This window comes from Haemorhous mexicanus, chromosome Z (assembly GCF_027477595.1).
Source record: "Haemorhous mexicanus isolate bHaeMex1 chromosome Z, bHaeMex1.pri, whole genome shotgun sequence".
NCBI lineage: Eukaryota > Metazoa > Chordata > Aves > Passeriformes > Fringillidae > Haemorhous > Haemorhous mexicanus.
This window is the reverse complement of record NC_082381.1, coordinates 21,010,311-21,082,399: the sequence shown is the minus strand read 5'-3', so window position 1 is coordinate 21,082,399 and position 72,089 is coordinate 21,010,311. Positions and strand designations below refer to the sequence as shown.

The 72,089-nt window shown below is 42.7% G+C and overlaps 1 protein-coding gene and 1 long non-coding RNA gene across 2 annotated transcripts; one reads left to right on the top strand and one right to left on the bottom strand.

Annotated features, from left to right (window-relative positions):
- The first annotated feature begins 20,554 nt into the window (after positions 1 to 20,554).
- On the top strand, positions 20,555 to 23,191 carry LOC132341739 (uncharacterized). Its single transcript, XR_009490296.1, has 3 exons — positions 20,555 to 21,253; positions 21,627 to 21,744; positions 22,122 to 23,191. It is a non-coding gene; the product is annotated as an uncharacterized LOC132341739 (long non-coding RNA).
- A 3,245-nt stretch (positions 23,192 to 26,436) lies between these two features.
- On the bottom strand, positions 26,437 to 60,156 carry LOC132322440 (coiled-coil domain-containing protein 171-like). Its single transcript, XM_059836932.1, has 6 exons — positions 60,148 to 60,156; positions 59,301 to 59,805; positions 58,442 to 58,558; positions 57,387 to 57,613; positions 33,740 to 33,743; positions 26,437 to 26,537 (listed from the first exon to the last, which is right to left on the bottom strand). Exons 1-6 carry the CDS (start codon positions 60,154 to 60,156, stop codon positions 26,437 to 26,439), a joined length of 963 nt encoding a protein of 320 aa, XP_059692915.1.
- Between the last annotated feature and the right edge of the window lie 11,933 nt (positions 60,157 to 72,089).

The window sequence follows — 72,089 nt, the reverse complement described above, 5'->3', positions numbered from 1 at the left end:
AAGGCTGGGAGAGGAGGGTGCCCAGGAGCAGCCGCCTCCCCAAGCGGCCACATCCTCTCGTAGGCTGCTGCAGAAAGGTCACACCTCTGTGAGTCAGTCCTGGCAGAGGTTTGCCTGCCTACCTCAGGGCTTTGCTGCCTTTTTCCCCCTGCCAGGATGTGCCGTAGCTTGACCCGCTTGTCTTCCGGCATCGCCTTGCGCCTGCTCAACCTGCTCATGGGGAAGCAGCCCCGCTGGGATCTGCCGTCTCTTTGGTATGTACTGGGCCTGGAGACAGCTAGCTTGTTCTCTGCTCTCCCAAGCGCCTTCTGGGTGGGCAGGAGTAGTGCTGCGTGCATGGCGGAGCATCCCGCAAGGGGCTCAAGAGAGCCTCCTGTGGGAACAGGGCTCCGCTCCCTGGCTGGCAACAGCCTGGCTTGGCTGCCCTGAGCGAGAGGCAGGAGCTCAGGAACGTGCAGAGGCAGCGGGCAGCTCGCCTTCGGAGGTGGCCGGGGCTGCGCGCCCCAAGCAATGCGTGGAAACAGACTGGGCGGAAGGAAGATGATCTCCAGCTGGAGTGCCTGTGCTGCAAAGAGCACAAGCAATTCAGCCTTGCCAGGGTTTCTTAAGGGTGTCTTGGTGTTCCCCAGGACATGTAGGTGTTTGGGGAAATGCCCTTGGAACGGAGGGGCTTGATTCCCAAGGAAACTGCTTCCCTAGGAGCCCCCAGCCAAGAAGGTGCAGCTCCCTCCCTTTGACTCCCTGTGTTTCCTTTAGTCCTTGAGGCCCCTTGCCCTTGGCAGAGGGGCAGGGGAAGGATGGCAAGAGCAGCTTTGGCATCTGCCTGGGCCTGCAGAGACCAAAGCAAGCATCTGCAGCAGGGATTGTTCCCCACCTTTGAGCACAGGCCTAAGCCGGATCCTTTCTGTCCAGCCAAGAGACCCAAAGCTCTCTTGGGGATCTGGGAATTCAAAGGCCTTTATGCACGCATGAATGCTGTCTCCCCTGTCTGCTGTGTTTTAACTCTTGGCAAGATGCATTTGCCTCTTGCTTGCTGGATTGCTGCTGCCGCCACAACACAGAGGACAAGAACGAGCATGGGAAGGGAACTGCCTGCTGGTGTCCCCGCACTCCTTAGGCTCTGGTCCTGCACTTTTCCATGCTGTCTGTCCTGTGGTGCTGGTGCTCGCTCACTCGCTTGGTTTCACTTGTTTCCTCTGCACAGCTTGGCCTCGGAATGTTTGCTTGGAGCCAGTCTGTCCTACATTCCTATCCGCAGGAAGGCAGCAAGCCGGTGGCAAGGAATTAAGCTGGGCTGCAGCAGAACTGGACCCTGCAGGCGCTGAGAGCTCTCAGCCTGAGCAGGCCACCTGCAGGACTGAACGCTAAAGAGGCAGAAGTAGCGAGGGGATACTTTGTTTCAGCTGGAGTGACAATAAAACTCTCAAGTATGCCGAGTGTTTTAAGACTCCATTCCTTGCTCTCCTCTAGCTAAGTGGCCAGGCCCCTTTCAGAAGCCCAAAGAACGTCCTGAGCCAAGCAGCTTTGCTTGCCTGAACTGGGGAAAGCAAGCGCAGGAAGAGCGGAGAGGAGATGCCTGCGCCTGAGGAAGCCCTTGTGCCCCGCCAGCTGAGAGGTGGTGTAGCCATGACATTTTCTGAAAAATCCCTTTGCCAGGATTTTTCTCCTGAGAGGCTGAGAGGTCTAAGGAAGAAAATGTAAACAATAACAATCTGCTGCTGTGGAATGCAACAGGTGGTGTCTTTGATTGGTCTCATGAGGTTGTTTCTAATTAATCACAGTCAATGGCAGTCCAGCTGTCTCAGGCTGTCTGCTCAGTCACAAGATTCTATTATCATTTCATTCTTTCCCTTTCCTTGTGTAGTATATGATGTAGATAATTCATGCTTTGGAGATTGAATAAAAATTATAAAGATCCAACCATGCATCTGAACCCCATGGCCAGAAGCAGGGCTTTTCATTTCCAAAAGGTTTCCAAGACTCAGCCAGATAAAATCATGACCATTAACGAGTGAGTCTTTCATGGGTTATCAGCGACCATTTCCCGAGAACGTCAGAACATTCACTGAACAACACCTGGGAGATATAGCATCCAAAAACAGAAAACATCTTGGCTACATCTGAAAGGAACACCATTTCAAGGAGCCCAGACAGCCATCCAAGCCTATGGACTTTTGTACAGGACTGCATCTGTTTAGTTCCCATTACACATATGTAGGAACATACAGAAATCTTAGGTCATTTCTGCTCCAGGTAGAATAAACTGTATATAAGCTGGCTACCTGGAGCAGTTGGTGTGACACTCTGGGGAGACGCTGACACTACCTTAGCTCGACCTAAGTTAACCCAGCATCAAAATCCGGGGTTTAAACTGTCTTGGCTGTGGCGGTTTAATAATATTTTATTTTTTGGTTGTAGATGTAATAAAATTATAAAATATTTTATAAAAATTTGGCAGCAGACTTGATCATTTATACAAATTGGTGACAGCCCGATGTGATCTGATATTGGGGTGCTGCAAGTTCAGGCGATTGCATCGCCGCCGCCACCAGAACAAGCGGCGGCATCCGCTCCCCCACATGGCCACGCAACTGCAGAGCAGCCGCAGCCACAAGTATCCCCGAAGGCCGAGGAGAAGGGGGCGGGTGTCCCCAGGCACGCTGAACTAGGAGGAGAACGAGGAGGTTGACCGTGAGACAAAGTGGAGATGAGGAGGAAAAACTTGGTATCTACCCCTTACGGGAGGTACCGACGGCCCCAGGGGTGATTGGATATGTCCACAGCCCAATTGACACCAGTGATGTAAGAGCGTTCAAAAAAGAGATGGGAAAGCTGATGGATGACCTGCTCGGAGTAGCAGAGGGGTTGGATGAATTTTTGGGAACAAGTATTTACACTTACGAGGATCTCCAAGTGATCCTCAGATCGTTATTTAATAATAAGGAGTGAGACATGATCTGGTCAGCTGCGATCAGGGACTGGGAAAAGCGGAACCCGAATGGGGGGGTGCAGGGAGGAGCGGTGGCCAAACCAAAAGCTGTCTTGGGAAACCCAGATGGAAGAGGGGAGGCAGATGATGATAAATCTGTGAAATATGGTGATTCAAGGTATCAGGGAGGTGGTACCGAAGGGGCAGAACATGAGTAAAGTGCTCAGGGAATGCCAAGGGAAGGATGAAACACCTATGGAGTGGTTGGAGATACTCCGGAAGGGTTTGATGTATTCAGGGACGGACCCTGATTTCCCAGTGGGGATGGTGCTGTTGAAAACTCAGTTTGTGGCGAAATCTTGGGAAGATATTCGGAAGAAGTTAGAGAAAACAGATGGTTGGCAGGAGCAGGGGTTGCAGGGGCTGTTGCGTGAAGCTCAGAAAGTTTACATGCGCCGAGATGAGGAAAGGCAGAAAATACAGGCTAAAGTCCTGGTGGCAGCGGTGAGAGAGGCTCAGAAACAGGAACGGGGAGAGGATGCAGTGAAAAAGGGGTCAGCAAAGAAAACTGGTCCGTCTCCGACTCCAGACAAAGGTTCCGGGGGGCAAAAGCGGGAGTTTGAATGGTATTACTGCAAACAAAAGGGGCACATTAAACAAAATTGCCCCAACAGAGCCAAGGATCAGGCCATGTTTCAGGAAGATTAGAGGTGTCAGGGGCTTTTCAGTTTGGGTCCCAGAACATCTAGGGAGCCCTTGATAAAATTAAAAGTGGGACCCTACAAAGAAGAATTACAATTTATGGTAGATTCAGGAGCAGAGCGGTCAATGGTGTTACAAATACCAAAGGGATGCTCTTTGAGCGATGATTCCATGGTGGTGACAGGAGCAAAAGGGGACCCTTTTGAGGTCCCCATCATAAAAAACATTGAAAGAAGCACAGGAAACAGAAAACACGTTGGTAACATTTTAGTAGCTAAAGGTGCAGACTTTAACTTGTTGGGGCAGGACGTGATGGTTGCTTTGGGGGTTGGGCTGGCGGTAGAAAAAGCACAGCTCAAAGTGAGACTTTACAGCCTCCCTTCCCCTGATGAGGAGAAAATAGACCCGAAGGTGTGGTTTGTCCTGGGAGAAGCTGGGAGGTTGGACATAGAACCGATTCGGGTGGAAATTGAAAGGCCTGAAGACCCTATAAGGGTCAAACAATACTCCCTCTCCATGGAAGCGAAGAGGGGTTTGAAACCGGTGATTGACAAATTAGTAAAGAAAGGAACATTAGAACCTTGCATGTCATGACACAATACCCCGATTTCGGCAGTGAGAAAACCGGACGGCAGCTTTAGGCTGATTTATGGGCTGTGAATCAGAGAACTAAGACTCTGTTTCCTACTGTGTTGAATCCTTACACTTTGTTAAACAATCTCTCCCCGGAAGACACGTGGTACAGCGTGATTGATTTAAAGGATGCTTTCTGGACGTGTCCTCTGGATGAAGGCAGTGGCGATTATTTTGCATTTCAATGGCAAGATCCGGAGACGAATAGAAAGCAGCAGCTCAGGTGGACTTCGTTGCCTCAGGGCTCCATGGATTCTCCAAATTTATTTGGGCAGGCACTTGAGCAGGTTTTGAGTGAGTTTGTACCCACGGAAGGAACAAAGCTTCTACAATATGTAGATGACTTGCTGGTCACAGGGAAAGGGGAAGAGGAGGTAAGGACAAACACAACTGGGCTTTTGAATTTTTTGGGAGAAAACGGATTGAAGGTTTCAAAATCAAAATTGCAGTTCATGGAACCGGAGGTCAGATATCTGGGACATTGGTTAAGAGAGGGAAAAAAGAAATTGGATCCAGAAAGGGTGGCAGGGATTATTGCCTTACCACCCCCGCAGACGAAAAGGGAGGTCCAGCAGCTTTTGGGATTGTTGGGGTACTGTCGGCAGTGGATCGAAAGTTATAGCGACAAGGTGAAGTTTCTCTATGAGAAGCTCACCACAGACAGGATCAAATGGACACAAAAGGATGAAGAAGAATTTAAGGGGGTTAAGGAGGCGCTCATGGCAGCACCAGTGTTGAGCCTCCCTGATGTCAGGAAACCTTTTCAGTTGTTTGTGGACACTAGCAATCACACAGCACATGGGGTGCTGACGCAAGACTGGGCGGGGATCAGGAAGCCTGTAGGGTACTTTTCCTGGCTTTTGGACCCGGGCAGCAGAGGTTGGCCCACGTGTTTGCAGGCGATTGTAGCGGTGGCTTTGCTAGTGAAGGAAGCGAAAAAGGTGACTTTTGGAGCACTTTTGGTAGTATTTGCTCCGCACAATGTGTGGGGCATACTACAACAGAAAGCAGACAAGTGGCTCATGGATGCAAGGTTGCTGAAGTATGAGGCCATTTTGATTCATTCACAGGATTTGGAATTGAGAACAATGACTGCACAGAACCCTGCACAGTTTCTGTTTGGGGAAGTGGCAGAGAAACTAGTTCATGACTGCGTGGAAACAGTCGAGCTGCAGACCAAGATCAGGGAGGATTTAGAAGAAGAAGAACTAGATGAAGGGGAAAAGTAGTTTGTGGACGGGTCAAGTAGAGTGGTTGAAGGGAAAAGAAAATCAGGATATGTGGTTGTGAACGGGTTGACAGGGAAAGTGATAGAGGCAGGTCCCCTGAATGCAAGCTGGTCTGCACAGGCATGCAAATTGTATGCAGTTCTGAGGGCATTGAAAAGACTGAAAGGGAGAAAAGGAACCATTTTCACCGATTCGAGGTATGCCTTCGGGGTGGTTCATACATTTGGAAAGATTTGGGAAGAGACAGGGGCTGATCAATACGAGGGGAAAAGAACTAATGCATGGGGAATTGGTCCAACAAATTCTGGAAGCACTGAGAGGGCCAGAAGGAATTGCGGTGGTCCATGTGAAAGGGCATCAGACAAGAATTCAGTTTCGAACCAGAGGGAACAATCTGGCGGATCAGGAAGCCAAAACTGTGGCACTTATGGTGGTAAGTACCCCAGAGCTTGAAAGAGAAGAAACCCCTGAGGATTCCACTCAGCCCTCCCCAAAGGAAATTGAGTGCCATGAAAAGATCGGAGGCGAATTGAAAGAAGGTAAGTGGAGGTTACCTGATGGGAGGGAATTAGTTTCCAGAGGATTTGCTCAGAGGATTCGCTCGGAGGATTCTGTGAAGATTGCACCAGAAAACACACTGGGGGGCACAGGCTCTGGCAGAGCAATTTCTAAAATTTTTTAGGTGCAAGAGAATTTATGAATTGGCGAGACAGGAGGTACAAGGGTGTTTGATTTGTCAAAAGATAAACAAATCAAGAGCCAGGAAGGCTGCCCTGGGCAGTCGCCCCATTGCGTACTGGCCATTTGAAAGATTTCAAGTTGATTTTACTGAATTGCCAAAAGTGGGAAGGTTCAAATTTGTATTGGTGACTGTGGATAAATCGACTCATTGGGTAGAAGCCTTTCCCAGCTCTTGAGCAACAGCCCAGACGGTGGCCAGAAAATTACTGGAGGAGATTGTACCCCAATATGGGGTAGTGAATTACATTGATTCGGATCAGGGAACACATTTTACATCAAAGGTTATTAAGCAAATGGCTGATGCTTTGGGCATTCGGTGGGAGTACCACACTCCGTGGCACCCCCAGAGTTCAGGACAAGTGGAAAGAATGAATCAAACTTTGAAGGCAAAGTAACCAAAATTGATTTTGGAAACAAAGATGTCCTGGTTGAAGTGTCTGCCCTTGGCTTTGCTTAATATCCAAACCATGCCTCATTCAGAGACGGGGCTCTCACCGTTCGAAATGCTGTATGGGATGCCATACAAGCATGGAATGCCGGTGGGACACCCCAGATTTGAGGATGGTCAGATCCAAACATACCTGGTTGTGATCAACAGAACCTTACAGGAACTTTGAAAACAGGGAATCGTGACACAGAGTGCTCCTCTGGGGTTCACTATTCACAAAATTCAGCCTGGGGACAAGGTGTTTGTGGAAGTGTGGAAAGAGGCATCGCTCTCTCCTCACTGGGAAGGTCCTTTTCTTGTGCTCCTGACAACAGACACGGCCATTCGGACAGCAGAGAAAGGGCTGGACACACGCGTCTAGGGTGAAGAAATCCAGGCAGCAGGAGGAAGCACCTGACTGGAGGGTCACTTCTTCCCACGGCGACTTGAAAATCTGGCTCCAACGTCCTCATAAATGACAAACAATGAGTGGATCAGTTGTATACTGTCAGATCATGTGTGCTATCCATTCCTGCACTTTAAGTGGGAATATTGTCAAGGGGTTCTTGTGATCCATTGCAGAAGGGGGCAGAGGCCGAAAGGACTGTGCACTCTGTGTTTGGAGGAAGAACTCGAATTGACTGACCGTATCCTGACCTTAGCCACATGTCTGCGTATCATTGAATTCGATTCTCAGGAGTGGTTTCGTATTTTTCAAAACGGGGTGCGTGGGAAGCTTAGGTCCCAAGCAGAAATTCTAGATGTGGAGTGCCGGAAATCCATCAAAGTCCCTTGCAGTTCCGATGCAGTCAGGGTGTCTCGGTAGGGCGCCTTTAAGAGGCGGTATGCGGCTAGGTCTGAGGGCATCTTCCCTGAAGAGTACTCCTGCTGCTGCAAAGATGGTCTTCCTCGCCGCTGGTGGCACCCCAGGGGGCGGAGGCAAAGGCAGAGGAGTACGCCTAGTGGGAATCCGAATTGGTCTGAGCCTAGTCATGTGCGGGATGCAGAGACTGAGCACTGAGGTCCCCAGGAACAACGGAAGCTCCGTGGTCGAGTGTGGAAATTGCACTCCAGTGGTCCCAGTCGCTGGGGACGGGGGATCCTCAACATCCCAAGCCCCGGAGGAATGCCCGAACGGAACTAGCAGGTACTCTTGGAAAAATGGTACTCGGGTGAAATTGTGTGAATTGGAAAGCGGGACTTGGTGCATCAATCCCGAGGCAGGGTTAAGGAACGGGCAGTCAATCACGGGTTCCAGAGGAAAAAACGTGATGCAGAACAAATGTCAATCCCCATTTGTCACCAGTGTAACCAAACTGTGTGGGTCGGGGGAAAGACAGAATCCATTTTTATTGCATATCACCAGGTGAACCCTTTGTGCTATGATAGCACAAGGTTGGGGGTATGCACGATGAATGGGAAAATGTATTGGGTAACAACGAAGACGAAATTTGATAACAAAGTTACCGGGAAAAAGAACCCACTCATATTGGATCTGGCACGAGCAAAGGATGATAGGGCGTGCCTGCAATATGATAGGGTGATTTGTTTTGCAAACAACAAAGATAATGAGGATCCTGGAGGGAAAATGAAAGAAATGATACAAGAAATAAGAAAAAGGGAGTCAGAACTGAGGAAGCAGAGGATTGAACAGGAAAGGTTGAAAACACTGAGTGAACTGTATGAGGCCTTGGAAAAACAATATTCTGATGGGGAATTACCTTCCCCGGACAAGAACTTATTCATTGATCTGATTCAAGAAATAGCAACAGAATTGGGTTTATCAAACTGCTGGATTTGTGGGGGGCTGAAATCTGCTGAGAAATGGTCATGGAAAGGGGAAGGTTTGACTCCTGAGCAACTTCTGAAATGGGATAGCCTGAGGGTCTCAAAATTGATACAGAGGCCTGAGGGGTGGGTTTTGGACCAAAGAGTGATTAGCTCAATTTGTGTCAGCCGGGCAGGGAGAGAATACACTGAAATGGTAGGATACACTCCCTGTGTGTCTACTTTGGTGGTGAATTCTGATTCAAAAAGAAAGGTATGGCTCCCTGCCCCTCCCTTGGGGTATTGGAGTCTGAAAAATGATACAAATTATGAGTGGGACAAGAGAACAGGATTATGCTGGGTCCGAAGTCTAGGAGCCTACCCTTTCCAATCCTTGGAAAGTGTAAGAGAATTCTGGGGAGACCCAGGGAAGATAGACATTAAATGGAAAGCACTGGATGGGATTTATTGGATCTGTGGAAAGAAGGGATACAGCGAATTACCCCCGAGGTGGAAAGGGTCTTGCACTCTGGGTATGATCAGGCCAGTTTTCTTCACTCTCCCGAGGACGAAAAGCAATCTGTTAGGGGCTCCGTTGTATGAGACCTTGAAAAGGGAGAGGAGGAGTCTGAAGATGATGATACCAGTGATAAGTGGGGGGCAAGCCTGGGGGGAAGAGGAGTGGCCAGTGGCAAGAATAATCGATTATTATGGGCCGGCCATGTGGGCACAGGATGGAAGCTATGGATATAGGACCCCAATCTACCTACTGAACAGGCTGATCAGATTGCAAGCAGTTATGGAACTTGTATCAAATCACACCTCAGAAGCCCTGGACTTACTAAGTCGGCAGCACACTCAGGTGAGAGCCTTTGTGTACCAAAATCGAATAGCATTAGACTATTTGTTGGCCGAAGAGGGAGGGGTGTGTGGGAAATTCAATGAATTGGAATGATGCATTGAGATTGATGATTATGGGGAAACCATAAGAGGTTTGGCGACCGAAATTAAAAAGGTGGCCCATGTCCCCATCCAAAAATGGAATTCGATTTTGCAGTCCTCCTGATGGGACAATTTATTTGATGGAGCATGGTGGAACAAAGTAATATCTCTTGTTCTCTGTTCAGTAGCCAGGATCCTATTCCTACCTTGTCTGATTCCATGTTTTATCAGACTGATCTACTCAGTAGTCAGGGGAATGCAGATTGCAATAGTCCCCCATAGACTCGGAGGGAGCTCAGGGAGAGAAGGTATGCCAGCGATGCTGCAGAAGCATTTGCAAGGTTTGAAAGACAATCCAAACAAGAAAGAAGTAGTATAGTATATCAGTCATCCCACAATATGAATACCGAATAGTGTAAGGGGTACTCCACTTGTGAGGAACCCTCAATGGTGGTGGGTAGAAATAAAAAATAAATAATGTACAAGCATGAATGAAATGGGTAAAATAAATGGGGAGGGATTGTAGTATATGTTGTAGATAATACATGCTTTGGAGATTGTATAAAAATTATAAAGATCCAACCATGCATCTGACTCCCATGGCCAGAAGCAGGGCTTTTCATTTCCAAAAGGTTTCCAAGACTCAGCCAGATAAAATCATGACCATTAATGAGTGAATGAGTCTTTCCTGGGTTATCAGCGACCATTTCCAAACAATGTACAGAACATTCACCGAACAACACCTGGGAGAGATTACATCGAAAAACAGGCAACATCTTGGCTACAGCTGAAAGGAAGACTATTTCAAGGAGCCCAGACAGCCATCCAAGCCTGTGGACTGACTTTTCTACAGGACTGCATCTGTTTAGTTCCCATTATACATATGTAGGAATGTACAGAAATCTTAGGTCATTTCTGCTCCAGGTAGAATAAACTGTATATAAGCTGGCTACCTGGAGCAGTTGGTGTGACACTCTGGGGAGACGCTGACACTACCTTGGCTTGACCTAAGTTCACCCAGCATCAAAGTCTGGGGTTGAAACTGTCCTGGCTGTGGTGGTTTAATAATATTTTATTTTTTGGTTGTAGATCTAATAAATTTTAAAAATATTTTTAAAAATTTGGCTGCAGACTTGATGATTTATAACACTTGCAAGGCTTCTGATGAAATCCTTGCTTCTATTACTTTAGTATACTTTTAATATATATTTTTTATAGAAGATGTATCATAAAAGAATAAATCAGCGTTCTGAAACATGAAAACAAGATTCTCTCTCTTCCATCATCCTGGGAGCCCACTGAACACCAGCACAAGGAGGGAAAAAGGGGATGGATCATCCCCTTTAGGGAGAGCTTCCGCCATGCCCTGAGTTTTAAGAGGAGCTGTGCCATAGAAAGGAAATGTAATGTTTTGAGGTTTTCTTGGCAAGGCTTTATTTAGTTAGGACTATGGAGCATAGAGAGCTTCCTTCATGATGCCCTGCTTGGATAAAAGAAGAGTATTGCTGATGTGAGGAAACTCAGAACTCTCCTGCAAGGAGAAAGGAATGGATGGTCATAAGAAGAATGAAGCTACCAAAAGAGAAGCTGGGTTTCAGCAGATGTGCTGTGAGCTGTCAGCCTGAACTGGTCACCTGGAGGACAGAATGATGGAGATGGTGAGTGTTATGAACAAGTTCGGAGGTTGATATAATCAGAGGTGTTAAATGTTAAGTTGAAACTGTAACTGTTAAGAATACGTTCATAAGTTGATACAATTAGAAGTGTTAAACAGTTAAGAATGTTAATAGTTGTTGGATGTTAAACTTTCAATCCCCTACCTTACTGATATCTTTGTTGCCCCCAGTTGGGCAGTGCTTCCCCTGCTCCCTAAGATGGCGCCCGATAACATCCCTGGGAAATATGCAAATGAAGAGACATTCTAAGAACTCAAACCAAAGGGCCGTAAAAACAAAGAAAAATTCAACAAGCCAAGCTATGAGCCATATCAACAGAAAGTTCTCCTACTCTACCAGCAAGTTTTTAGGTATCACCGTGACTTTACTAGAACTGGACCAGAATGAGGACCCTAGACAACGAGCCAGAGTTGTCTTCCTAGGCACGCCCGCGAGGACGGAAGCCCCAGTTCTGCTGCAAAGCAAAACTGTCTCTCTCTCTCCTCCTCTGTGTCGCCAAAGGGAGCAGTGGCAGTGTATGTGACCCCTCTGCCCCCCCTAGAGCTGATCACTTAATAAAGGCATCCAAAAGGAGCAGGTCTCCTTGCCCTTTTAATTCCCACCACTTAGAAGAAAAAACAGGTTGTGTGAGAGTTCTCCCAGCTGGGAATGAGTGAAGGGAAGAATTTCAGGACACTGCTATAAAAAGTGCAGACTGCTTAACCACGATTTAGGGGAAAGACCTGGTATGTATGCTCATTTATGAAGGTAAGTACCAAAGGCTGAATTTTTTCTGGTTTTCATTGAGCCCCCAATATGTTTTCCAATTGTACTTTTCTGTGTATTCTTTCACGCAGACGTCACTGGCCGTGACATGCTCTGTGCTAAGGGCTGCATTGGGTGGTTGGCTCGGGGAGATGCCTTTAGTTTATGGCACACTGGGGTCTAAGGAGGGCGTGCGGGTGTCCCTGTGCTCTGCCACCAGCTGAGGTGCAGGAGCACTTCCAGGGCTGCCTCCAGGCGTGATGAGCTGGAGTTAAACCTGTGCCTTCTGCTGAGCAGCTGATACGACCTCTGACTGTGAACAGCTGGACCTGAGATAATAAAGAGAGGTTTCTCCCTTTCTTACTAAGAGCCAGAGTCTGATCAAATGGGTTCTTCATCCTGCTGTGACCAGTGAATACCAGGGTTCGTTCCAAAAAATTTCCTGCTTTATCTGCTTTATTCCTGCCAGCTACAAGAGCCATAATATCCTGCTGCTCAACTTCCTGGAGAGAAGCTGGCATTTCTTTACAAAAGGGTTCTTCACTAACACTTGGACCCACAAGTGGCTCAGTGATGTCCCTCTAATTCCCAAGTTCTTTCACATCTACAGTTGCCTTTCAGGGATAGACCCTGATGCTCCTCTGATTTCTGTGGGATCCTCTTTGCCTGCCACTTTCAGGAATGAGCTAGAAGAGGCAAGAAAAGGTTCAAGGGAAGGACTTGTGTTTCCTACTTCATCCTGGGTCATTTCATTTGAAAAGTTTTAGACTTGGATTTTCAACAGTGATTTGTCGTTGGCCCAGCCTTCAAAACCTCTCGCCACACTCGTGTTTTCAACACGAAAGATTTTACACTCCAAAATAGTACCTTTCACTGAATTTTAGTAAAAAATGGAATGGGTGAAGAGCCCTCCACTTAATGTTTTTGCTTCATGAAAATGCCATATTGATCCAGAATAAAGTAGATTTATTTGGATACTCCTGGAAACTCCAAGCCTTCCTTCTCCCCTTCCTTTGCTCAGTGCAAGGAAGACCAACATTTCTTATGTTGTGATATTCGTTGCCAACGTGTTTGTTTGAAGATCATGCATTTAGTAATGCAAGTTAGTTAAAATCATCTGATCTGGAATCCCTTCCCAACTTCACAACCCACACACTTCATTGGTGACCCCAGCTGCAGCAGACCTAGACATGTCTTTCACCTGCTTTCTCTGTCGTAATTGACCAGTCCTTTCTCGCTTGGATCACTGGTTTGGTCAAATAAGACTGAAATGCAATGATCCCTTGGAACATGGTGATCTAGTCAGCATATTTTGTATTTTCCCATTCATTAGGCATCAAGACTTTATTCTGACAGGTAATAAATACAGACCTTCAGCATTAGGAGGCAGAGGACAGGAATTCCATTCAAATTGGCTCCTTAGTATTTATTTTATCTTCAGAGTGACTCATGAACCCCTTCAAGTTCAGATAAGCAATTAATGTATCAGTGACTTACAGACAGGGAAAAGATGATTGTCAGCATGCAAAGAATGGCTTGTGTGGCCACACAGCAGGCCCTGCAGTTTCAAAAGAGAATTTCATTACATTTGGTGAGTTTTAGAGAAGCAAACGGAGAACAAAAATCTTTACATGTTTGCAAGTATCATAGATGACTATGCAAGTGCTAATGTGAGAATCTACAGAGTGTCCTGTTAATGATACATGTAGTGTGCAGGTTTTTTATTTGTTCATGGGTATGTTTGAGAAATTAACCACACGTAAAGGAATTGTTCTAACACTTTGCAGGAATATTTCAATGGGAGGTATATTTATGCTCTAAGCTCTGTGTGCTGTGGCAAGAACACTGATGCCTATATAGCATGGTTTGCTTTTACAAAACACTTTTTTCCCACTCATTTCCAACTTGTTCCCTGCTCTGCTTGGGTCAGCAGAGCAGTGCCACTCTGTCTCCACCTGGGATTTGTCTGTCCCTTTCTTCTTCCTGTTCCAAAATCACCCTTAATCCCTACCTCCCACAGCTCTGCCAAATGATAAAGAAGTGCAGCACCAGTTCATGGTCTCCACACCTGGGCATTATTTGCTGCCCTTTCTGCAGAACCCAGCGGAGATGTGTGGGCTGTGCAACCACTGGGGGATTTCTGTATTTTCACATCTCCATAATCATCATGCATTTAATGCTGCTTCTGCTCCTGAAGTCTCTCTATGTCCATTTACCTACTGCTATTGCTCAGGGTACCCGGTGCTTTTCAGCTGGAGCAGAATTGTTTTAGCAAACATCTGTGTGAATGCTCCTGCAGATACAGTGTGATAGGGGCTTAAGAGAGCTGCATCACACAAAACAACCACAGTGGGCATTTTCAGGAGAATCTGAAGAAGAGGGGATATCGTTCTTACACACTGGACAACAGCTCAAAGTGCCATACCAGTTACAGAGCACCCTGCAGATCATCCTGTGCTCCTTTGTGCTCAGGCTGAGGTGCCAGTGCTGCTCTCTGGGCTTGTGCATGGCCAAGGAGATCCCCGTGGAGGCCACTCCACAGCCTCATGAATGCACAAGAACTTTAGGACACATATGAGCCTCACACACATGCAAAAAACTCCAAACCCAACTCAAACACCACAGCATACCAAAAACCCCCACACAAACAAAAAACCCGTGGAAATTTGTTTACAGGTTACAACTGATTGTCTCGTGTCACCTCCATTCTGTTTTGCAAACCACTCTCAATGTTCAGACAGAAGGACAAAGGGAGGTTTTAGCAGGACTGACCAAGTTTTGGTATGGGTGGAGCCTGCTCTCCCCCATCAGAGCCCACTGGCACTGCCTTCCTGCCTGGATGGATGGCACAGCCCCGGCCGTGGCAGAGCAGCCTCCTGTGCCCCCGCAGTGCGGCTCAGCTGCAGTTTAAGCCACTCTCACCCTGCACTGCCCAAGGGCTGCTCTGCCAGCGTCCTCAGCTCTCTCGTGCCCGCTTTCCCTCCATGCTGCCCTGGCAGCTGAAAGCCGAGCTGGCCCAGGGCGTGTCTGAGCTCTCAGCCACAGTTGGCTTCTGCTGCTCCCAGCCTGGAGCTGCCACGCTGGGGAACCCACAGCTGAGAGCTTCACTGCAGTGCAGCAAACAGAGGGCCTGACAGGAGGGGAAAGGGCCCTGAGGTCAGGCAAGAGATGAAGGACAAGGGGAATGGAAAAGGAGAGAAGAGAGAATTCACAGGGCTTGAGAGCTGAATCTTCCCTGCATTGTCCTGGATTCCCAAGAGATCAATGGTGTCTGAGTTTAATATGAAATAAAAGAGGTGAAAAAGAATATTGATTAGTTGTCCACCGGCTGTTCTGAGCACTGATGATTTTGGGATCTGCAGGAAAATGGACTATGTCACCACGATAGTAAAAAAAGATACACATGCATATAAAAATATGGGAATCAGAAACTCAAGATAAAAATTCAAAGATCAAATAAACTCTGGCATTTCCTCATTTTGAAAGGAAGGGATCTTGCTACAGGTTTCCTAAAATTCTTCTAGGTACTTTTATATGGAAGACAAGCATACAAAATTCAGAATGGCATTTTCAAAAGCACTACGTCTTCAATGTGTTCGAACAGTTTTCCAAACAGCTGGAGACAACAAAAATATCAAAATTTGGGAAGCTCTCAAGTCCTCTCATCTCAGTCTAATCCTGGAAGAAAATCTAAGTTACGTGTCTTTGGAAAAATAGGTATAATTATATTCTATGAAGAAGACTTTTGTCTTGTGGGTTTTTTTAATCAGCTTTTTAATACTGGAAAGAAAACTAGATCTTTTTGTGGCCTAGAAAGGTAGCAGAAAAAAGAATTTAACAGACTCTATTCATAGCTTGATTTTTCTAACTGGTTATTTGTGCTGGAATTGCCTAGCTAGAAACAGCCAGAATTGCTCTAATAGACTGATTTCTTCCAAGGGAGTAAGGAGGACAGGAAAATACAGGTCAGCCAGCTTTGCCTCCATCCACTGACAGGGGATGGAGTAACTAATCCTGGAAACCATTCCAGACAAATGGAGAAGTTGATTGGGAGTAATGGTTATCCTACCCAATGCCCGTGACAGGACAGCCAGACTGATGGATATGGGTGGAGCAATGGATGATGTCTACCCCAGCTTCACCCAAGCCTTTGAGACAGCCTCCTACAGCAGCCTTAAACACAAACTGCCAAAATGCCCAGCGAGGAAGGCTGGAAAATGGATGAGGGCTGTCATCAGTGGCACAAAGTAGGGCTGGAGGCAAGTCCCAGGGGCTGATGCTGGGGCAGATGCTCTTTAATGTCTTCATTCATGGCCCGCCTGGAGGAGCAGTTTACCCTCAGCAAGTCTGCAGAGAACACAAAAGTGGCAGGAGCAGCTGACAGCCCAAATGCTCCTGCCATCCAGAGGGACTTCGGCAGGCTAAAGAATTGGCCTGAGGGGAATCTGATGGAGTTGAAGGAAGGGAAATGAGAAGTCTTGGACCTGCGCAGGAATAACACCGGGAATCAAGAGGGGCTGGAAAGCGGACGTGTTATCTTCCTTGCCTTGGTGCTTTGGGGTTGCATTGCAAAGCAAAGGCAGCAGGATGACTGCAGCCGGAGAAAGAGAGGGTTTGCGGAGCCGAGCCCGGCCGGCCCCGGAGCCGCCCCGCCCGCGCTGTGCCCGCAGCCCCGGCTCTGCCGCGCTCGTCCCCGCCAAGTCCGGCCCGCGCCGGGGCCGCGCTGGGCGCGCGCGGGCCCGAGCGCAGCGCCCCCCTCAGGCCGCGCGCCGCCGGCGCAGCCGCGGCCGTTGCGCTGCGGGCGTTGCGGCCACAGTCGGCGATCGACGCCATGGCGGAGCTGCCGCTGCCCGCCGGGCTCCGCGCCAGCACCTTCCCCGCCAAGCTCTGGCGCCTGGCCAACAGTCCCCGCGTCCGCTCCGTGCGCTGGGACAGCCGGGCCACGGGGCTGCTCATCGACCGCTCCCTCTTGGAGCGAGAGCTGCTCAGCTCGGGCGACGCCCAGAGGGGCGGTGGCGATGGGCGGGCCCCGCTGCCGCACACCTTCCGGGCCACGCAGTTCCGCAGCTTCGTGCGGCAGCTCTACCGCTACGGCTTCCACAAGGTGCCGGGCTGGCTCGGTTCGGCTGCGCCGGGCGATGCCGGGGCCTGGCTTCACTACAGCAACCCCTGCTTTCGCCGCGACCGCCCCAACCTCCTGCTGCGCATCAAGCGCCGCAGCGCGGCCAACAGGCAGCGGCCGGCGGCGGGGCGGGAGGGCCGCCGGCGCCCGCCCTGCGGCTCCCAGCAGCTGCCCGGGGCGCGGCCGCTGCCGGACGGGCGGCACGGGCGCGCTCGCTTCAGGCCGCTGCCCAGGGAGCGGCCGCCGCTGCCGGCCGGGCGCCCGCCCAGCGGCTTCCTGCTGCTGCACAGGGAGCGGACGCTGCCGGACGGGCGGGAGCTGCGCAGCCCCCGGCCCGGCCGCCTGCAGCAGCCCCCCGGGGAGCGGCCGCTGCTCGCCCGGCGCCCGCCCTGCAGCTTCCACCTGCTGCACAGGGAGCGGCCGGGGCCGGCCCGGCGGGAGGGGCCGAGCCGCTTCCAGGAGCTCTACGGGGAGCGGCCGCCGCCCGCCGAGCGGGAGGTGCTCGGCATCCCGCCCTGCCATCTCCTCGGGCTCCACGGGGAGCGGCCGCTGCCGCTCGGCCGGGAGGGGCCCCGCAGCCACTTGCAGGAGCTCTACGGGGAGCAGCTGCCTCCGGCCGAGCGCGGCGTACTCGGCATCCAGCCCTGCAGCTTCCGGCAGCTCCCCAGGGAGCAGCAGCCGCCAGCCTACGACCCACGAGGTAGGAAAAGACTTGTAGCCTGGCTTTTGCAAAAGGTTAGGAAAAGTGACCCTTTGAAGTAGTTTTCCATAAGGCTTTCTCATTGTCGGCCAGAAGTTGTCAAGCCTACCGGGAAGGGGCACCTAGGAGGCCAAAAGATTCTCTGCCTGGTTTTCCTGGCTGCTTCCCGTGATGTTTGATCCAAGGCAGCACTCGAGCTCTGTGTCCCCCAGCCACATTGTGGAGCCTGACCAACGCGTTTGGATTCTTGCAGCCACCCCGGGCACTTCAGGGCCCAGCGCTCCAGCTGGCAGTGCAGCTTGTGCAGCATCGACGGCCTGCAGCTCAGCACAGAGCGCACCTGGGCAGGAGGGATGGTCGCCAGCAGATCTAGGCCTTGCTGTGGAGAAGATGATTCGGGAGATCAGGATGTCCCTGTCTGAAAGATCTCCCTCTGCTCAGGTAATTGCATTGGATGGGGATAAAAGGGGCTGGACTGAGAGCTTTCGAACGTGGTTACATGGCGGAGAAGCAAAGGCTTCTTTAATTGAACTTATTTCATCATGATTTAGTTATTTAATTCTTCTTGCGAAAGAAAGATTTTTGAGGAAGGGAATGAAGAAGAAATGAAAAAAAGGTTTTTCTTGCTGGGAAAGAAGAGAAGAGTGTTTGGAGAATTGCCACTGAAGGCCAAGTGTCCCGTGTAGGGAGGGGCATGCCAGAGGTGCCTCTGTTCCAGCAGCGGGTGTAGGCTGTGCCTCTTTTGGGTGGGAAGGCCAAGGCCAGGCAAGGGCAGGACTGCAGCTGTAGCTGCTGCTGTGTGAGCCCTGCCGTGCGTGTATGTGCTCCCAGAGCCGTGGCTGGGCTGGAGCTGCAGCTCTCTGTCCTTTTGCAGAATATTATACATGTTGGCCAAAGAATGTCTCTCTTTCTATTCATGTGCTGACCCATTGCCTGCAGTACATTTATGATTATGAAGCATGGCAAACTCAAGGTGGGGAGAGGGATGTTTTTTGGATTTACCAATATCTTCTTCTCAAGTGGCATCATTTTTGTAAAGTGAGACATAGCAGTTTTCAGAAGCATTTTATTCCATAGTAGAAGGAAACATTGCAGGCTTGGAACCATCTTTAGGGGTTCTCATGGCTGGGGTGTTGCCGAAGAGATGAATATTCTGAAACTGGTCATAGTGAGGATATCCTTGTGTTTAAAGGTAATTTGCAGGTGTTTCATTGTGGATATTTACTTCCTCGTTGGAATAGAAACACTACTTGGTTGTCTGGCTTTTCCTGCCTTTTGGGTTGTTATTTTTTCCTGCTGTCCCAATGTCCAGATTTTTGCCCCTGATCACAAATGTGATCCTGGGAATGCCCTGGGTGCATAAATGTTTGCCTGGATCATACCCATGGGGCAGCAGCAGAGGGCTCCAAAAAGCACCACCTCGTGCTGGGTTGTGTGAGCGCTTGGCTGGGGGTGGTGAGACTCCCAGGCAGAAGTGTGTGCTTTGTGTGGGGGTTTGCAGCACCCAGCCGTGGGCAGGGCTGGCAGCGAGCTCTGTCCTTGCTGGCAGCAGGGAGAGCCCCTGGCTTTCTGCTGGCTGATTTCTCCCAGCTCTGGCCTGAGCCAGGGTCAGAGCGTGAGGGCACGTCCCCTCACTTTGTGTCTTCTGGTTTGCTGTGCTCATGTTTTGTCTCAAAGGTCAATTTGTAAGAGCTTCAGTTTCACCTTGGCCACTTGAATCCTGAGTTTAAAAGGCTCCTCATGTGAACCGTATGGGCAGTGTTCCCTCCTCCGTGCTCCATGTCCTTTGGGAGTGGAGAAGGAGAGTTAGCGTATCCCTGATGTGTTTCCAGGAAAATAGTGAGTGATCTTTGGGTTCCTTTCTTTCTGTTTTTCTGCTCAGGACAATGTCAGTGTTGCCCCCGATTCCTCAGGAGGGGAGCCTGTGGACAGAGCTGCAGCAGAGGAAGCTGCATCTGGCACCGAGAGCTGCAGGAACGGTTCCCAGGAGCCCGAGGAGCCTGGTAAGGACAGAGCCCTCACTGGTTTAGAGAGGTGTGAGATGGCTGCTCTGAGCAGGCTTGGTGCTTCCTGCTGCCATGAGTTCAAATCCTGCACTGGCACAAGCTGCCTGAGCCTTGCCCTCCACACTTCTCCAGAGGCTCTGGCACTGAGTCCTGTGCCGTGGCAAGAGAGCAGGGAATAAAGCTGACCTTGGGGGAGTTGTGTCACCAAGTTGGGTGTCCCAGCTTTGTTGGGAAGTCGGTGGATAAATTTGCTGCAGGCTGACAGGGGAGGCCAGGCTGAGCGACTCTTGAAGGAACAGGGGAGAAAAAGAGCAAAAAGTCAGGCTAGAAGTCCAGATCACTGGCTCAGTGTAGTACCAGTCTGCTGGTATTGGTGCTGACCCACCAGAAAAACAAGGAGCAGAACATCAGAGGCCAGCCAAGTGAAACATCACAGTCAGTCCAGTATCAGAATGGAAAGCTGGAATGAGCTCTGATTAGGGAGACCTAAGAGGAGAGAGGGAGCGCTTTGGATCCATTCCTTAGCCAAGCTGGTGCAGCCTGCAGGCCTCGTAGGGAGCTCTGTCCCTCGCAGCCCTTCCTGCCAGAGCCGATGGTCGAGTTGGAGCAGCTGCTGCTCGCTGCAGGGGGCAGTTGGTAGATGGCCCTGGTAATGGAGCTGGTTCATGACTCAGCTCCCAGCAGCCCTCAGCTTCAGGCATTTCAGTGAGGACTGAGGTCTGTCTGTCAGCACAGAGAAAGAACAAGGCTGGGCTTCTTTGTGGCTCCTGGGGCTGTGTGTGTTTCAAGCTCTCGTGGGTGCCCTTTGCGCTGCGAGTGCTGAGACTTTATTGAGACCCTTCAGTGTTTTGAAACACGCTTTTGAACACTTGGAATGGTCCCTGTTCTTTTAAGGGCAGGCTTCAAATTGCCAAGTGAGAGTCTGCCTTTCAGGTCATCCTTGACAGTCCCTGGTAGAAGGGCAATTGCTGTCCAGGGGAAAGGTGCACAAGGGCCAATATTGACTGAGCGTTCCCTTGGCTTCCCAGATGCCATCTGACCAACATCTCCAGGAGGGCTGCCCTGCGTGGCAGGAGGAGACAGAGGAGAGCCCGTGACCATCGGGCAGGTAGAATTCCTCTGTTTGTAAATATGTTTATAGAGTCCTATGGTTTTATTTATCAAAGGGTATAGTTCTATTTATAATTAGAGTGTTCTTTTTATATAAGCATATATTGATAGATCTGTAGAGTAAAATAAGGATATATATTCAGTTAGAGAAGTGATATATTTTATAATAAATTTGTATTTATAGATTTTCAGAGTTTAATTTTTTTTGTGTAGCGTCCAAAAAGAAATATAGATGAAGTTTCACTTATAAATGCGTATAGTTATATAGTAAGAGGAATATGAATATTTAGATGGATAGCTTGCTGTTTGCGTAGGCCTTGGCTGCTTTTTTACCTCTTTGCCCCCTCGGCTGCCTTTCTCACCTCTTGCTTTTCCCCCTGTGCCCCCTGTGTCCCCTCTCCCTGTGCTGAGTCCGAGCTGGCGGCCGGGCTGGCCAGAGCAGCACTTCCAGCCCCGGCTGTCCCTGGAGCGGTGGGAGCTGCCGCTGGCCCAAGGCACTGTCCCCTGAGGAGCTGCTGAAGGACGGTGAGCCAGAGGGGGCTGAGGGGGCTGAGGGGGTGGTGGCGCTGAAGGGACGGGGAGCCTGAGCTGCTGCTGGGGCTGAGGGCTGTGGGGCAGCCGAGGCTGATGGTGGCACTGAGGTGACAGGGAAGTGGCACAGGCTGAGGGGCTGGCAGGTCTAAGGGGGATGGGATGGGATGGGATGGGATGGGTCAGAAAGGGACTGAGGGGATTAGAGGACTGTGAGGGCCTGAAGGAACTGAAGGGGGCTGGGGGTTCAGTGAGAGCATGGCAGGGCTGAGGGGATGGATGGGGCCAGCAGGGAGCACAGAGGGCTCCAGGACTGCAGCTCTGCCAGGCCTCGGAACCAATTCCAGAGCCTCCACTTTTGTCCCAGCTTCATGGAAGACCTCGAGGACAGCCAGAGACGGACAGGAGCCAGCAGAGAGAAGCTGAAGGCCAGCAGCAGGAGCAGGGAACAGGGACCTGCTGCTGCCACCCTAGAGAGAGCTCGGGTGAGGCCACAGGCCCGGGCAGGCAGGGTGGGGCTGAGGGCGGCGTGGGCTGTGGCCGTGGGCACTGCCCGGCGGGGCAGGAGCGGGCCCTGCCCGTGCTGGGGCCGCTCAGCGCAGCTGCCCCGGCCGGCACAGGGGCTGTCCTTGGCCAAGGCAGCTGTGCCGGCAGGGCCTGGCAGCTGTGCCGCCTGTGCCGGGCTGCCGGGGCTGCGGGACGGTCCCGCCGCGGCTGCGCTCACCACAGCCTGGCCCGCTCGCCTGCTTTTTCTTTCTAACCCTCCTGGGGAGGCTCTGAGATTTCCTCTTCCCTGATGGAAGTGCAGCTGCTGCCAAGGGAAACGTCCCCGTACTCACTCAGTGTTCCCTTTGCTTGCCAGATGTCCCATCTGCTGTCCCTGTCCAGGAGAGCTGCTCTGCACGGGAGGAGGAGACCGAGGGAGAGAGGCTTTGAAGATGGGGCAGCTGGGATCCTTCTGCTTCGTGTGCGATGTAAAGATACGCGGACTTGCATGGACTAACTAATAATTACATTGATATTTTCATATGTAGCTTGCGATTTGCATAGGTCTATTTCTATACATATGTTGTTATATTTATGAATGTATTCTGTATATATGTACATATAGATATATATGCATTTGCTGTTGCATATTTGTGTAAATATGTATCTAGTTTTTTATGTATGTTGTAATATCTGTGTTTAGTTCTTTTTCCATATGTGTACAGCTTTCTAGGTGTTTATATTTATTGATCTAGTTTTCAGTATATGTCTTTTAAAATTAGTGTATTGGTATTTGTGTTGGTCGATATGCCTATTTTCATTTTTTTTTTTGTATATTGACCTATTTCTATGTAATGATATTTACACATGTCTCCTGATGTATAGCTGTATATTTGTATGGATGCAGTTGGATTGATGTTTAGATTGGTACTGTAATATTTGTTTATGTATGGATAGCTGGGGTTTATGTATCATTTTTTTATATATATATATGTATATAGTATATAGTCTGTAATATACTATGTATATTTACATCTGTAGATTGATATAGATGTATTTTTTTATATGTGCATATATGTATGTATTTAGTTCTATTTAAAGATGTATGGGAGGTATAGTTGCATAACTATTAAATTCTTAGTATAAGGCTATTTAGTGAAGGAGTGCTTATTTTTGTATTTGTCTTTGGGGTCTACATTTGTAGTAATATGTAATAAATTAAGTTGTTAAACGCCTAATTGATCTTTGTGTATAGTGAGTTGTGTATAGTAGAGGCTAGCAATAAATCAAGTTTGGTTAAGTGAACTTGGTATTTGTATATTTTTACATAGACTGGTTGTAATAATCTAATAAATTCCTTTTTTTACCCTAAATTGAGATCTGTTTAGTTCTGTATTGTCAGCATGGGTGTAGCAGTTTGTAATAAATGACATTTTTCAACTGAAATTGATTCTGGTGGATTTGTGGATCAACAGTGCGGCTGTGGCAATCTGCAAGAAATGCCATTTGTCAGCTGCGATGGCTGTTGTGTGATTTGTGCTACCCAAAGCCATGAGCAGATGGAAATGCTGGAGGATTTTGGCCATGGAAATCTCCGGCCATGGCCAGCACATGCCCCACCTGCACTCAGGCTGGGCAAGGGAAGGGCAGATTTGGGCTGGCAGCAGAGCCACGCCTTGGCTCAGAACTCGCTGCAGAGGCCTGCTGAGAAAACTCCGGGACTCCACTGAGAGCAGACCTCCAAACAGGAGCAACCCTGTCAGGAGCAATCATTCACAATGAAAAAAAGAGAGAAAATGTGGCCGAGCAGATGTGGGGATACTCTGTGAGTCTGATGAAATGCTCTGAATCACCACTGCCTCGGCACGTCTTCCGCAAAAATATTTTGTTAAAAACTGAACACCTCCCATGGAATACAGATTGCACTTTCCCCTTCACTTCCCTTGCTGTGTGAGTGAAGACACTCTCTCCTTATCACTGAGAATTTTTGCCCTTCCCATTAAATCAAGATGATTTACTACCTCTTGGCACCATAAATGAAAACAGCCCTGCCCTCGTGGCAGTGTTTGCAAAGCCTTCCCTCCTCCTGTCCCCACGTCTCACGGAACCCTCCCCTGCTGTCCAAACTGTGCCTGAGGTGAGTGAGGGCTCCAGGAGCTCAGGAGGGTGCCAGAGCACCGCCCGTGGGAAGGTTTTGCAAAGCTTCCTAAGCACCAGTAAACTCTGGGTTTGCCAATCTTCCCCTGGAATACTGTCCTGCTCAAGAATGATCTTGGAGGGCACTGTGCCTCCAGTCACTCAAGGAGTATCGCCTGCCAGGCCTATGTACAAACCATGAACGGGATGGGACTGCTGTGGAACCTGCCTTGAGCTGTTTTATTTTTCAGCATCAGTCTCATTACATGGTTACGACAATGGGAAGATGCCAGCAGCTCACATCCCAGGCAGCAAAGAACTTAATGTTACAACTTACTTTATACGTTTTTTGACCAATCACACAAAGCAGAAGCATATTGACAGTGGTTCCATCCAACCGCTATAGGCACACGTACCTTTGGTTAAAACAATGCTTGCTTATTTCAAATACAATGCCTGCTTGTAAGCCTTAAAGCACAATGCACAGAGCTCCATTATTAAACTTCAAACTTCTTATATCTTGCTAGATCAACTTTTCTGCAGCTTAGGAAGTTATCCTAGACAAGTGTTAATACACGGACCATTGTTCTATTCATCCTTGCTTTTCTACTTTTTAAATAATTTTTCTGCTGACCTATCTCATGGCTACTGCTTAGCCCTCATCACAGATCTGCTGTCTCTGAGGCCTGCCTTTTGCAGCTTTCCTAAAACCCTCTGATTTTGTGGATTCCCACAATTCCCCCATTCGGTTCACTTAGAAAGAAACCTTCGTATCTGTGTCGTTTTTTACTACCTTGCGTTTCGTAGCCTTGCTCTAATATTTCTGCTTATTACTTACTTAAAGCATTCTTTAACTTGCCCTAAGCATTGCTATATTACAACACAGCAATTTAATGCTGTGAAGGTCCAGTCAAGTCAAAGGGCATAAATAATGCCTGACAATAATTACGAGTCATTGTTAGAAAAAGTCTTGTCGGTTCCAAGGTCTTAATTTGAAGCCTTCTTCTAAGTCTATACCTTCATCCACCATCTCGGTAAGATTCCGAGAACTCTCTGTGAATCCATTTCCTACCTCTCTCTCGTATGATAAAAACTTGTTTGATAGTCTTGTCAATCATTTCTCGCACACACCGGAGTATGCAAGGTACTACTACTAATATAACTACCAGAACACCCAATACATAAAGACCTATCTCATAAAGTTCCCTCAGCAAGGTGCAAAGCTCCATTCTTGAAAACAAATCATCTAACCAGGACCCACCATCTTCTTTAATTTGAGCTGTCAAATCTTTCAGTTTTTGTATGCTTTTGTGGATGGATTCAGAATGATCAGACAGGTTCATACCCCACAATCCTTCAAATTCCTCACAACCGTGTCCTTCTGCCAGTAAAAGAAAATCAATTGCTGCTCTATTTTGAAGGGTAGCGTGCCTAACACTATTAACATCAGTCAACATATCACTGATTGCAGTGGATGTGGCATTAGTCTGTTTACTCAGCCAACATCCAACCCGATCCAATTGTTTCAATGTCATTGCTGAAGCCAGTTGGGGTAAAAACAAACCCGCTGAAACCCTTTTCACAGCTTTCCAAGGCATGAAATCACTCCTACAGTTTTCATCATAATGATGAACAGCTCTTGTTCCCCTAGGTTTCTTCTTAGTGACTGCTTTAGCAGTAGGTGCTATCATAGTGAGCGTCCCAATGCTACATGGGCCACCTTCAAGGCATGATGGAATGCCAAGACAAGCCCTATCTCCACAGATGAACCAATATCCTTTTGGCAATTGTCGTGGATATTGGTCAGCCTCAGAAAGCACATCCTAACTGTTTCAATAATTACACCCAAAACTTAGATTTCTGTATGCAAAATAATGGGGAGTAACATTGTACTTTGGAGGATCACCTTCTTGCCAATCATTAACTGTAAATGTAAAGCAAAAATCCATTGTTAAAGAACCAAGGATTTCTAATTCCTGGGGTTCAGATACTGCTTTGGGAAGTTCTTTGGCCCAGATATTCAAATTCAATGTAAGATTGCTCCCATTATCAATTTCACCAGGCTCACCATTAGATTGCTTTTTGTTCAAAGGCAAATCCTTTACTGGCACACCGACCAGACAGGTTGAGAAAGGCTTTTCTGGTTCTGAATTAGACAAACATATGGTATCCGAGCCTGCTGCCTTGGCTAAGGTCACCCAAACATTTGTCTTTGGTTGTTCCACAGGCAAATCTGCACTACAAGAAGCAATTAAAACCCACCAAAAACAGCACATAATTTGATTTTCCTCCATCCTTTCCATGAGTTAACCTTTGGCAAAAATCCTCCCATCAATTTAAGAGTTTTGCTTTTTTGACCTTAAATTAAGATTTCACCTTTGAAAATCCAATAGAGGGGATCTATAACATAACAAAACAAAAACTGCGCCTTTGCCAAAAATCAGCTCCACAAACCCAACAACTGACACACAGAATAAATAACAGAAAATCAGAGTTTGCAGGTTCCACGGATGAACAAGGAACGTCAGGCGTGACCCGGGATCCTTCTGTTTGGCTCACGTCTGAGTACTTGCTTCCTCGGTTTTGGACTCGTCCACACGTTCCGGGGTGTGATATGGTTTGACGTTCTTGGCTGGGACCCACTTAACTCCTGCACCTGTGGAGACAGAAGCATACCCTTTGCCCCAAGTGATTAGTTGGAAAGGAGCTTCAATTTGTCCTTTCTCAGGGTTTCTAATTAAAACAGGGGGATTTTCTTCCCGTTTCGCCTGTGTGTTATTTAAAAAATGCCTAAAAATTGGTGGATCGGGTTCTAGAACCGAGCCGCTTAAAAAATTAAAAACATATAAAGCTTTGTTCAACCTCATCTGTGGTCTGACCTCTACTCCCTCCCTCTGTTGATCTAGAATGCATTTCAATGTCTGATGTGCTCTCTCAACAATTGCTTGACTTGTGGAAGAATGAGGAATACTAAAGATGTGATGAACACCTCATTCTTTTAAAAATGTGGCCAGTTTTTGAGATATAGATGCAGGGCCATTGTCAGTTTTTACTTCTTGGGGCACACCCAATGAAGAAAAAGCTTGCAAAAATGATGACAGGCATGATTACCTGTTTCACCTGTGTGAAGGGAAGCAAAAACTGCACCAGAGAAGGTGTCCACTGAAACACGAATATTTTCAAATTTATCAGAGGAAGGGTATTTAGTGATCTCCATCTGCCATAACTGCAGGCTTTGCAAACCTCGTGGGCTGACCGCTCCTGTAGAAACAGGAGGCTGCACAAGCTGACAGTCAGCGCAAGTACTGATGATCACCTTGGCTTGACTTTTGGAAATTTGAAACATTCGCACAAGTGCTTGTGTGTTTTGATGAAAAAAGGCATGACTCAGTTTTACTTGTCCCAAAATGTTTGGCAGAGTGTTTGAAATAACCATTGTCCCTTTGTCTGCTCTCCTGTTTCCTTCCACTAGAAATCTAGGAAGCAAAGAATGAGCCCTACTGTGAGAAACAAAAAAAGGATTAGTTCTATATTATAAAATTGTATAAAGACATGAAAGACAATGATATAAAGTGTCATTACCAACATCTTTTAAAACTGATCTTTTAAAATTTTTAACTACATTAGCAACATAAGCAGAATCTGTGATTAAATTAAGAGGTTGTGGAAAGAGCTGGAAGCTCGAACTACAGCAGCAAGTTCAGCCATCTGAGGAGATTCTTCTACTGTTTGAATGTCTGACTCCCAAGCATTTGTTTTTTGATTTAACCAAGTTACGACTGATTTGTGACTTTTGCCAGAGCCATCAGTGAAGAGAGTTACTGTGTTTAATGGTTCCTCTCTTAACTTAGGTTTCTCTCTAAAACTCAATTTTGCTTGCAATAATTTGTGAGCTGGGTAGTGAGCAGAACAGACACCTGGGAAGTTCAACAATGCATACTGCAAATCATCCGAATTTTGCATTGCCCAATTAAGATAATCTTTTTTCAATGGTAAATAGATAACTGCAAATTCTTGACCTGCTAACCTTAACAATCTTGTTCTGGCCCTAATTACAATTTGTGCTATCATCTGTAAAACTGTAAAGATAGTCTTTGGAAACCTGTAGGGAAGAAAAATCCATTCTATTATCAAGAAAGGATCTATCTCAGAAGGGTCCCACTGAAAAATGAGACCACAAAGTTGCATTTTTTCTCTTAAAATTGCAAAAGAGAAAGGCTTTTCTGGAATACAGTGATGAACTTGTCGTCTTTGGAGAGCTTCCATGACCTTATCAAGGGCTGTGCAAGCTTCAGGTGTCAGAGTTCTAGGAGAGTTGATGTCGCAACTTCCTCTCAGCAAATCGAAAAGTGGACCCAGTTCATCGTTGGTAATTCCCAAAACAGGTCTGACCCAACTGATTTCTCCTAGAAGCTGTCGTAAGTCTTGCAGATTGTTGACACTGGTCCGGAGCTGTATCTTCTGCAATGTTATTGTTTTTTCAGTCATCGTCTATCTCAGATACTTCTGGGGTGGAACTTCCTGGATTTTTGTTGTAGAAATTTTAAGTCCAGCATTTTGGATTTCAGCAGCAACACTAGCATGGGTTTGCTCCATCTCTGGCTGCGCTGGAGCTGCGATGAGCAAATCATCCATGTAGTGCAGAATCACGGATCTTGGATACTTCTGTTGAACTGGAGACAAAACTTGTGCAACAAAATATTGGCAAATTATAGGCGAATTCTTCATTCTTTGGGGCAATGATTTCCAGTGCTATCTCTGCATGGGTTCTCTTCAATTGATGACGGGAACTGCAAAGACAAATCTTGGAGCATCATCAGGATGAAGTGGAATGGTGAAAAAACAGTCCTTTAAATCAATCACAATGAGAGGCCAGTGTTTTGAGATCATTGATAAAGAAGGGAGTCCAGGCTGAAGAGGTCCCATGTCTTCAACCACTTCATTGATCTTCTTCGAGTCATGAACTTCCAGGAGTCTGATGTTTTCGTTTGGATGACAAATACTGGTGAATTCTAGGGACTGAATTCATGGGGGTGGTGTGACTTTGCTGTAATTGTTTCTTTACCAGTCTTTTAAGGATATTTAATGTCTTCTCTGTTAAAGGCCATTGATGAATCCATAGAGGATGACTGGTTTTCCAGTTTAGCTGTAAGGTGGCAGGTTTCAAAGTGGTTTCTATCACAGGCTCACTTCCAGTTTTGCTCCCCATTGGGGCAGGATGTCTCTTTCTTGACAGTGAGAGGCTTCTGAACAACAATAGGACCCATCGTTGCTGTCTTTCCTTCAGGACTTGTAAAGTTAATCATGGATGCACTTTGCAAACACACAGTAGCACCTCCAATCTTTGTGAGGAAACTTGAAGGAGCTACTAAATCTCAATCACTGGGCTAAAACATGAGAAATCACAGTGACATCTGCCCTAGTATCTGGAATTCTTGTAACATAAATTTTTTTACCACAGCGAGTCAGGCTACAAGTCAATTTTGGTTGGTTGTGGTCTAAACATTGCACTTACAAGACTTCTGGACTTGAGGTACTAATTGGTACAGACATAATTTAATTCTTTGGAAAGTTGTTTTGCTTGGGTGTATTCATGGGTAAAGGAAATGCACCACTCGGAATTAAAGTCTCAGAACCAGGTGTTCTGTTTTGGCGCATGAGAAAGTCTCTACTATGATCATTCTGTTTAAAACTCTCCATTAAAGCTCTGGAGACTGGCATTAGTTTGACCACAGTCTCTTTCTTTCTGAGAGAGAGTAAATTATAAATTTACCAGTTTATCTGGTCTCAAAAATTAAAGGTAAAAGCAGACTGCAATTCTATATTTTGAGTATTCGCTTTTACCCAGATTAGTAAGTCTTTCAGTTCATGTTATGAGATGGCTGAATGTCTTTTATCCTGTAAAATTTTCTCAAGCTGGTAAAAAAGTCTTATGCTGTTTGTGATAAATGATTTCCTATCTCGTTGCTCAGGAGCTTCTAAAGTTTCTACTTACTACTTACAAGGACACCAGGTGCAGACGACAAAGGGGATGATCTATTTTTTCTTTTAACAGCTTGGGCTTCTGGCGACTGAACTGTCTATGATCTTCTGTTTTAGTCCTCTAGTGTAACAAAGTTCCTCACATGGGGCACCATTTATCACCAGCCGGGGCTCTATGTACAAATCACAAATGGGATGGGACTGCTGAAGAAAGTGACTTGAGCTGTTTTATTTTTCAGCATCAATCTCATTACATGGTTATAACAATGGGAAGATGCCAGCAGCTCACATCCCAAGTAGCAGACTAAGAACTCAATGTTACAACTTACTTTATACGTTTTTTGACCAATCACACAAAGCAGAAGCCTATTGACAGTGGTTCCATCCAACCGCTATAAGCACACGTACCTTTGGTTAAAACAATGCTTGTTTATTTCGAATACAATGCCTGCTTGTAAGCCTTAAAGCACAATGCACAGAGCTCCATTATTAAACTTCAAACTTCCTAATATCTTGCTAGACCAACTTTTCTGCAGCTTAGGAAGTTATCCTAGACAATCATTAATACACAGACCATTGTTCAACTTGTCCCTGCTTTTCTACTTTTAAAATAATTTTTCCACTGACCTATCTCATGGCTACTGCTTAGCTCTAATCACAGTTCTGTTGTCTCTGAGGCCTGCCTTTTGCAGCTTTCCCAAAACCATCTGATTTTGTAGTTTCCCACAGGTTTTGCACCTTCTTTTAGGGCTTTCCCATTCGAATGCAAAAATTTTCTGGCTGGATTAATGGATAGGGAGACAGAAGAAGGCATCTTTCAGGTCTAAAATGGTAAACTGGGTTAGCTCAGGTGTTAGACAAGTTAGTAAAATATATGGAATTGCTACCACAGGATATAAATCTTCTGCTACTTTATTGACAGCCCTCAAATCCTGTACTATTCGGTATGACCCATCAGATTTCTGAAAGGGTAAAATGTGAGTATTGAAATCATATTGCATTCTTTCAATAACTCTCAATGCAGAAATTTTTCAGTTATTGGGCTGATTCCTTCCCTGTCTTCTTTTTTTAGGGGGTACTGCTTAATTCTCACTGGTTGTGTCCCTTCCTTAAGCTTAATTACTATGGGGGAGGCATTTTTTGCCCTCCCTGGTACATCAGAGGCCCATACCCCGGGAAATACTTGACTTATTATATCTTCATCAATTTCCTCCTTAATTTAAATAGCTGTTAAGGTTAAACTTAATACCTCTATGTACTTCTCATCATTCACCTCCAGAGCAACCTCTGCATTTTGGAATGTAATGGTTGCTTGTAACTGCTCCAATAAATCTCTCCCTAAAAGTGCCTTTGGTGAATTGGCATGTACAAAAACTTAGGAATACCCCATTGTTTTCCCAATTTGTACCTCAAAGGTTTGCAAAAATATGCCTTTTCAAACTGGCCAGTTGCCCCCTGCACTACAACATAATAATTTTCCACAGGTACTAAAGCTCTATTTAAAACTGACTATGTGGCCTCAGTACCAACCAAAATTTCCACCCTTTTCCCTTCTTCCCCCAGCCTCATTGTTATAACCAGTGGATCCTCTAGGACAGAATCCCCCAGTCCTCCTCAGTTGTTTTGTGCAGCCACTTGTCAGTCACCTCGTCTTTGTTCTGGGCATTGATTTTTCCAGTGACCAGTTCTTTTACAGATTGCACACTGGTTTCTGCCCAGCTGAGGTGGTCCTTGCCTGGGTGGTCCCTGATTGCATTTTCCTTGCCTTTCCTCCTGTGCTACTGCTACCAACTTTTTCATTGCTTCTTTATATCCTTCTTCTTGGTTACTATATACCCTCCATGCCTCTTCTAGCAAGACTTTGAGGTTTCTCCCTTCCAGCCCCTGGATTTTCTGAAGTTTACGTCTAATATCTCCAGCAGACTGCCCCAAAAATGAATTAACTAGCTGATTCATCCCTATCTCAGACCCCAGATCCAATGATGTATGACAATGCATAGCATCCCTTAAGCGCTCTAGAAACTTGGACAGAGTCTCGGAAGGCCCCTGCTTAAGGGAATATAAGGCAGACCAATTTATGGTTTTTGGAATAGCTCTTTCCACTCCTGTTGCTATCCACTGTTGCTAATCTGCTAATTTCTTTACTTCTGCTGATACATTGGGATTTCATTCTGGGTCTTGGAGGGGGAAATATTCTTTTACATCTAGCTGCTTGCTCTTGCAGCAATCCTCTGCCAAAGTCTCTGCTGTCTTTAAGATCAGCTGTTTTTCTGTTTCAGAGAAAGCATCCAGTAGTAACTGGATGTTGGCCCAATCTGGATTGTGTTGTTTGATAACATATCATAGACTTTTGGCAGTAAGTATCGGATCAATGCAATAACTCCTAGCAATCCTTTCCCATGCCTCTAAATCAACAGTGGTAAATGGCACTTCAATCATTAATCTTCTTCCTTCTGGTCCCACTGCCTCTTGCAGAGGGGCCTGTAACACTGCTTGCCTCCTAGTTCTAGATGTAACTGGGCTGTCAGGAGGGGGATGGGTTCTAGTAGATGTGCCTTCCCAGCCTGAGTCCTCCTCCTTTTTGAGGAAGTCCTCTTCCTCTTCATCTTCATCCACAAACTCCCTTCTCCTAGGAGGAGCTTTTATAAAACCAAATGTATCTTGTTCTTGCCCCTCAGAATGATAAACTATAGCTGACCTCATACACTGTTGGCCTATACTGCATGCTGAACAAAAATGTTTGATTTGCCCCCTCTTTGCTTTGTTTACTTTTTCAAGAGCTAACACCAGTGGGTCAGAGGGAGCTCTGAGCCCACAGTCTCTTTGCCATTCCTGGTGATTTCTTAAAACAAAAAAAGGTATCAGCATATGAAACCTCATCCCATTTACCTTCCCATCATAAAAACAACATTAACTGCAATAAGGTATTATAATCTGACGTTCCAGTGGGTGGCCACTTTGCTCCATCCTCTAACCTGAATAATGGCCACCAGGGTGTGCAATATTGGATTAGATCTTTTTTTATTCTCAGAGCGCCCGTGCTGGTGACTTCCTTCCAATGGGCCAAGATATACCCCAAGGGGCTAGTCCAAGGAACTTCTTTGCCCTGGTTAGTTCCCATTATCTCCTTCTCCTTGTCTTATCTTGTTTCCACACAAACCTCTCTTCACAGAACTTCACAGCTGTTTCCCAGTTTTCCTCCCACAAACACCCCCAGATGGCGGGTGTCAGATGTGATCTTCCATACACAAGCTTTAAGATTTCAGGTTCTGAATCAGCTTGATCAGGAAACCTCAATTTACCCTTGTGGAATGTACCCTGACACTTGTTAGAACAGCAATACCAGTGTCTCTCACAAACTCCACACTGCAATAGTACCGAAGCAGGATGCCAGCCTCTCAATGCACCAAAGGCTCCCAGGAATTGCTTGCAGAGGCAGGCTGTTCTGTTTATCACTCCAGGGAATTCTAAATCCTCTAAGGAAGGTTGTTCCAGTCCCAATTTACTATAGTACCAGCTGAAGTCCAATAAAGGCACTCTAAATGAACTCATTTGTCTCCTCTATCTACCCAATAATTCACAGGATTCACAAAATCCTAAGGGTCGAGTCCAAACCACTTGGGCAGAGGAACTCCTTGAGTTCGTCTAGCCACGGTTAAAGTGTGCATAATCTACACAAATCACCACCTTTGAACACAATAAATGTCCTCACCCATGCTTCTCCACTTGCTCCACTTCTCTGCCAGGTGCTCCCTGCCCCACAGCCTGCCCCAGCTGGCGCCTCAGGCCTCACTTGGCTGCTTCAGTCGTAGGTAGAAACTCTCCTGCACTGTAGGCACACTCACTCGCTCGGTCTCTTACAGACCACGCGCTCACACGACTACAAACACATTAACATCAACCACACAATGCATTAACCATACAATGATACAATGTCCGGACACCACTCCCCCCCAACACACACACGCACACAGGTTCACTCAACTCATCCCCAGAGTTGCTAGCGGCTGCTCTATGGAGCAGCGAAACCCCATCTCTAGTCCAGCCGCCCCATCAGCTGGTCTGCCTGCAGACACAGGAAGGAGACTGAGCACTCAGCTGTCTCTGAGTGACTTACTCAGCAGTCCTATCTCTCTCCCCCAGGACCCCTCAATACATACCATATCCTCTGCACACCAGCAGATCCTTTTCTGTCTCCACAGGAGGCAAGCCAAGATGAGCCGAGCTCCTCTGGGAAAATCCTGGGGCATACCTCAGGAGGTCAGACGAGAGAGATGGTTTTCTGGCTGGCTTGCCAAAATGATTTGCAGAAGCAAACAAACTCCACAACTTTTGTGAAAGTTGTAAAGACGGTATGTTTATTACAGTGCTGGATGCATGTGGGAATCATTCCCCTAAAATGACATGTGTACCTCTGGAAACTCCAGATCCCCTTTTATTTCCGCCTCAAATATATATTCATGCAATTTCACAATAGGTTCGTACATATTCATTCTACTGATTTTGTATGACAATTGCCACTAATTCTTCTTTATCAGAAAGAATTCCTAGGTCAGGTTGACCTGCTCTTGCAGCAGTCTCTCTGTCTCTCTGTCTGCCTCCCTTATCTCTTGTCCTTCAGCTGCAGTAGTTTCTCTGAGCCTAGGCTTTTTACAAGAACAGGCAGTCAGACACAACAGCTATGTTTTCAAGCTACAGACTTAACTCAAAGATGTACATTTCACATAAATCAAAATGGATTTCTACTCTGGAAAATTTCTGCTCTGTCTCACAGGGGAGAACAAAGCACTGCAGGAAGAGCCATCATCCAAATTCAGCGGAAGCACAAACTTACACTCAGTGGATGTGACCTGGGCTGTTGCTGGAACAGGTCAGGAGATGTTTGGAGGAAGCAAGAATGGAAATGGAAAAGAAGCAATAAAAATAAAATTAAATCAAATGTAAATAATAAAATAATAAAAGCAAACTGAAATGAAAAAGAGAGAGGAAGAAAATGATTCCTAATGACACTTTTCTCCCATGAGTTTCTGACAGAGGAGAACTGTTACAGCTGGCACCAGAGATACAGGAGCAATTATTTCTGCAATGAGAACTTTATCTGTTGTGCCCACTCTGTCTCCCACTGCTCAGGCTCCATTCAGACTCAGCAGCTTGTTTGTAAGTCATCCAGTTTCCCTTCTTTCCAAAAGGGACTGATGACACAGTGTTTGGTCATCAGTTTCTCTTGGACAATGCAGGAGAAGCTTCTTCCTGACTGACCTGTGTGGGAAGGGACCTGCTCTATAAATGCACAGTGCCAGAGGACCTCCACCACTCTCTGTAGCTGTATCACTGTCCTAGGGTGACATTATGATGCTTGTATCCCCAGTTCTCCGTTCTGTTCATGCTGGATAATATATTCTGTGCCTTCAAGACTGGCTCTGAGATCAAGGTGGGGAGAAGAAGAAGCGCAGAGTTTTGTTATCAGCCTCACTCACTCCTCCACAGTCTGCTGGAACACAGAACTCCACTGTTGCCTGGGCACAGATGGGGAAGAACACTGCGCTCCTTTTGCTTTTTAGTTAGTTAGTTTAGCTAGCTGAGGCAGCCCAAGTTTTCCCTGGACTGTTTTTCTTTCCCTTTTCTTGGAACCGTTCGAACCTGCTCCAGATCGGGACCCTGGGAAACACCAAGGAAACATCATACTCTGCAGCCTGTTGGAGCTACTCTGCATTCTTTCTTAGCGCTGGAGGAACCGATAACAGAGTGACCCCCCACCGGAGAGACTTTCTGAATTTGTCATCTCTTCAAAGCAGCCAATGAGTTTTGTCATCTGGTACTGTTCATTTTGTTTGCTGGGGAATGTTCGGCCTGTTAAAAAAACAGGTTCTTTCCACTTCTCTCTGAGGAAATCCTTCCCAAACCAGTTTGGGGGGGGGGGAGGGGCACGTGGGTTCTCTTTCTGAGGGGGGCCCTTTTGGACGTCTTCTCCCAAATTTGCCCTAAAACCAGGACAAGATGGAACAGTTTAAGTTGCAGTTCTGCTGCAAAGTTTGGACAATTGCTCACAAATGACATCTCTTGCTTCAATCTGAACATAATTTATGCTAGTCTTATAGGAACAATTTAAAGAGAAAAGCAGTTTAAACTGCTTCTGTACTCTCAATTTAATTATTTTCTTACCAAAATGTCAGAGACTTGGCCCTTTTTTAAAATAAAAGCAAACACAGAAAAGGTTATGCATATTCATAGTTTTCCTTAGAAAAGGTGTGGTTATGCAAACCATTTCTTAAAAGTCACTATTTTCATTAGCATGCATGAGGCACAAGCACAGTGCACTGCTGTGGCCTGATGAGGAAGGCTCCGCATCTTCCTCAGTGGTCTCCTGATGAAGGCTGGAGGTCTTCATCCCTTGCATTTCTCCTCTAGGCACGCGCCATCTCTTGTTGGCCGTTTCAGTGATTTTCTCACTGTTTTTAGCAAGCTCTGTCCATCATTTTTGCAAGTTCTGCTCCATATTTCTTGCCAAGTTTCATCCTGTGTCTCTAGCCTGTGACTAATTATTGCTAGCTTCTGTGTTAATTACAATGTATCTGATTCTTGCCCGAGTATGTGCCCAGGCACATTAACCTTTCAACCCTTTCAAATATTCATAGGATAGAAAATCTAGGCCTGATTTTGTTGCTTAGCATTTTAAATTTAATACATTTTGACTAAAAAATAATTAATAAAACTGAAATTACTGTAGCACAAATTGAATATCATTAAATACTGCTTATTACAATTTAACTTTAAACAAATACAACTTTTGTTTGGGAAAGTGAACAGTTCTCTAACTGTTCATTGTTAACTGTCTGAGCAGCAGGCCTCAGCCAAAACTGACTTATAAGGTGAAACCTGGGCATTATGGGACTAACACCATTATTATTTATGCTAGCTGCTTAACACCAAACAAGTGCTACAGAAACTTACACATAACCTTGTGTAGATATCTGCAAGAAATGTATAATTTTAAGAAAGCTTCCCCACTGATATGAATAGTGGCTTGTCCATAGGGTATTTTAGGGGAAACCCTTCCAGACAAGGCCTGGGCTCTGGCCAAGCCCCTGCCTCTGGTGCAGGAAGTGTGACATCAGATCCACATGTTTCTGCGCTAAAGACATAATCAAGTCACTTTGACTTGGTGATTTGGGCCTTAAAAACTGGACCCACTTTCAAGGTGAATTTGGATACCTCAGCTATGGGTGAAGATTTTCTCAGCTGCTGGGAAGAGTTCTCCAGGTCCTCTCTGCGAAATGGACTCCACAGCAACTGTGGACTCTGGACGATTGTAAAGTGTTCAGGCCATTGGTGATGGATCTTTCTCAATCACGGTTCTGTCTCTCATATAGTAATCAGATTACCTTGCTTGTTTTTGCTTGTCACTAAAACCAAGCACACAGTTTTATTGAATGCATCATTTTACTTTTCTGTTGCCTTAATAGTCCTAGTGAAATACGACCTTTCTTTCCATTGGTGTCTGTGTCCTTTAAAACACCCCTGTTAATTGACAGAACAAGGGCCTAAGACCTACTGGGATCAACGTTTCTTAGACTTGTTGGAGTTGCCCAATCAATGATTTGTGCCCCTCATCTATTTCAACAATAGCCCAAGTCTGTAGAAAAGGGGAACCTAAGCAAGTATCTTGAGTTTCCTGAAAAGAACAAAGTTCTTAGACAGCAAGAAGCATTGCCACAGAGCTAGCAGCAAACTGAAGACACCTTGATGAACAGATTAGTTAGATTATGGGCCACGTTTGCCTGTGATGGCAATGTTGCCTTTTTCCCAACCTGAAAATGAAAGTAGAGATAATTTTAGTAAGAAGGTAATATAAAAAAGTGGATCTTTATTTGAAGGTTTTCGGGGGCAGTTATGAAAAGATGTCACAAAAGCCCACTCGCTCCAGGGATGAGTACATATTTGTAGGTTTTAGGAAATTAGCATAATTGATAAAAAGAACCAATTAGGACAACAAGTGGTGATGCAATTCCACACGAGGTCAAGTTCCTTCTCTGGAGTCCTCCCTCTTGGCACTGGCTGCACTTTGTCCACTAAAATGCATGTCAAAGAGTTGTTCTTGTGTCCCAGGAAGAACCAAGATGGCAGTGGGGCCTTGGACCCCTAAGCGCTTGGAGCTCTAGAATTTGTTTTGTCCTTCTGCTTAGGGAAAGGCCTTGGAAAAGTATTGGGAAAACTGGTCACTAATACAATAGGCTACAGAGCTACAAATATATGTGCAAAGAATATTGAAAGCATATCAAAGAAAAAAAGGCAAAACCCAAAGGGCATCAGCAAGGTTTTGGGCGTGAACACGTATGTCCAGATGGCCTTCTCAGCCCTATTTCTGCATATTTCTGGGAACCAGAGGAATCCTGCTTGAGCCTGTGCGGAGATGGGTTTGGGAAGTGAAAGTTCATTTCATTTTTTCTCCTTGGGGCTGCTCCTGTTCCTAACATCAGCTGAGCCTCTCTCCAGCCTGATGCCTCTGATTGTTGCAGCAAAACAATTCATGGCAGGCAGAAGACACTGACACTTGCAGAGATGTGCCTTTTTCCAGTGCCAACTGTGAGTGGGAGTCAGAAGAAAAACTCTGTAAACCACAACTCCATTGGAAAACTTCCTTCCTTTTCACTCTGTGAATAAGCTCTACATTCACTTCTGAATTGTCTGTTGTTTGTTAAGGATGGGAAAATCTCTTTTATGATTTTTTTAATGTGGTTTGGAATTGGACAAGGGTCTCCTTCATTCACAAACTCCAGACCAAACTGCCTTTGGAATATGGCCCACTGGGCAGCATTTGCCCAGCCATGGTACTTGTGGATAAGAAAGCACAGGCAATGGTATTTGCAGCCAAAATCCAACAAAGCCTGGGACAGCCAAAACATCCTGTGGAGATACAGGACTCCAGCTGTTCCTAGAAATCAGCGGAGTTCCTGCCAAATGGTTCTATATCGCTAAGTGTAATCTCTTTGCCTGGGTCAGAGCCTTCCTCAACTAAAAAAAAAAAAAAAAAGGATGAGCAAGGGTGCTCCCAAAGGCCCATCACATCGTTTTTGTTGTGTTCAGCTGGCTTAAGTTTGCAACTAAATGTGTGTCTGCAGTTAAACTGACGAGGAGGAAGGAAAAAAAAAAACCAAAAAAACCCCAAAACCAACCAAAAAAAAGAGCCTCGTGGCAGGGCCATGATACTCCACAAGAGGAATCGCTGGTGTGCATTTCAAGGACGTCTCTCAATCCTATTACAGTATTGTAGTCTTGGTTTAAAATAGACAGGTATGAAAACAACTTTGAGAGACAGAGACTAAAATGACTTGTGGATATTTTTTAAAGAATGAGGAAAATTACCCAAAAGGTTGTTTTTTATAACATTTTAAAATATACTACATAAAAATTAACAACTGCAATAAATAAGAATGAAAAAAATAAGTGCTTTGGTATACAAGTAACTAGAAACACAGAAATGTGAAGATATGAATGCACATTTTCATAATATTATGAAATTACAGACAAAAGATGCTGATGGTGGAGACAGGAATGCAACGTACACACACACTGAGTTCATGCAGCAACAGACTTATGCTTATTGAATGGCTGTGGGAAACGGATTTGTAAAGAATTCTCAAAACCTGACAGAAAGCTCACAGTCTTGTACACATCTATGCAACCAGAGATTAGCTGTGCTGACTTAAGAAGGCCATGAAATAGAGATGACATAGTTGAGAGAGAGAGATTGAACAAGAAACAAGTTTCAATGAGTTTCAAAACATGGCCCTGCAAAAATACTAGAAATTTTAGAGAATTAGAACTGTGAAAGATGCATTGTAGCAGTACCATGTGGGGGAAAATAGAGGTGATTGGTGTTAGAGTTAATAGCAGCATTGTGAGGCAAAAGCTAATAGGTTGAAAAACTTTTATAATGTATTGTAACCAGGAAATAGGTTGGCTTCTGATGGAATGGCATTGAGTTTTACATCTCTTGTGTCTCACTATTCACCAAGACTGATAATGGAATAAAATATTTTAAAATGCCTCTCAGTTGCCCCGTCTCTGTAAGAGCTGGGAAAACCAACAAAAGACACCCTCTTTTAAAGGGGCTTCAAATTTCCCACTCTAACATAGCTGACTGGACAAGGGTCTTAACTCCACAAGCTCACTGGCCAATGATATGGGTGCATTCATGATTCAAAGGGTTTGGCTGAAGTCCCCTGATGGAACTTGAATCCAACCTATCAGTAACATGCCTGGGGACTTGTTTGCTTCTACTATCCAATGGATTAGGAAGGTTGAGTTGCTGTCTGTTATGCCGTATTATCTGTGCAGCTTTAGGCCACCTACAGCTGTCACAACCAAAAACTACAGACTCTGAACTACAATACAAAGGCTGGTACTTTAATTACTCCTTTTTTTCCTGTGCTTTTATTAGGTCTTTTTACATTGCTGGAGTTTTTTTCTTCTGAAGAGAAGCTAGGATATTGCTAAAGAAAACTCCAATCACATCCAATAATTAAATTCCCTGATTTCTTCTGGTGCTGGGTAAGACATTCAGGCTGAAAGACCTGACAGAAGGCAAAGAACTAGGTCTGTGTGGTCTGAAAAGATGTGTTGACTGAAGACCCAGTACCAGTTCTGTTCCCTGTCAGATTGGAGGGCATGTTGATTGAAGACATGGTAGGAGCTCTGTTTCCTGTCGTATGGGAGGATGCACCCGTTGATGACCCAGTACTGTTTCTGGTTGGTGTCAGGTTGAGGAATGTCTCCATTGTTGATCCAGTGCCTGTTCTGCTTGGTGTCAAACTGGAGGGTATGTTGCTTGCAGACAAACTGTAACTTCTGTCAGATATCCTGTAGGAGGATATGTCCATTGATGATCCAAAACCTGTTTTGTCTGATGTCCCACTGGAGAGTGTGTCGGTTGGAGACAGAGTGTACATTGTGTCGCGTACCCCATGGGGAGACATGTCCATTGATGATCCAAAACCTGTTTTGTCTGATGTCCCACTGGAGAGTGTGTCGGTTGGAGACAGAGTGTACATTGTGTTACGTACCCCATGGGGAGATGATCCAAAACCTTTTTTGTCTGGTGTCCCACTGGAGAGTGTGTCGGTTGGAGACAGAGTGTACATTGTGTTGCGTACCCCATGGGGAGACATGTCCATTGATGATCCAAAACCTTTTTTGTCTGGTGTCCCACTGGAGAGTGTGTCGGTCGGAGACAGAGTGTACATTGTGTCGCGTACCCCATGGGGAGACATGTCCATTGATGATCCAAAACCTTTTCTGTCTGGTGTCCCACTGGAGAGTGTGAAGCTTGGAGACAGAGTGTACATTCTGTCGAGTGCCTCACGGGGGGACATGTCCATTGATGATCGAAAGCCTGTCCCGTCTGGTGTAACAATGGAGGGTACGCTGCTTGCAGATAAACTGTAACTTCTGTCGGATATCCCATGGGAGGATATGTCCATTGATGATCCAAAACCTGTCCAGTCTGCTGACACAATGGAGGGTATGCTGCTTGCACACAAACTGTAACTTCTGTCAGATATCCCATGGGAGGATATGTCCATTGATGATCCAAAACCTGTCCAGTCTGCTGACACAATGGAGGGTATGCTGCTTGCACACAAACTGTAACTTCTGTCAGATATCCCATGGGAGGATATGTCCATTGATGATCCAAAACCTGTCCAGTCTGCTGACACAATGGAGGGTATGCTGCTTGCACACAAACTGTGACTTCTGTCGGATATCCCATGGGAGGATATGTCCATTGATGATCCAAAACCTGTCCAGTCTGCTGACACAATGGAGGGTATGCTGCTTGCACACAAACTGTAACTTCTGTCGGATATCCCATGGGAGGATATGTCCATTGATGATCCAAAACCTGTCCAGTCTGCTGACACAATGGAGGGTATGCTGCTTGCACACAAACTGTAACTTCTGTCAGATATCCCATGGGAGGATATGTCCATTGATGATCCAAAACCTGTCCAGTCTGCTGTCACAATGGAGGGTATGCTGCTTGCAGACAAACTGTAACTTCTGTCGGATATCCCATGGGAAGATACGTCCACTGATGATCCAAAACCTGTTCTTTCTGGTGTCCCACTGGAGAGCCTGCCGGCTGCATACAGAGTGCGCCTTCCACTTGGTACCACACTGGAGGGTACATGAGTTACAGACACAGTTCTGTCTGGTGTCCCACTGGAGAGCCTGCCGGCTGCATACAGAGTGCGCCTTCCGCTTGGTACCACACTGGAGGGTACATGAGTTACAGACACAGTTCTGTCTGGTGTCCCACTGGAGAGTCTGTCAGCTTCATACAGAGTGCGCCTTCTGCTTGGTACCACACTGGAGGCTACATGAGTTACAGACACAATTCTGTCTGGTGTCACAGTGGATGCTGTGTCGGTTCCAGAAACAGTACAGCTTCTGAGTCTTAGCTCTACCCTGTGTGCTGGAATAAAACAAATTAAAAAAAATTAAAAGAAAATGTACATTTGCTGTTAAATACCTCTCACAAGAGTATGTATGTGAAGTACTTATAACTGTATGCCTCTTAATTGCTTATTTGAAACACACGGCCTCTGATTATAGATACTAATCTTTAATAGACAAAGGACATTAGGACATGTATCCTGCCCTCAGAAGGGTTGGAAAACAATAGCACTTTATTTGAAGTGCTACATAATACTTACAGAGATCATCATTATAATTCCAAGGCTGTCTTTTTTAATCAGGTAAACAAACTTATTCTACAGTCTCCCTGTCACTGTTATTGGGGAACACTTGCCCTGTTGGCCACAGAAGGGATTTATCTGGTTTTAGATGTATTTCACCATTATTTGAAATCAACACTCACTATTCTTCAAATATTAGTCAAGTCTATTGTTGCAGGCAACATTTTAATTAAATTACTGTAATATTCAGGTATGTTACAACAGTCTGACAAGTTAAAAGTTCACATAACTAGAATACTGAGTATCAAAACAATTTTTGCATAGAAAAGGCACTTTCTTTACCAAATACTACCTGTGGGGTTGAACTAATGTGTCTTTGAACACTTTGTCCTAAGTTACATAATATGATTTATAATCTAAGTTTCATATTGTTATTGTTTCAAACTGCATGATTTATAACATTTGGTTACAACTATTACTTGTGTAAGCAAAGCCACATGACAAGGAGAACATTTGTACTGGATAGGTGCTTTCCTTGGCTATTTAGTAATGTTGACAAGTGATGCTCAGTTGATTAAAATGAGGTAAGAATTGCTAATACTCCTGTAAAAAAGTAGTTTCTGGGAGACATCACTGCTTGGCGTATTCGGCATTATAGACACTTCCAGATAAGTAAACACTGTCAGTATGCTTTTCTGTTTTGCCTGTACTGATATCTCCATTCTTTCATGTCTGCCATCATCTCAGTAGCTGGGAAATTCTCTTTTGTAGCCTGCCTGTGTTGGTTTTGCATGGGTTTATTTTTGGTCAGGAGGGAAGAAGCCAACCATGAAAGTGATATTTCTGTGAGGAGCTGCTAAAAGCTTCCTCCATGCCAGGCAAAACCAACCGCTGGCTCCCTCTGAGAATAGACACACTGCTAAGTCAATCAGAAAAGTGTGTAATGCCTCTATGATTATTTATGAAAGACAAAACCTTGGGAACTCTCTTTTTCTTCCTTGGAGGGGTGGGTAGGTGCCGGGGTCTTCCTGGTCCAGGGCTGGCCATGCGGCCAGGACAGCACAGCCAAGATGGGCACAGCTGGGGTGGCGCCATGCGGCATGGCTATTTCAGTGTGGCTCACAATGAACTTTATTTGCTTAGCCACTTTTAGCCAGCCATGCTGCCAATAGAAGGGCCAAAAGTGGTGGCAGTAGATTTTTTTTTCCCCTTTTTGGTGCACCATACGAAGAGAGGCACTGAGCGGAGCTGGCAGCTGGCGCGTCCTGCATGGCACCGAGAGGAGCCATGTGATCAGCTATGAGGGGCATGGCGAACAATTGCCCGATGTGAAGCCTGGATGGGATCAACCTTTCAATACTGCAGAGGTCTATAAACCTTTTCAATTGATAAAACTTGAGAACAAATGAACTTATGAACACTAAGTGTCTCCCGAGTCAAAGAAAAGGAAAAGGTGAAGACACGGGAGGAGACCATCACGGCGACACTAAGGTTGGTGCAGAAGAGGGAGGGGGAGGAGGAGGTGCTTTGGGCCTCAGAGCTGAAATTCTCCTCACCTCCTGTGGTGAGGACTATTATAAAACAATCTATTTCCCTGTAATTCATTAAGTGCATTGGGGAATACAGAAATCACCTGGAGCCTGTGAGAAAAAGGTGCTCATCCTGGAACATGTGGATGCTGAGGAGCTGTGATCAGGCGAAAGACTTGAAAGAAAGAGAGAAGCCTTGCTTCCAGAGATAGAAGAAAAAGACCTTTGCTTTTATACTAGAACAGCTTATCCTTTAAACAAGATCCCATGAACTGAATGGCCCATGAAAAAAACAGTTGTAGGAAGACTTCTTTGGCCGTGGGAGTGACTCATGTTGCAGCAAATTTGGGCGGGGCTGCTACTGGTAAAAATCAGAATCACATTGGAAGAGTTCAGAGAGAACTGTCTCCAGTGGAAGAGACACCATGGCATAGCAAAAAAGACACCTCTCCCTATGCAGACTGAAAAAAGATTTTTAGAAGTGACAAACTGACTAAAAGCCCCATATTTTGTCTCCCTCTGTTGTTGGTTGGAAGGAAAGAAGGGCTACGGAAGATCTCATTATTCTTTTATAATTTCATTATTAGATTTTTCTTTATATACTTCAAAGTTTTGAGTCTATTTTGCCTTTAAAGTGTTTTACTTCTAATCCTTATCTCAACCCATGAGCTTTTAATTGTTCTTTCCCCCATGTCAGCTCAACTGTGGCAGAGGAAAGTAAGTAAAGGATTTTTTGTAGGTGCAGTGGCTTTTAGTGCACAGCAGGTGCATTGGCTTTTAGCCAATGTCAAACCCACAACACTATCAGATTTTACTTTACTTACTATCACTGTAAGAACATTCACATGTTTCACAGCAAATAAACTATCCAGTACTAACAGTACTAAGAAAAAGTTAAAATTATTTGAGGTCCACAATTACTGAATTCTGTCCGTTACTACTTCCAAGAAAAAAAATGCAAGTGTGACAAGAAAAAAGCTCAGTCTGACAAATTTCTACAACTTAGAGAAAGCAAAGTTTAAAAAGCAAGGAAATGAAAAGAACCTCAATGGTTGTGGTTGCAAGGAAAGGCCATTACAAAAACATTAATAGTTTAAAACAGAAAGAGAGGAAAAAGACTTTTTAAAAATAAAAAATAAAAATAGTAATGAGAGAAAAAAATCAAAAACCAAACACCCACCCACCTGCCACCAACACTCCCCAAATAAAAAAAAATCCAAATAACCAAGCAACCAAACACAAATAAAAATAAAATAACCAAGCAAATGAGGACCACTAGAAAAAAAGAAACTACTAAAAATTACAAAAATTTTAATCCCTGGGTTAAATTTCACCATCCCCTTCCTCTTCTGAAAAATGTCTCTGAACATTTCTGTTTGCACTAGTTTTAATGCTACATTACATTTACAATTAAGTGTTGTTGTATTTGCCTACAGAAGCTGTGCAGCATGAAGAGAGATCCCACATCCAAGTGACTGTAACTGCTTGAAAAGCACACTTACCACCAGGAGCAGGAGCGGGAGCAGGAGGTCTACCAGCTGCTTGGGGTGAGATGTGAGGCTGAAGATCTTTTCAGTAAAGGTAAATTTTAATAAGCAAGGAAATGCACAGAATGGAAATAGTTATGGTTACAGGGAATGGTGATTACAAAATGTTAATGATTTACAAGAGAAAGACAGGGAAAAGCCTTTGGTTAAAAAGAAAGAAAGAAAGCAATTAAAAGAAGTTTAAAAAAAAGAAAAAAAAGAAAAAATCAAACACCCACCCACACACCTCAACCACTCCCCAAAACCAAAAAATTCCAAGCAACCAAGCATCCAAACCCAAATTAAAACCAAGAAGCCCCACAAGGAACTAGGGAACAATAATAAAAAACATTAGAGTAATAATTTTAATCCCTGTGTTAGCTTTCACCATCCTATTTCTCTTCTGAAAAAAGTCTCAGAACATTTCTCTTGGCACTAGTTTTAATGCTCCTTTATATTTATATTTAAGTATTGTTTGCCTAGAGAAGCAGTGCAGCATGAAGGGAGATGCTGTCTGGGAACCTACATTCAGGTGTCTTTAATTGCTTGAAAAGCCAACTTACCCACAGGAACAGGAGCAGCAGCAGGAACAGCAGCAGGAGCAGGAGGAGGAGGAGGTGGAGGAGGTGGTGGAGGAGGTGGAGGAGGTGGAGGAGGTGGAGGAGGTGGAGGAGGAGGAGGTGGTGGTGGTGAACCACCTGCTTCAGATTCAATGTGGGCGTGTGAAGGTTCTGTTTGGAGAAAGGAAATTGTAAAAAGCAAGGAAATGCATAATACTGGAATGGTTGTGTTCGCAAGGAAAGGCTGTTACAAAATGTTAATGGTTTCTAACAGAAAGAAAGGGAAAAGCCTTTGTTAAAAAAAAAAAAGAGAAACAAAGAAAGAGAGAAAGAGAGAGAAAGACCGAGAAAGAGAGGGGAATGGGGAGGGGAGGGGAGGGGAGGGGAGGGGAGGGGAGGGGAGGGGACAAAAATAGTAATACATTAAAAAAATCAGAAACCAAACACCCACCCACCCCACTGCCAACACTCCCCAAAACCAAAAAAATCCAACCAACCAAACCCAAACAAAAATCAAAAAACGCCCAAGCAAATGAAGTCCAGTAGAAAAAGCACTGCAGTAGTAATTTTAATCCCTTTGTAATCTTCCATCATCCCCTTTCTCTTCTGAAACACCACAGAATCTTGCTGTTAGCACTACTTTTATTGCTCCATTATGTTTACACTTTAAATTATTGTATTTTCATACAGAAGCTGTGCAGCATGAAGGGAGATGCTGGCTAGGAACCCTCATCCAAGTGACTGCAATTGCTTTAAAAGCACACTTACCATCAAGAGGTGGAGCAGGAGGACTACTGGCTGCTTGGAGTGAAACAATAGGTTGAAATATATCTGATCACACAAAGTAAAATTACTTCAGCACAGGTAAATTTATAAAATAAGGAAATGCACAGAACTAAAACGGTTATAGTAGAAAGATGATTTAAAAAATGTTATGCTTTATGATATAATGAAAGGAAGAAGTCTTTGGTTACAAAAAAAAAATTAAAAGAAGTAATAAAAGAAAAAATCAAAAATCAAACACTCACTCACCCACCACCACTCCCCAAAACAAAAAAATCCAACCAGCCAAGCAACCAAACCCAAACTAGAATAAAATATATCCAAGCAAATAGAGACCAACAGAAAAAAGCATTACAGTAGTAATTTTAATCCCTGTGTTAGCTTTTACCATCCCTTTCCTCTTCTGAAAAAAATATCAGAACATTTCTCTTGGCACTAGTTTTAATGCTCCCATTAGTACTGTTTGCCTAGAAAAGTGGTGCAGCATGAAAGGAGATGCTGTCTGGGAACCGACATTCAAGTGTCTTTAATTGCTTGAAAAGCCAACTTACCCACAGGAACAGGAGCAGCAGCAGGAACAGCAACTGGAGCAGGAGGAGGAGGTGGTGAAGGAGGTGGTGAACCACCTGCTTCAGATTCAATGTGGGCGTGTGAAGGTTCTGTTTGGAGAAAGGAAATTGTAAAAAGCAAGGAAATGCATAATACTGGAACGGTTGTGTTTGCAAGGAAAGGCTGTTACAAAATGTTAATGGTTTCTAACAGAAAGAAAGGGAAAAGCCAGGGAAGTTTTGGGAAGGGACATTCTGGGAAGATAGTGAAGGGGAGGAAAGGAAAGGAAAAGGAAAAAGAAAAGGAAAAGAGGAAGGATAGTAATATTAAGAAAAACCCTCAAAACCTAAACACATACCCACCCATCAACACCACTCTCCAAAACCAAAACAAATCTAACCAATCAAGCAACATATTTGAACTAAAAGAAAAAAAAACCCTAATCAAATAGGGACCAATAAAAAAAAATACAGTAGTAATTTTAATCCCCATGTTAACTTTCAGCACCCTCTTTCTCTTCTGAAAAATGTCTCTAACATTTCTGTTTGCACTAATTTTATTGCTCCATTACGTTTACAATTAAGTGTTGTTCTATTTTCCTACAGAAGCTGTGCAGCGTGAAGGGAGATGTTGTTTGGGAACACACGTCCAAGTGACTTACCATCACACTTATCATCAGGAGCAGGAGTAAGAGGCACAGAAGCTGCTTCAGGTTCAAAGTGATCCTGTGAAGATTGTATTCCTGTTCTTAATGCTTCAATTCTGGCAGCTGCTTGTGAGTAGAGATCCCTAAAAAGACTAAACAAATTCTTTAAATAAAAGTAAAAAAAATCATTAGTGCCAGGCAAGCTACACTTAAATGCCAAACAGCACACATCCAAATTTGTTACAAAAGACAGTTTTTTTCTTTTAGTAGAGAAATCAAATACAGTTTGTAAACCATGCAGATTCTTAGTCAGAATTTACGCATCAAAAAGGTCTAACACTGGATTTTGCATTTATTCTAGAATGCTGAATATTAATGTAATTGAGAAGCAGGGAATGAGTCCACACCCTAGTTAGAAGATGCTTTGGTGTTTTCAAGCACGCAGTACAGCATTGAACTCTTGATACAACGTTTTCATTTTATTTAAACACAAGAGTCACTGCAGGTTCAATTTCTGTTCACAAAAAATTACCACCACACAGTTAGTTTCAAACTAATGTTCACACTTCCAATATGAGTCAATTTACTAATCCTTCCACTCCACAGCAAAAAAATTAACCTGCAGTAACAAAAGAAACATTGTAAACCTACAGACCTCTGAAAACAAATTATCTGATTGCACTATAACTGGAAAAATGTAACTGTTTCCATGTCTGTAGTGGAAGAATGTCCCAATTTTTTTATATTGATTATATTGATGATAAAGTCAGCAGGACAAGAGAGCACAGATGATTTGGCAGTACTGGTATCAACAGTTAGTTGAGACTACTTGGGGTAGTTACTCCAAGTACTCTCAACTAACTGTTGAAATTATTGGTCCTCTTTACAATGGTTAATTATATTTTATTTGTTATAATTTTCCCCTTCAGATAGTATGAAATTGGACTTTTGAATGTAAACCTGTGATAGACAAAAATCAGCTTAATACCACAAACAGGGATTTACAAAGATTTTTGCACTTTTCCTTTCCTTGGTTTCATATTGCTCATCTTCAGAATAAATGTTAACCCTGCTGAAATAAATCGGGTTGTTTCATTGTGGTGTCTAAGAAACAGCAGTGGCAAATTAACTCATACCACATCCTTTTTCATCAGAAAGAATCTTCAAAATGTCTTGGTTCTGTGGTTCTAGTCCTAAAAGAGGACTCTTGAAGATTATAAGGCCTTTAATTGAAATGTGCTCATCACAGACCAAGGCAGTTCTAGAGGATGTGCCTGCAAACAACTCCACTGCTTTTAATGACAACTGTCCCGAAAATTATTCCTAAATGCTTACCTCACTCAAGATTGCAGGATTGCCCTTAATACAGTTTGGCATGGAGTAAAATTGAAATCTATTAGGTGACCTCTGTCTATAAAAAGGCAAATTTTATCAGAAAACCTCAATAATGTGCTTAGAAAGGAATCAAACAGGAACTAGAGATGAAGGCAGAGGAGAGAGGGAGGGAAAAGGGGAAAAGAGAGATGGGGAAAGGGAGAAAGAAGAAAAGGGATGGAGAAAAGGAAGTTCATAGTGACACAGACTGAGCCGTTGGTGCTGTTTGTCCTGAGTTACCAAGTGCACCTGAGGCTGCCATGTGAAAAAGAACTTTACAATTCTGCCCCACCAGCGAGCTCCCCAGCACATACTGTACTATGTTATTTATACCACAAGCACTTTGTGCAAACATGAAATGCAACTTTTTGTGTTTCTGATTGTCTTCTGGGAAGAAAGAGGGAACAGGCTGCAGATGCTTCTGCAATCATTGTGAGGTCAAAAAGAATGGGAGTTGGGAAAGGGTTAAAAAAGAAAAAAAAAAAAAAAAGAAGCATCATCCACTACCAACTTAGAAAATCAAGATTTAAAAGCTGTTGATTGCCACAATGCCTCCTGTGGAAAGATCCCACCTGTGGGACCTTTTGTGCAGCTCTAAAATGGATCACCACTGTCCTGGTGAAACATTTGTAATTCTACCCTTTGACAAAAAAGTTCATCTGTGCTAATTAAACTTCATTGGAGTCTCAAGGCATTACATATTTCATACTTCAAGATTTTAGTGTGGAAACATAATGCACACAAATTTATATCTTTATCATATTAAAATGTATATATGCATGCAAGAGGGCAACAGTGAGAAATTTCCAATTTAGAATGCCTTTCTTGAATGTCTGATTTTGTGACCCCAATCCTACAATTATATACTGCATTAGAACAGGAAATCTACAATAAATTGGAAAGAATTACTGCAGAAGCTTACACACTGTAGGCAATACTTACCTTGTCTAAGCTCATTGCACTTTACTTTATTACCTGCTCTCTCTTCAGTCCAGACATAAAAGTTCAGTGAAAGAAATATGTACTCACTCTGCCTTTTGGTCTCTCATAGGAAAAAAAATTCTGTCTTAGCACTAACGTATTCTGCACAACTATAAAGACTAAGGGATGGTTTCTGTAGACGACATCAAACTTAAAACAATAAGGATGCTTTGCACTGAATCTGCATTCAGAGCTGAAAATATGGCACATTTTCAGTAAATTTCTCTTTTTTTTCCACTCATTGTTTTGTCCTAACTAAATTAGTATTTTGAAAGGTGCAAGTCTTTAAACCTACATGAGCAAAACACCTTCTAAATTTAAACATTCTAAATAGCAGTCTCTTTTAAATGAGGAATGCTCTGAACCCCATAGTTAATTCTAGAGCTGTGGGCTGAAAAAAATCTGATACTGACCAAGAAGGAGCATGAAAATCTCGTCTTTTTTGTTTGGTTGGTTTTCCTTGTTTGTGGGGATCTTACTTGTTTTTTGTTTTTGTTTTTTTTTTTAACTAGTCTTGTGTATAGTAATGGGAAAAAAAGTGAGGGGGATAGAAGGATATTAATTTCCAAGTATATATACTTCTGTCCATGTTTGTATTCTCATCAGTTATTTAATGCTGTAACTGCAAAACTGAAAGTTGCCATCATCTCTGAAATACCATGTGCAAGAGTATACATGGAAATTGTCTTTCAACTGTTGACTGCAATAATTTTGAAGCTTTTTGCTCTCCACATGCTCAGAGCATAATCTGTCTGCCTGTCGTAGCTCAGATGCAAAAAATGAAAGAAAATTTAAAAAAAAATTAAACAGGATTGGTTTTAGACTCTAACCTGGAATGATGCAGCCCCTGGCATGTCTCTCATTGCTTTCTCTGAAAGGGTCTTCAGGCTGAGGAGTGGTGTGGCTGCTGCAGCACCTGATGCCACAGCCTCGTCTCTGACCTAAAGAGAAAAAACCCCAGCATCAGCGGTAATTCTCCTTCAAACACACCAGCTGGGATGAACCATATCCCCTTGAGCCTGTTGAATGGACTTGCATTGATCACTGGACCTAACATCCATGAATAAAGTATGACTGATTGAATTTTCATTGCCAAAAAATTTCTCTAATTCACAGGGCTGGGAGAGAATGCTATCAAAAAAAAAAAAAAAAAAAAAAAAGGCACCTTGCCCTGGTCTGAAAAAAAGAAAGGCCAAGGACATGGCACAAATACATTACTGTAAAAACACAGCAACTGCTGCATGACATTCGCTTCCAAAGTTTGAAAGAAGCCAGTATGATGATGGTGGTGGCACAAAGGAAATTTCCTATCAGCACAGTTTGCTGTAGGTGAAACATGTAGTTTAGGTTCTGTCACTTTCCATGAGCATTAAAGGAAAGAGACTTGAAAAAGATATTTGAAAATAAAGTTAACAACAGTTTTAGGGAATACAGAAACTAAAATAAAGAAGAGATTACCATTTCGCTAGGAGTGCTCTGTGCTGCTGTAGATTAAAAGCAGTTATAAAACCATCTGCCGTTAGAGCTATAGTTGAAAATACTCCTTTCTCCTAAATGATTAATATGTACAGCTTTATTGGACCTTCAAATAGTCCTATACCAGGCCAAAATTGAAGTCAGAGAGAAAACTTGAGATTGTTATTAAATTTAAAATGAGCATTAAAAAAAATACCATGGAAGTTTCTGACCACAAATTATGACTTCCTGCCTTTTCTTTTCCTATTTATAATGTTGCAGAGGTTAAAGTAGCAGACACAAAACCAAATGTTTTATGGCCACCAAGTATGTGATCTCTCATTATTCAGTAGAGGGTTAACCACAACAATTGCCTATTTTTTGTATGTTGCATTAGTCTTGGCAACCAGAAATAGTGCTCAGCGAGGGAAGGAAAGTGAATTTTGTCATAACATCTACATGTAGAACAAGTTGTGTGCATACTACAAACTTGCATTTTATTTCATATGTTTTTTTAAAATGGTAGAAGTTGAGGGAGGAAACTTCAACTCTAAGGAAAGGAAGTTGCTTTGCAACAACTTTTCTCCTCCCCTGAGAATAAGCAGTTCTAAGGGTCTGGCACGTTTGGGACACAAATCAGAGGGAACACTTCAAATTCTTACCTCATTCAAGGCAGCCTCCACAGCTTTCATATGATTAATGATCAGCTCTTCATCTCTATTATAAAAGAAAAAACAAAACAAAAAACAGTGGAGTAACTTTATAGAACTGAAGCTCTACCAATGTAGATATTTATCTTCAGCTACTTTATGGTTTTAATGTCTTGTAAAATAATTGCTGATGACTCAAACTGTTAAGATTTTTTCTCTTTTTCGTATTTCCAATGCAAACCCTAAAAATAGTTCATACTGGTGCATTTGGTGCATTTCCATATGAAAGATTCTTCTGTTGAGGATAAGCAATTAAAAACTGATGTAATTATAAGCCTATCAATGAACAACTATCGTGGCTTCAATACAGAGGTCATTAAAAGTCTCTAGCAGGATGGTGTTATATTCTTGTATTGAAAAACACTGACAGATTCTGTTTATTTCATCTGCTCTACCTATATGTTCCAAAGGGAGAAAAAAGCCCTACTTGTTGTGAAGAGCTTCTAGAACAATGAAGGGAAAGGTAGTTGTCTTTGTTGATATTCAGTTGCTATATACAGAAAGAAATGCCAGTTCTAAAGTCCCTTCACATTACAATAACCTTTTCTGGATATATGTGTGTCCACAAAGAATGATCTCTACTAAAATGTCCAAAATAGACTGGGGTAGAATGAAAAGGGCAAGATTTCTAGAACAAATCCTTCTGCAGGTGGCAGCTGCTTTGATCAAATCCTACCAAATAACATTCCTAACTTTAATTAGCTAGTTAAACATTTCATTGAGGACTATACAAATTGCATTATTTCCCTTGGGCATAAAGTCCTTAAAGCTTCTCAGATCTTGGTCTTCAGAGGTCAAATGAACCCACGTACGACTAAAATTTTTTCTGATCCTAGCCATGGAACAACAATATTCATAATACATGCTTCATACTGTGGTAAGTATTAGAAAACAAAGTTTGCAAAGTTGGGGTTTTTTCCATCTGACCATATGGCATAAGAACAGATTAGTAATAAGCTCCTTCAAGTCATGGGGGCTCCTTTAGAATACCAATCTTCAAAACCAGTGCCTGAGCCTTTCCTTCCACTCCAGGTTGTGGTGTAAGTGGTGTGGGGATTAGGTGTAAATCCAAAACTCCCTGAAATCAGCTGGAAGATCTGTCTTCCAAAGGAAAAGTTAGGTCCAAAATGGGTTTCAGTCCCTTTGGCAGCAATAGACCTGTCCCCTAGCTGATGCTTCTGTATTTACTACAAATAAATTGTATCTATTAATAAAAAATGGCGTGGAAACACAGAGAACGAACAGCCATTTCTTAAATAAACAGAACTTTAGGGATCTGCCAAAGAGATGTCAGATCAGTAAGATTGCACAGGTATTTTGTTTGCCAGATATTTCAACACCCAGAATTTGGAGCACTATTATGGGATAACTGCATAAAATATATGACATAGTATTTTGAACTAGCACTTTTGTTTTTAGAAGACTATGTCTGAATTTCAAAAAAAAAAAAAAAAGACAGATGTACTTTTCTCTTCCAACATTACACTGTCCAGGGCTAAAACACTGCCCATAGAAGTAGAAATTTAAATTTTTATACATTTTAAGTGACATCTCCCAGGCCCCAAGGCTCACACTGCTCCCTGCTGGATGGCGCGTTCTGCCTCCTGGAGAGTCTCCTGCAGCCGCTGCTGAAACTGTAGCTGCTGCTGGTCCTGCAGCCGCTGCTGGTCCTGCAGCCGCTGCTGATCCTGCAGCTGCTGCTGATCCTCCAGCTGCTGCTGGTCTTCTAGCTGCTGCTGGTCCTGCAGCCACTGCTGGTCTTGCAGCCGCTGCTGGTCCTGTAGCTGCTGCTGGTCTTGAAGCCCCTGCTGGTCCTGTAGCTGCTGCTGGTCTTGTAGCCGCTGCTGGTCCTGCAGCTGCTGCTGGTCCTGCAGCCACTGCTGGTCCTGTAGCTGCTGCTGGTCCTGCAGACGCTGCTGGTCCTGTAGCTGCTGCTGGTCCTGCAGCTGCTGCTGGTCTTGAAGCCCCTGCTGCTCCTGCAGCTGCTGCTGAAACTGTAGCTGCTGCTGGTCTTGCAGATGCTGCTGATCCTCCAGCTGCTGCTGGTCCTGTAGCTGCTGCTGGTCCTGTAGCTGCTGCTGCTCCTGCAGCTGCTGCTGGTCCTCTAGCTGCTGCTGGTCCTGCAGCTGCTGCTGGTCCTGTAGCCGCTGCTGGTCTTGCAGCTGCTGCTGGTCTTGCAGCTGCTGCTGGTCCTGTAGCTGCTGCTGGTCCTGCAGCTGCTGCTGGTCTTGCAGCCACTGCTGGTCCTGCAGCCGCTGCTGGTCTTGCAGCCGCTGCTGGTCTTGCAGCTGCTGCTGGTCCTGTAGCTGCTGCTGGTCCTGTAGCTGCTGCTGGTCTTGCAGTCGCTGCTGGTCCTGTAGCTGCTGCTGGTCTTGCAGCTGCTGCTGGTCTTGCAGCCACTGCTGGTCCTGCTCTGTGTCTTTCAGGAGTCTCTTCTGGTGATCCAGAACTTGGTCTCTTCTCCTCAGCTCCTCTGTTGCATTAGAGAGGCTCTGCCAGCAGACAGAGAGGAGAGTTGCTATTTAGCCCAAATAAATTTCACGTTATGTCGCTGGCTACTGACCAGTGTGGAAGAGAAATTGATTGTGAAGTAGATTTGGACCACAGCATATACTAAGGTTTTATGAATTTCCTAGCAAAAGCATTAATGACTCAGACTCTTCCCCCCCCCCCCCACCAAGTTTTTAGTATATTTGCTTTGTATAAATACGTTTTAGAAAACAAAATTATTGTAGCTAAAAAAACCCAAAACAAACCCCTATTGAAGACTTTTTCTTAAATTGTTAAAAATATACACCCATAGCTTTAAAAAAAAATGGAGTCTTTGAAGTGTTTTCTCAGTAGCCTAAAATTCCAGTAGACTGAATAGTGTGGGTATTTATTCCTGTTATTTTATTTATACAAGGACTTCAATATTTTGAAGGAAAAATACGCAGACCAGTGTTCAAAATTTTAGTGGATAGCTTATTAATCCTTGTAAACATCTTTGTAAACTGTTCTTCTCCTCCAAAAACTGTTCCAGAAAGAAGAAATAATTCTTCAAGGAAAGTTTTCATCTACATTTCAACTACAATCTCAAATGTGACAATTTTCATCTAACTGTCCCAAAACACTAAGAGAATAAAATCTGTTAAGAACAAAAGTGAAGATGATTAGACATTTTTGAGTTTAAAAAAAATCAATTTTACGAGCTAGGAACAGGAAGGACAATGGGTGAGACATCATCTAGCAGATATTCTCTGCTTGGAACTGTTTGGACTGGGACACACTGACAGGCTCTACCAACCAGGCTTCAGATTAGGGAACCCACAGTGTTCCAGTAAGTCAATGAGCAACAGCAAAAGTCTCAGGGGAATTTCGGGAATTTTTGCTACTGAGAATGTCAGAGAAGGCTTTTTCTCTCCCTGCCATAAAGTTACTTTTTCTGGGAAACAGACCCACTAAAATTTGTATTGTATTTATTATAATATTCATCAACATCCATACAGAGTTTAAACAGCTACATTTATATTTCATGAACTTCTCATGAACATTCTTATTGAATATGCTCATTCCAGCTGACTTTACTCTGTTGAAGTGAAATCTTCTTTTAGGATACATAAATCACATCAACATTTATCAACATTTCCAACAAATGGGAGAACTTGGTTTGCTGAAGACCAAACTGTAATTTATGCAGGATACCTCCTTCTACAAATCAAAAGGAAACTCCAGTGGAAAAGAGGTATTTCTAAATACATCTGTCTTCTAGTTTAGTGACACTTACAAGACAAGCTTTCTGGGAAATTCTATTGAAAGTAAATCAATTTCATGTTTGTTTTCCAAAAGAACACAGATCAAAAAATGTGTAGAAAGGAGAATCTCTTTTAAGCAAGAGAGTCTCCAAATCAAATGTACTTACATAATGAAGTTCATTTAATTGCTCTTGCAGTCTGCGGGCTTTTTCAGCATCTTTTTGCATCTCATTGAAAGCCTGTCGGCATTCTGCAAGCTGCTGGTGCAGTGAGTGGTACTCTACCTCTGCAGCATGAAGCGTTTGTGAAAATCCAAATATTTCTTGCTGTAAGATTGCTATGTTTCTCTGTCAGCAAACAAAACCAAGTGGATGGGCTATAAAATCTGCTATTTTAGCAATAAAAGAAATAATGTTTAAAACCCTAGAAAATGAAGACAAAACTATCATTTTTTCCTCTATCTCTAAAAGACACACACAAAAGTCTGAACCTGTCACCTACCAAGGGTTACTGCAAATTCTGTTTACAAAGTACTATTTTCGCCTAAAGTCTACTATAAAAGATTTTGAGAGAAAGAGTTTATCTTTTCATTTTGGTTAAAGGGAAGAAGGTTATCTTTACTGAAAGAAAGGATGGTAAAAACGAGAAAATATAAAACAATAATAAAAAGCAACCTTAACACTTACATCAAGACAAAAGCAAATTTGTTCTTTTAGGCTAATACAGATCTGATAGAACTTGAAAAAAAATCTTTTTCTTGGATACACTAAACCTCCTCCCAAAATTCTCTGTCAATAAAAGAAAAGACCTATTCACACCCTAATGTGTGACAAATCAACTTCTGAGCATCAATATAGTAGTACTTCATTGTCACGGACTCATCACCAGCCTGAAACAAAATAAATGGTGCTATCAAGGGAGCTTCACTGTTGCTATAAACCTTCTATTTTCCTGAAGAAAGACTGCAAATCTGCTTACTGTGGTAGGCAGTATGTCATACAATCCCGCTGCCAGGGCCTGGGCATTTACTCTGTGGAGCCCATATGCCAGCCTCTGTATCAGGGAGTCCCTCTCCAGGTAAGGTCTGCACCCACGAGTGTTCCCTTGAACTGTCTCCAGCAGTACACTCAGCATGCCCATCAGTTTTGCAAAGCAGTTCCCAGCTGCACTGATAAGTGAGTGTCCAGAAAGCCAGGAGTGTACATCTTTAAGAAACAACAACACAAAGGAAACATCAAGTAGGTTATTTGTTCCTGTTTCTTGTAATATCCCATTCTTTTTCATTTATACAGGATGGAACCTGTAAATATTCTGAAACACTGGAATACTAAATCTGAAACACTCTTCAAACTTTGCTTTTTAATTTTCAATTTATTGAAAACCGCATGATCAAAGAAGAAAGTGCCTGAAAATGAATCTAAACACATTTGATTGAATGCCAACTTTTATACCAATTTAGTGTTTAACCTTCTGGAAAATGCATCACTTTGTCTTTGTCCTGCTATTTACCTTTATTCACATAAATTATCCCCCTTCTAATATCCTTTTTTCTGTGACAAAAATGTGGGGACTCTAAAACTAGAGGTTAAGAACCAGGGATGGCAGCAATAGAGATGAACCAAGGGAGCCTGTATCAGTTCTCACTGTAAATAAACTCCAGAAACACTCTCCAGCCTTCAGCTTCCATGGCTCTATATACTGAAAGGATAAAATATCCTATCAGCTGCTGAAGAAAATGAATCTGTTCCAACAGTACAGAGATGTGATCATTCAGAGAAGGTAGAAGAGGGTTATTATTTTATCCTGCAATAAAATTACTCCTTCAGGGAAACAGTCCCACTAAAATTTGTATTGATTAGCTCAGGATATAACTTCTAGTCAAAGGTGTCTATCATAAATATTCAGAAATATCTCTTCAGAGCTATGATCCAGAATAGTTTAGATAAAGTCATAAAAATGGAAATTATATAACCACCCTGACTTATTTATTTTTTAAATATATTTCTGCTACAACAATATACAGTTAAAATTACCTTGTCTGCTGAGAACATCCTCCAGTTCTGAGATGGAGCTGATTATTGCAGTATAGAGGTTAGAGCTAGTCAACCAGTTAAGTGCTTCAATACAGTCAACTCCTTCCTCTTCAAAACCTGTGAAACAGAATTGCAGCTAGCAGGATAATTGAATCACTAAGATATGGCACACTGCTATGTCCAGCTCTTTCAGAAATTAAGCAAAAATAAACATATAAACAACAAATTAGTCAGGACAATTTAGACTGTTTTAAGCATGCTTCCAGAATTACTAAAAAAAAAAAAAAAAAGTAGATGAATATTCTATTTTGCAAAACATTTTTGATATCATTTATCCTTGTAGAAGAATTATAAACTGGTCTGGCAACAGAAAGGGGCAAGTAGACATAACCTCAAAAGAAAATTTCAAAATCCTATGCTAATATTTTACCCAAATCAGAAAGTAATTTTTGTGGGTTTTAGGAGGAAATAAGTATTAAAAATTATTTTAAAAAGAAGAGGAAATACATTTTACCAAAAAAAAAAAAAAAAAAATTAGGAGCATTGCAAGATATTTACCACAGAGAAGATGCTGCAGTGCCCAGTTCTGAAGTTTATAACACAAATATCAAGGATATCACATAGTGCTGAGTTCACGTGCATAACTGCAATCTCACTTGCAATGCTTAACATAAGAGTAGGCATTTGCTCTTAGGGTGAAATACATTTGTGAAGAAACACAAAAACCATAAATCAATAAATAATATTTGTCAGAATGTCATTAAATATATCTTTATGCCCAAGCAATAATAATAATATTGCTCTTTGTTATCCCCATAGCATATAATTTGACATAACACTTTAAGAACATTTCACTTACGCGGCCCAGGATGCCTGCCTCTGGATTCTCCCACACAAACTTGAATTCCAGGGCTTCCTCTGCATCCATCTGTCCAGACGAAAAAGGTACAAGAATATGGGGCCAGAGCTCTCAGCCTGTTAGCAGCCAGAACTGCAATCACAGCTCTTCGGAACACATAAACCAGGTGCTTGGCTCTTCTCTGCCTTAGCCTGCCTTCATCTTGGTTTCTTTCCACCACAGCAGGGAGAGCATAAAGGAGGCTGATGATCTTCTGGTTCAGTAATTGGTGCTGGTTCACCTGTTCCTGGAGAATGTATCTTTGGCAGGACATAGCGCACAGTTGGCTGTAGAGAGAACACAGGGCCCCTGACAGCAGTGCACAGGCTGCCAGCAGGGATGAGCAATCCTTGTGAGAATTTGATAAGGTATTTTTCATGGAACTGTTTTCATGGGCCAGTTGCTTGCAGATTTTTTCAAGGCCAAACAGTTTTTGCCTGTTTTTCTGCTCTGTTTCTTCACATTCCTGCAACAAAAACAAACCAAACAAAAATAGAAGAAATATTAACTAGATGGTTTTTACCTAGACAAGAGCAAAAAGAAAATTCTTAGTTTTGCCATTCAAATGATGCATTAAAGGAGCAAAAACTGTTAGTAATGATGGCGATTAAAGTATCTCTTCTAGTAAACAATTACAGAATCAGATATATGAAACCAAAGCAATGGTAGGAGGGAAATTTACATGATCATCAACTGCAAATAATCTCCTGATTTCTGACAACAATCTACCAGTACTGTTACAGCTCACAGAAGGTCCAACACCACTTTTCTGCCCACAATACAGTTTTAGGGGTTGACTTAACAATACTAGTAACATCCTCCAATTTCAGAGAGAATGCTGCTCTACTAAGCTGAAAGCCAGTGTAAGTGAAAGGAAAACGTAAGGAAGGCTGGAATATGTAACTAGACAGATTAGAGTTTTCACCATGCAAAGACTTCCAGTCCTGAAATTTGCATTAAATACAGCATTATTCTGTGAAGTAAGTTGCAGTAACTTACAAATAACAAGGGACATCTATTTCCTTAATTCACAAATTCTTTTTATTGAAAGGGGTGTGAAGGAATGTGATGGTAAAGACAGTAAATGGTTTTTGTGGAATAACATTTTGTATTTCAAATAACACATCTAACAAGCAGTGACAGTTTTACCACTTCTCACTGTAGTATCAGTAAAGCAGAGTCTCTTAACACTGTTGAAATCGACCACTGTTGTTAGGGTCAGTACATAAGTAATTAAATTGATCCACAGGTAACACCACATTATTGTCACTCCATACAGTCTCTGCAAATGATGACGCTGAAAAAGTATCTGCTGCCCTCAGTAATTCTTAAAAAAAGTAAGTTCAATCTTACAGCTTTAACATTCTCAGAAAAAAAATACTACCATCTGTAGACGAAATCAGGCTTCTCAGCTGGGGCTGTACACCAAATTCTCTTCAACAAATACTTCAGCAAAGTCATTTATTTCTTTTTTTAAGTGATGCTAATATTATCCCAGTGATGGGTGGTTTGTTGTTTGTGTTTTGTTTTTTTTTACTTTAAAAATATACTTTAATTCCCAAATGACCGTAAACTGCTAAGAGGCTTAAACTACTGAAATAATCCATTAAATGTTACAAGAAAAAAAAAAAGAAGTTCAGAGCACCATACCTGTGTTCTGGCTTGAATTTCTGCAAGACGATTTGAGAACTGCTCTTCAAGATATTGCTTTTCTTTCTGCCATAAATGTTTCTGTGCTTTTAATTGTTCAGACATTTTCTCAAAAGCATCCTCCTGGTTCTGCTGAAGGTTGTTCATATTGTCAGTCTTGTGCTTGCAAATATATTCTAGGTGAGATATCTGTGTGACAGGCATTTAAGAGGAAATTATTATTTAAGAGGAAATTATTATTTACCTTTTCACTTTAGTTAAGCACAGACTATTTCAGCTAAAAATCTAAACTGTGATTTCTTTAATATTTTCATTAAAACTAAGTAAAACCCTATCATAGCAGATCAATTACTTGGTTCTCAAAACAAAACTAAAATATATTTTAAAACAAAGTATTTTATTTGGTTTTGCTTTTGCCATTCTTATACCACCTGCAGATATTTGTCACCTTCTTTGTAGGAAACCTGAACCAGACACTTACAACACTTTTTTTAAACCATTGTATTAAATTTTAGTAAAATAGTAAATTAAGTAAATTTTAGTAAATCAGTGATCCAAGTATATCCTTTAGACGTTTGTGATGATTGCAAACAATAATTAAAAAACGGCATTTAATTTTTTTATTTGTTTGGGTTTTTTGTGGGTTTTGGTGGGTTTTTTTTGTTTGGGGTTTTTTTGTTGAAAAGCCAAGATATTCAGATTACTACTAAGTTTTAAAACAATTTCAGGGAATTCTAACAAAGAGAATGTTTTCTTTTCAAATAGCTCCTAATTTTATGATGTGTTTTCAACAAGCATGAAGGGATTCACTCCTGTGGTTTAACACTGCACATCCCATGCAAGCTAAATGGAGGAATGAACCAAGCCAACAATGATCTCCAAATGCACACACTTGAACTTTGTTACTAGAAAATATCAGCAAGACACTTCCAGATAGATCACACTGAACTGTAGAAAAAGAAGTTTTGTGCCACACTGTCTAAAATCCCAGAAAAGATGCTAAGTACATGAGAAGAGTCCTTGAGACCTCACGATCAGTCTCAATAAAAAAGCTTAATCAAAAAGCAGGCACAAAAAGATACAAGCCCACAAACACTGCCAGCAATATTCACCCCCTTCCCTTCTCTTTCCTTCCCTTTCCTCTTCTACTTCAAAAGAGAAATAAACCAGAAAACAAAGTGAAACCCTAAAGAGTGGCTTAGCCACTCTTAGCTTAGTCTCTGGAGCCAGCTGACTTATTTAAAAAGGGTTTTTTTTTCCTAAAAACACAAGGTTTTCTGGGAAGAAAGGTCATGTAAGCTCACTTGCATTATTATCATGCAGAAAAGTACAGCTCCTCCTTCACACAAATGCTGACATCTTTTATAATAGGTATTTCTAAAAATATCATAATCCAAAAGTTACAACTAAACAAAAAATCCCACACTGTCATTCTTTCAAATAGTACATCTGAATCATAAACACATAATTTAAAGACGGTATTTCTGGAGAAAACGTATTTTGCCTATGGATTATGATAAAATAAAGACTTGCTTTATGACTGTAAATGACTACATTCTGTGAATTTCTTCATCAGTAAGATTAATTTATTATCTTTTAATTAGGACCCTGTTGCTAGTATCAGATATTCCTTTCAGCATGTCCTGCACAGAAGGTGGAGCTGAGAGACTTGATCCACACTCCAGTCACATCTAAATGCCCCTGGCAACAAACTGAGCAGAGGACAAGCCATAATTAATGGTGTTCATTTGTTAGTGTCCAAATCCTTTCGTGGGGATGAATATCAGTCCTTTTTAACGAGACTGCAGTGTGAACAAATGTCACTGAGCTCAGCAGAGACAGCTGAGGCCTGGGAACACTCACCCTCTCGTTAGCCTTGTGGAAGTTCAAGATCAGGGCTTCAACATTCTCATGCAAGAGTGCACCAAGCTCTGTCCAAGGTAACTCTTCCACGGGGACATTTGTCTGTTTGGTAAGCACCTGGGCCTTTGCCATGATCTGGTATAAGTTCAGGAGGATGGACAGCTCCCTCTGGAACACAAAGAAACATTATTGCTGTATCTGGGCAATGTTAAAATCAAAAGAGATGCATCATATGTGTAGTAGCAGTGCTGCATGCAGCTGAAAACAAGTCCTCAAAGTTCATTCTCACAGATTTACAAACTTCCTCAGTTAACTTCTAATAAATGTAGAGATAATAATGCATAATATTACAGCAGAGTAAGAAAATAGATTTCCCAAAAATTATCTAATTTAGACAAAAATTATCTAATTATACATCTAGGATGTATATAAAGTATGTGAATAAATCCCAGTCCTGTGGGGGCCACAATCATAACTCGGCACAGATAAAAATTTCCATGCTCTTCCTGGATGCAATTCATTCACCCATATTAATACCTTGAGGTGCATTCAAACTGTGCCCCAACACTTGCACAGCACACAGAAAACTGTCCAGTTGGCTTGGCAGCACAATACACTCCAAATTATTGTAAAAATTTGTTTTGTATGGATTATATATGATGAAACAGCTGGCCAAAACAGGCCTACAGCTCCATCAAACTCCACAAGCCGTGCCTCATTTATTTACAATGATTTTAATCAGTGGTATAATAAATTGATTCAGGTTATAAATTAATTTTAGCAACAACGGCATGTAGTAGAAATTCAATTATTCATACTTTTAGTACAGACATAATGCCTTACAAACTTTGATTAAGATAATAGAAAGCTGTTTTCTCAAAAGCCATGAGGACAAAGTATGTAAACCACTGTATCAGTACAGTCAGAGATCAATATACGATTATCAGACTAGAGTGGAAAGAACATATTCAGGGAGCATAGAAGCGGCATAAAATATGAAAAAATACTGTACAGGTCAGGAAAGCAGGAAAGGAAAATGAAAGGAAGAAAACACACTGACATTTTTACACAATTTCAGCATGGGTATAGCAAAGACCAACAGCAATATATTAAATGTTATCTATACTTAGTTTCTGCTACAATCTTCTGCTTTTTCATTTTGGGAAGCAAAATCAAAGCTGTCTCAATGGAGTAAATAGGATCACATACAGGCACTTCTGCTTCCCAAACAAATACAAACAGCTTTGGGAAAAATACAAAGCCATCCAAAGCAATAAATACCTGATCTCATAAGGGAACCACTAATACAACTCTTCCAAAAATAAGTATTTTTCTCACCTGCTCAGGACAGTCTTGTGGCTTGAAATCCTTTGAGTAAAACAATTAAAACAACCAGCTCTATGAATATGACAGTGAGACAACCCTTTTTTTTCCTAACCTTTCAGTAACATTAATTTTGAGTCTACCATTAAATACTGTTTCCATTACCAGAAATCTTGATCATGAATGGAATCTTGTCCTGAATTTGTCATGTATAACATATATTTTACTAAAGAATACAAATAAAAAGGAAAACTCCTACCACAGCAACAGATAGCAAGCACTTTAAGTTTCCAGCAGAATAATTTCAGCTGGTAATTGTGTTTTGTAGTTATAAACAGCAATCATTAATGCCTGTAGTTAAGGCAGACAGTTGCTTTTCTCTCTATGTATTCCTTTTGTGCCTGATGAAATTACTTTTTCAGGCTAACTAGGCCAGCAAATGTCTTTTAATACATTAATGCTTGCATGGAAGAAGCTGTTATTCTCCCAGAAAGAAAAAAGAAGATCCTGATTTTGTCTTCAGCTTATGAATCACAGATCTGCTTGTGCAGTGGACAGCACTAAGACAAAGTGTGGAATAACTCCATCAACTGAACAAAAGACACCCACAAATCTGAAGACTCTGTGATGCAGGTCTCTGCTCCTGTCCACAGGAAACAGACCGTGTGCACCTTCCATGCTCAGAGCTCTGAGAGAGAAAGAGGAGGAGTTTCCAAGTCACCACCAAAAAAAAAAAATTATACTGCTAAGAGTATAAACAGAGCAAATGTTACCACACAATGAAAGGAGTGATTTTCTAAGCATGCTAAGAACTTTCCTTTGTCCCTGCTGCTATGCAAAAAGATGGCAAAATTGTTATTCAAGGTCTAGCTGGGTAAAAACAGTAGAAAGGCCCAAAGTGGTCATATAAGAGAAGAAAGTTTTCAGAAAATAATCCAGTGAAATACATCCAATGTGCCAAATCCACAGCAAAACAAGCAAAAAACAAAAAAACAACAAAAAATCCCCTCTGCTTTTCCACCTGAAAGCTTGAAATAATTTTCAAGCAATTTTTACAGTCAAATACTTGCACTAAAACTAAAAGAATGCATGAAATAGAAATAAACATTTCTACAATGGTAGCTAATGAAACTTGACAAAAAAGTTGGGTAGAATGAGAACATTCTTCACCTGAAATGATAATCCATATCTACAAAATGCCTTAATTAGGAATGCCAGTACATCCTACCCATACTTAAAAAAACATTTTCAAGTTAGTTTCTCCAAGGCATTGGTTACATTTATTCATGTATTAAATTTTTTAAAAGGTAGCATAATAACAAAAAGAGTAAGAGAATGGCAGAGTTCTTCCACAGCTCAGCAGAGCAAATGCAGCAAATCCTCAGCACAGTAAATATTTTGACAGTATGTTTTAAAAAACCTAAACAATGTGTGCCACATTTTTTTCCTTACTATTGAGCTTTTTTTTCTATTCACTATTTACTATTGAGGCTTTTTTCTATTCTATTTACTATTGAGGCTTTTTTTCCTTACTATTGAGCCTTCATGCAGGCTGAAGCTGTCTGGAGGAATCACTAACGTCGCATTGGAATCTTCAGTTTTCTTCCTTTCCTCAACCTGGTCTTTCCATTGCACACCAGAGGATAAACGCTGTCTTCGTAAACTGGAAAGTTTCCACAATAAGATACTTTAACCAAAATTACTTTTGTCAAATGCACCATGTTCTTTTAAAGGATAATCAATGGATTTGGCAGATACCACTTTAGCACATCACATGGATTCTGAAGCTGCTTGCCTTTCTTAATTGAATGAAGAAATTTATATTCCTTCTAAGAAAGATTTTTCAAGAGGTCATATTCTCAGTCACCAAGCCTCGTGTCATGCAATTCAAAGATTATTTGGATGTGGCCTCAAATTTACATACAACAAACAGAATTCTTCATATTTTAATTAACACAACAGTTTTCTTCAGAGAGACTATGTCACATCTTGCACCATCAACCCTGATTTCAAGTGCAGTTCTTGCTCTTAAGGTTTCCACATGCCTGAGTCTACTCTGGAGTGACTTTTAAAGCAGACTACTCAGAATTTTAATCTGTTCTTGTACTGTTTCAGTCAGGAAAACAAATATATCAAGAGCCTGGCACGACTAAACAGGCAGCTGATGAGGAAAATACAAGGCCCAATAATAGCATAAAGGAGACAGAAAAAGAGACAGGAATCCAAGGAAGAATTTAAAAAGATTGCTCGAATATTTAGGCACGGTGTCAGGAAAGCCAAAAGCTTGCTTAAAATTTATGTTTGCAGAGGATGACAAAGGCTTTTCCAGCTCAAGTTTTAAGTATCTTACTAAAAAACATCCCCATAACCATGAACCTTGTATGAGTTGCTCAGGCCACAAACTTCCTTTCTTGTAGGAAAACCAGTTTCTTTCATTCTCCACTACCACCTGAGTGAGTAAGTCAACATAAACACTTGTGTATACAGACCCATATAGTCCTAGGCTGAAACAGAGGTCACCAAGTTCTGTTACCACAGACACAGTGCTGTGCTGGGCAGGAAACATACCAAGAGATTTCCTCTGCTCTCACACATTTCAATATTTTTTAACCATTTAAAGCTTTCAACAGCCATTCAAAAGTTGAAAACAAAGATTACCCACTATAAAGGATATACAACTTCTTGATAGGAGCCTTAGAGATTCAACTGAGTTGCATAAGTGGAAAATAATGTCTTCATAATAATGTAAGTGTATGTAAAAAAGCCATCTTTTCTAGACCTGCTGCCTATGTTTTCCCACACTCACCCTAACCACTACTGGAGGCTGGACCATACCATAACTATGATTTTCAAAATTTTTGGTTTGGCAAAGAATCTGTAACAGGCCAGATATTATCTGTACCATTCACAATACCCTTGGTTACTGATATGGGCCTGTTATTAATGGACTGCCAGGTTCTGAACCTTTAGTTTGGTTTGGCACATTGCACTAGATTTTCTGCTGACTGAAAATTGCAGGGAATGTAAACTACTAGTTGTACTCAAGCTGTCTACTGCCATTTTACAACAGCTTTAAAAGGAAACTTACACTTTTTTTCCTATCTCATGTGCATTTTCTGACTCTCTGAAATCTTCTTTCCTTGCTACCCCTGAAAAAACTTCTCTCCTGCCGTGTTGCTCTTCCTTCAAAGCGCCTTCAAGTTCTTGAATTCTCAACTACCAAGCGATAAGGAAGCAGTTAAAGGAAGTTAGGAAAACTACCATGATCTTTAATGCTGTTTGCTGTTCTAATTTTCACAGCTGAATACATTCTATTAATTCTATATGGAATTAGAAAGCATTGAACAATGTAAAAATGTAATCATACATAGAATTCAAAACAGAGAGAAATAGATATGCTGACCAAAAGCACATTTTGTTGTCCTTTCATGGAGTTTGGATTTTCCTGTTTTCTAGTATTTATATTACTGAAGTTTTCCAGGGGAATTCTATTTCTAAGTAACAGTTTAAGTAATAACCTTGTAAAAGGGTGGGCTTAACAGTAAACACTACACCTGCACTCAGAGCAAAGCGCATGTGGAGCTTGTTCATACATATAAACAAGGAGGAAAACATTACCAGTTCTTCACCTATATAAGACAAATCTCTAACTTCAAGGAATGCTACCCTCCAGTTCCTTTGTATGTTGTAGAAGCAGAGAAGGAATCAAGAAAATTGAATCACCACTACTTATTTAATCATCACTTCAGAAATCTAAGTGACTGTTCTTATAGAAGGTCATAAGAAAATAACTGACTGAAGAAGTGGCAATGCTTATTTGTGTTACTCAGAAAACATGAAAAAAATATGATATTCCTTTTGTTTTCCCATATAGATTTTCAAAAGTCCAATATGAAGGCTTTGTTAGTCAGTATGAGATCACTCAGCAGTTATCTTACATGTTTTTACACTTGCTTTTTAAAATAAACCCTAATTGCTTTAATGGATCAAACTCTGTGTGATACAGTTTAGTAACATAAGAATTTCATATTGAAGTATACATATTGCATTTTTTAATGTATTCAAACTTGTCTGGCAACTGCAGATGCAATAGCTTTGAAGCTGAAATGTACTCAGCTGAAATTTGAAACTGCAGTCTCAGGATGCATTAATATCTCACACCAAGAGAAGCTGGATGTATGCACTGTATCTCCAAAATTATCTAAATACCCATTCCAAAGATATAGGACAGAATAGTTTAAATGAGATATTTTTCTATTACCTTTTACAATTTTGACACACACTGCAAAAAATCTCCTCAGTGTTTTCACTGGAGCAAGGAAGTCTTAGCATTTTTCAAAGATTGTACCTTTACAAGTTCATCTTTTGTTTCACTGTAAACTTCTACCAAATATTTAATTAGAAGTTTACCTGCATGATTTCTGTAGTGGATTTACATTGGATATATGCTAGTCTTACTGCTGCAGCATTTTCCTCCAGTTCCTTTATTTTCACTGCATCTGCCTAAAAGTTCATTTTGAAAATATTAAGTCCAGAAAGATGACAACATCATGCAAAGACAACTTAATTTGTTCAGTTTATTAGGTCTCCATAAACCAGCCTATGGTATCTGAACTACTTGCACTTTGGAACTGTGAAAACTCATATCAATAGATAAGTAAAAGAAAACAATTACATATCCAGAACATTAAAATAAATTTTTTGTTTAGTTAAAGAAATTGATGTAGGATTATGTTCTTGCTGCACTTTTTATACTCACAGATATCCATCTCCATGTAAAGGCCTGGACATGGAACTTCAATTGAAAAAATGCTTCTAGCAAAAGCAGTAACTACAGAGGTGCTATAATAGAAATTCACATGCAATTTTAACTATGCTGTTTCCTATCAAAAATATCTTTTCACTTAGACTGATGACTGATTTGAAAAGAACAATACACCCCAAAAGGACTCCTGCCTTCAAGTAATGCAACAAAGATCAAGAAAAAGACATGAAAAGTCATTTAAGACACCTGAAGTGACACAGATACAAGTAAAACCATTGATTTTGGACAGGTAAAGCAAAGTAGCAAGTATGTGAGACTGAAGCTGACTCTAAGCACTTCAGTTAGGGAAATAATAACTGAAAAATAAATAAATTTAAATACAAACTGATGGCAATAAATTTAAACTCTGTATAATCTCACACATTCACAAAAGGAAATAATTGTGAAACAGAGATCTGTGGAAGGCCCATTAAAGAGAAAGTTAGGGCACAGAGCTTACCAAACCTACTCCACAACAGCATCAGCCAAAAGACTTTAGCTTTGCGTCCTCCCACAAGATCTATCTGCTTAACATGCTTAAATTAAATTTTTAAAAATTCACAAATCCTGCACAAATACTGCCACTATACCTCTATATTGCTAAGAGTACTTTCCCACTGACATAAACCTCTTTCCATCTGCAGTTCAAACACCAGTCTCAGATCAGGCTTGCAGCATTCACCTGTGAATCCACCTTTCCTGCGAACTGATACTCCACATTTTGTTAATCAAACACAAAGCACCCAAAGCCTAACTCAGTGGTTTCACCCCTCAAAAATGAAACTGCTCAGTTGTGCCAGTGCTTGCTGAGGCTCCCAGCAGCAGGCAGAAAGCTCTACCTCCAGTTCTTTGATGAGCCACTCCTGCTGTTTATTCTTGAAATCCAGACAGTCGGCCTGGAGCCTCAGGATCTTGCTGCAGCCATGGTGCTCTGCCTCCATATCCTTCAACTTCCTGACAGTGCTTTTCAGGGCAGCATTTGTTTCCTAAATATAAATAGGTACATGAATAAATAAATACACCTAGAGGTACTTTTTCTAAGATAAAGTATTGCAGTAGAGAGTTCAACAGAGGAGGGGAGACCACATCAGTAGATGATGTTAGAATTTTAAAATCTAAGATGCCAGCACATGGCAACAGAAGTCTTTACCCAAGAGCAGGCACGCTTTTAATTCAACACCAAGAAATCTCTGTTGGCCCAAAAATCACTGTGAACATGATCTTCTGTGGTAACACTAAAATCAGAGTCAGATCTCCACAGGAAATCTTTCCCTAAAAGAGTACAGCCCTTCCAATCTCTTCTGTCTCCCAGCTCAGTGGCAATGACAGAAACAGGGTGCATTTGGTGAAATGATGGGGATGGGGACATGGGGACAAAAGTTCATTTTTGTTATGATTTTAATAGCTAGAACTTCAAATCAGATATTTTGAGAAACAATTACTCCCACACACCAAATAATTTCATTTTCTACTATTCTGAAAAGGATTTTCTTCTTTCTAGAAACTGAATTACTTGAAAAACTTATGAAATATGAAGCCCTCAGTAGAATAAAATAAGCTGGTCCCCACTTCAATTTCTGCGTACAGAAATTGAAGTAAGGTACAGGCTGGGAGAATTACTGACATTACTGGACTCTGAAGCTCTGTGAAGTCACTGCTAGAAAATCCCCATAGTCCATATGAATTTGGACCAAATTTAAGCTAATCCTCTAGCTTTACATGTCCAGCAAGACAGGTTTCTTCCCTTCGGAATGCAAAATAAATAAATAAGTAAATCAACAATCCAAAATTAACAATTTCTATGGATATATATACCTGGAAAGATATAGAAATATTGATTTCTTTAGGCTTATCTTCCAGATATCACCAAAAGTGAACTGGGAAATGTGAAATAATTAATACATAGTTTGCTGTAAAATACTACAAAAAATTAAAAACATTTTATACTGGAAATGTAATTAACATCAGCAAACTAAAATTGTCATGAATATATCAAGCTTGTTAAACAAGTCAGTATGAGCTGCAGGATTTCAGAGTTTTGAAGAATTTCTGAACCTTTTGGAGGCAGTATGACTGTTTAATATTAGTCCCGTAGCCACCTGCAAATATTTGCTCATGAAAACCATGGCTGGCTTTTTGTTTTGTTTTGTTTGTTTGATTTTTTAACCGTGTGTAAACCAAACAATCTCCCAAGAATTCTAAGCAAAAAAAAAAAAAACAAAAACCGAGAAGGGATATGATCTCCTCCCTAACCACGAGGGGATGCTATTGCCCTTCCTATCGAATCCAACCCCTCCTATCTCATCACGAACCTGTCACAAAGCAGAGGACGACTTTTCCAGCGTGTTCCAGACACACATTTCAAAAATTCTATGACTGCACTCCCATGCCTACCTCAGCATTTTCACAGCCAAGTTCAGAATTGGCTTCAGTTTGTGAAGAGCAGTTTTTCCAGCCAGGATTTGCCTACATGCTCAGAATCCCACTTCTCTGCATGTATTAAGATCACAATTAAATCTCCTTAGCTTTCATTTCATAACAGAATGATTAAAGGAGATTTAAACCAGGCCTGTAAATACACAACGCAAAAGACTGCAACGCATTCAAAGTCACAATTTATAAACCCAGATATTTCTGATGTTTATCTGACAAATTTAAATGAATTAATCTTTCAAGCAACAACTAATGCAGTCAAGTCCAGATGTAACATTTTTTATTTCCCAGAATTTTATAACTATGCATAACATAACTTTAGGGTGATGGGCAGGGGAACAGCTACAAAAGCAAAGGGGAAAAATTGAACATTTTTACTGCTGAAGGCAGGTAAGGTTTGGCACCTAGAAGTGAATCTCATTTTCCTTTCACAGAGTTTTGAAAGTTCTGAAAGACTTCTGAATTCAGAGACGTCAAGATTCTGAAAGCCAACAGCTCACACTGACCTGTTTAATGAGCTACATGTATTCATGGCAATCTTCGTCTACTCATGCAAATTACATTTCAATTTTGTAGCTTTAATACATTAACCAACAAAGCCCCTACAACCACTGGCAGAGAACATTGCCAGGGAACTGACAGAGAACACAATGTCCTGAGCCATACGCTGCTCCTTT

Coding starts and splice junctions, on each gene's coding strand:
- LOC132322440 (XM_059836932.1), bottom strand. Junction 58,559..59,300: donor AGGCAGGCATCCTGGGCCGC/GTAAGTGAAATG, acceptor TCTGTTTCACAG/GTTTTGAAGAGGAAGGAGTT. Junction 57,614..58,441: donor GGATGTTCTCAGCAGACAAG/GTAATTTTAACT, acceptor TGTTTCTTAAAG/ATGTACACTCCTGGCTTTCT.